Source organism: Elaeis guineensis, chromosome 11 (assembly GCF_000442705.2).
Source record: "Elaeis guineensis isolate ETL-2024a chromosome 11, EG11, whole genome shotgun sequence".
NCBI lineage: Eukaryota > Viridiplantae > Streptophyta > Magnoliopsida > Arecales > Arecaceae > Elaeis > Elaeis guineensis.
The window spans coordinates 99,427,176-99,499,264 of record NC_026003.2 but is presented as its reverse complement, the minus strand read 5'-3'; the positions used below and the strand labels follow the sequence as shown (position 1 = coordinate 99,499,264).

Genomic DNA, 72,089 nt, shown 5'->3' with positions numbered 1-72,089 from the left:
TTAGGAGAATGAAACGGTGAAACCAATCTTCTCAGCAGAAGTCCTACACCTTCCTTTTTTAATTTTTGGTTGGTAAGACTAACACCTTTCTTCTCTGGGAAGCTTTTTCTACATAACAAAGTTGCCCTCATCTATTACAATAATCATATCAACCATAACTCTATTTTTCCCAACAACTTGAGCTTCTTAAACAACCTTGCAATCACGAGGATTCAGGTTGCATCTTTCGTATGAAAGAATGATTCATCTTTTTCACAACGCTAGCCATTGGACAACGTATGGCCATTTTAAAACCGTGGTGATGGATATAATAAAGAGATTGGATTGTTTTGAGATCTGTGCAAAAATACAGTCCAACCATTGATAATGCGAAAGAAGATCAATCATTCTTTCGAATGAAAGATACAACTTGAACTCCAATCATGTGCTAAGAGCGAAGCATTGTTATGCTTCATCGGCATAATTTAATATTGGAAAGTCTATTCTTTCTAAATTATATGTAAAGGATGTTTGGTTTTGCTTTTACTTTGTGAAAAGAGAAGAAACTAGAAGCCATATTTTCTAGCTTCTCTTAGAGATGACATCACTAATCATTGATTTTCTTAGAAAGTACTCACCTTAAAAGTTGCAAAATATATTCTTTAGCAACAATGAAGACATTAGAAAGCTTTGCATGAGGTTTCCATGAACCTATGTTAATGAGCGCATATGCAGCACGTAAGCACATTTACTAATGTTAGATGTAAATCTTATCGCATCCAATAACAAACATACAGAGATTTCCTTCAAATGACCATACAATTAAGGAACCATGTCTTTCTTTCAGAATATTCTCATATTCTATTTTGCTTGGTACCTAGAGCAGTTGAGATAGTGGGAAAAAAAAAAAAGGCTAGTCCACCTGCTCGAAGCTGATAGTTGTGAAAAAATAACCAGTCTCAAATTTCCTCAATATGGATAATAGCTTCCATCGGAGGAAAATAACTGACCAAAGATCTTTCTACAACCAAAAAACAAACTCACCAAAGATCCATGTCCCCTCTTAAAAAAAAAAAAAAAAAAAAGCCATCCCGCATCTTTTTCAAAGTAAGTATTCATTATTAAAAGTATCTTGTGCCTTGAAACAAAGTTTAATTATAGAAGTTTGCATCTCTTTTAAAGAAAAATTCTCTATAACTTAAGCATTTGAGGGACTGGCTAGAACCAATCCGGTAATTCTGATATGGGACATAAATTCTATATCAGATTCCTATGTTTAGCATGAAAAATAGAAAAGAAAGATGGTAAAAAATTGATGAATCTCATGTTTATTTTTGAAGACAAAAAGTAAAATAAATACTATAGAGGGGTTGGTATTTGATAAATTTCAAAAGGTGATAATACACACTTGACAAAAATATCCCCAATAATGAGACATTGATGACAATAAAAATATCAAGAAAGATAAAGCTCAGAAAATAGAATACATATATATTTGTTTTAATATCTTCCCAAATTCATTCAATAAAAAAATTTTATAAAAAAAATTAAGATGCAGATGGCATATGCAAAGGACTACGTGATTATAGTCATTATTTAAAAACTAATTAGATTTGGCTATATTCCTATATACGATTATCTCCAACTAAACGTAATAGTCTTTTTCTAGTATCATATTTTGAAGTAATTTTTCATCAATCAAATACAATAAAAATTATTTTCTTCCATAATCAATTTTTAAAAAAATGACTCTCAAAAAACATTAGATTATCTCATAGTCTGATATACCCGAATCAAATGGATCATAAGCTTTCATTATCTTCATTCCCAAGTAACAATTATTATCTTGCGCATTGAAACACAACTCAATTATCAAGTTCGCCCCTCTTTTAAATTTCAAGTAATTACCCGATCAGTCGCAAACTTTACTCAACTATTGATTCAAACCAGTTATAAATTTTATTTACCAAAAAAAAAAGTTATAAATTTCTACTTGATTAAGAAGCATCATTTACGTCAAATAACTATTGCGGACCATCGAAATAAACAATCAACTATATCACTTCGGACCAACAAGTAAACCACCCTGCCATGTTTTGGGTGCAAACCCATGCGTCACTTACCCGTATATTTCTAGCATACTTTGTCAAACGGAAAGGGACTTCACTCTTAATCCTTGCCACAGTAAAATTAGAAGGTGAATCACCAGCTGCCAAATAGTGGGTCAACTTCTCTCAAGACTCTTCAACACGCCAAATCCCCATCATCAGCAATATCAGTGAGTAAAAGAAGAATCTCCAGTTCTTTCACGCCACCCACGACTAGGGGTTGGCAAGCCCATCCACAGACTAGATGATTGGAAGGGATTCAAATGAAGACTCCACTTCTCCTCAAGATATCTATCCCCATTTGTCTCTAAATTCTCATTGTAAACCTTGATAGCTTAGGTTTTTGTTATTTTATAATATTTTGGTTTCTTGAGGTATATCCTCCCCCTTACCAATAGGAAGAAAAAAAAAGGGCTGGCATGCTGCCTTTGGAAATTTCAGTTTTATCCTAATTCATACCACCATTTTTCAAGTGATAAATAAAAACTGTAAAAGAAGAATACATGATATACTTCTCTTGTATTTTGCGAAGATATTGTTAACAAATATTTTGATAAACACTTTTGCGAAGCATAATATGTTAGCTGCCTAGAGCAATTGGTTATTCAATATGTGAATGAGGAGAATACTTCAGGTGCCCATTATGTGTAGATAAAAAGTTTCTTGGATTCACAAATGGTGGCTTGGAAATTTCGTAATCCATCATCCATTATGTATTGTGCCAAATCCTGCAAGTTACATCAAGTCCCTCATGTAATGTTGTAGAAAAATCCTTTGTGTATATGCAATAGAGCCCTAGCATACTTAATAAATACATATATGGTAAATATTAACAAATGCCCAAAAAGTATATGCCAAGGTAATTTCCTCATTAATTAATTGCTATTTGCTTTATTCTAATTAGTTAATTAAATTAGGTATATGGTATTTTAGCTACCAATTTCTTCTCATTTTTTATCAAAATTTTCTAAAATCTCTCCATCCCCTCAACATCTTACCCATGTATTATATTCATTATTATGAGTGGTTAATATTTTTAATGAACTATAAATGGTAAACATCAAATTGTTAAACTAGAAAATCAAAGTATAGAAATAAAATGATGAATAATTAGGTTCTCCTCCGATGAAAATTTAACATGTCATGTAAGATAATCAGAGAGTTACTCTTAACAAATGTCCCTAGACAAATATCCCTAGATATTTGTTAATGAGACCCTACATATATTATAAGCAACATATCAATGATACATTACAGTAACCATTAATTACTCAACAGCATAATTTTAGTCCCTTAGCTTCAATGCCAATAAAGCATAAATATAATTCAAGAAGACAATGATGACTTTTTTTTTTTCTTTTTTTTTTTTTTTGTGGCAAAGATTATGACAATGAAATGTAGTCTCCGATTCGACCTTCCATCCCATGCCTCCAAATTAAACTTAAGAAGAGGGAAAAAAAACTCCCGAAAAAGAAAAGAGAAAAAGTCTAATAAAACTCATGATTGAAAATATTCTTTTCTATTTTTGTTTTCACTTACATATTACCATTATTGGACATGTGTTATGCATCTAGAATATGGCCTGCATGATTGCTAAAGAGAGAGGTGACACTATAGAAATTAAGAAAGTGGAGTCCAACTTGAGGGGTAGAGACACCTTCAAGCATTTTCATCCTAGACAAAAGAAAAAATAAAACCAGTTTGATCAATTTATTAAAAACTAAAATACGTGGTAGAAAATGGAAATTTCAAACCCAACAGCTAACCAACAAAAAGGAAGGAAGAAAGAAACAAGGGGGAAATTAGGAATGAGTTCTGCAAACGCTTCCTGGAGTCTGTGGAGGTTGACCTAGACTTGAGTCGCCCCCCCCCACCCAAAGGTCCTACGGACGTTGGCTCACCCACGTGCCGGAGCGCCAGTTAGCATAGACCACAGCTAAGAAAGCATCTAAGCGGCGCACGTTAAATAACCCGAGATATTCCCCGAGCGCATGTTCTGACCGCCAACCGCGTCGTCCTCCCCGCGGCTTCGGATGATGCGGAGCCCCGCGCCGGCGTCCGGCGGCCGGAAATCCAGCGCCTCCAGCCGGAACCCTAGCACCACCAGTCGGAACCCTAGCAGCACGAGCCGGAAGTCCCAGGACGGCTGGGACAGCTCTCGGAGCTCCACCTCCTCGGTTTCTTCATCAGGCGGCAGCAAGTCGTCGTCCTCGTCCGGCAGGAACCCGGTCAAGATCGCAGCCTGGGCGTTCGGGTCCTGCTTCGTCCCGCCGGTGGAGAGGTCGGAGAAGGGCGATTTCTCGGAGGGCTTCAAGCCACCTTCTCGTAAGCTTCTTTCCTCTCCACCCTTCGTAGGAAGTTTTGGACTTTGGGTTTGGATCGGGGTGAAGTTCATTGTTTTAGAATTTGGCGCTCTCTTTTTGCTTGTATTCTTGTTTTAATTTAGAAGTACATGAGAATGTTGAGGAAAAGTTGCTTTTTTTTTGTATGGATGGTTTTGGGAAAATTGATGTTTTTTTCCTTGTTTTAGATGGTTTCGATCTGTTGTTGGTGGGCAAATAGATCCTTGTTTGACAGAAATTTTCACGCTGCGTAATTGAAATGTTGGATTTTATAGTTTGAGTTTGTCATCATTCTTCAGTGGTAGCAGTACCAGTGCTCAGGAATCTTGCCGTCTTTTTATAAAATATTAACGGAAAAATATATATATTTTTTGATGTGCCATCTCTATCATTTTTCCCCCAAATTGTTTGTTTGTGCTTCAAGCATTTTGGAAGCTTGGAGTGGAAATATTTATTTTTTTTTTAGAATTGGAGTTCTTTGCTTGTTTTGGCTGCTTGATTCTATTGTTGTCTCTCGAATATATTAAAAATATACAAAGATGATAAACTAATTTTTCTGATGCATTTCATCATTCAACTTGTGGATTTTGATTTATTGGTTTGAGATATAGGCAAGAGGACCGGCAACTTTTTATTTTATTCTCATTGATTCTTTTTGATTAATTTGTGTTAGTCACCCCATCGCCTAGTGCATATGGAAGCTCTTGTGGAAGCTCTTGTGGAAGCTCCCGTGGAAGCTCTTATGCTGCCGAGAAGAGGCGATCGGGCAGAGGAATATATAATAGTAATTCAGGAAATACTTCACAGAAAGAGCCTGGAGGTACGAGATTCACCATGGTGGAGATCCGGAAAGCGACTAGGAATTTCTCCCCAGCTTTGGAGATTGGACGTGGGGGCTCTGGGGTAGTCTATAAAGGCCAACTAAATGATGGCACACTTGTTGCAGTTAAGCGTGCCAAAAAGGTTACATGCAGTTGTTTGTTGTTTTGGGATACTATGCTTTTCTTTCTTTTCGAGCAAATGTTTATGCCTTTTCTTCTCCCTTTTCATTGTCTTTATGAAATTGGGGAATAGCTTTTACCCCTTGTTGTCAAAAAAAAAAAAAAAGGTGCTTTTCGTAAATTACATTGGCTTTAACCGAAAATTGAGACTGATATTACCATCGGTCTGTGATTCATTGCAGAATGTGCACGATAACCGTCCAAGCATGGAATTCCAGAGTGAGATTCAGACTTTGGCGCGTGTTGAGCATTTGAATCTGGTTAGGTTCTATGGGTATTTGGAATATGAGGACGAGAAGATTATTGTTGTTGAATATGTTCCTAATGGAACTCTTCGAGAACATCTTGACTGTAAGTTTTTCTTGCATATTTTCCATTTTGTTTTGTTGCAATAGTCATATTTCAGTTTCACTTCTCGCTGTTTTTGTTGTCATTGTACTGTTGTTGATATTTAAAAGATTAGTCATTGTACGAGCCTTGTTTTGATTGATCTTCTAGTATTTCTTTCAACTCTTTGACATTTCATTCTGACATTGTTTAATAAATTTCAGGTCAACATGGAAAACCTCTGGACCTTGCTGCACGGCTGGATATTGCAATCGATGTTGCTCATGCTCTTACATATCTTCATATGTATTCAGGTGTGTTTAGAGTGTTCCAATGTTTTGTTACCCTCGTATGTTTCTATGGTTAAATAACTGAAAATATCAATTGGATGATAGAGAACGGTTATGCATGGTTTGGGCATGAGGGGTTGGGCTTTTTGTTGACAATGATATTCCCATTTTCTTTTGCTCTGATAGAAATGCTGTGAGTGCACTGAAACTTGCCATTTGCTACCTCAATTGTGTTGGGGTCCCACAACCCGGCCTCTAGAAATCACAAAGTTGCTATAGAACAGATTTTAGCAGAAACTGAAGACACATACTAATTATGTGTGTCATTTAGCCATATGATGCAAGTTCCTGCTAGAAGTAGCATGTAATTTGGGTGATTGCATCCAAACATTGTAAAAATGGGTATATGAGATGGAAAACGTGTGTGGGACTTCCCATATGGATGGTTGGATTACAAATTGAAATAGAGATATCATGAAGAGACATGACAACTAGAGCTGTCAAAATAGGTCGGCCCGGCCCGGCTCGGCCTTAGCCCACGTGGGCTGTGATTATGAGGGCCGGGTCGGGCCGGGCTCGACCCACTTGTTAAAATGGGCTGTAAAATTCCAGCTCGGCCCTAGCCCACGTGGGCTGTGGGTTAGGGCCGGCCAGCCCACTTCTTTTTTTTATTTATTTTTTTCCTCATTTCTCCCTTCCCTTCTTCTCAACACCCACCCCGGTCGATCCTCCGCCTTTCTCTGCTAGCGGCCGACCCACACCCATCCCCTCCGGTGCACCACCCACGGTCCCACCCTACCGCCGTCCTCCGCAGGATCATGGGCGAGCGAGCGCTGGTGCTCAGTGCGATTGTGCTTGCGTAGCTTCTCGATCTTGTGTTGGCACTGCACCGAGGTCTTGGAGGAGGCCTAGGGCAGGCAGGTGCAGCGGCGGGTGACGGCGTTGGCGGCTTCCTGCCAGTGGGAGGCACGGAGGTTGCCCCGGCGGAGGGCGTACCACTTATCGCGGTAGGAGTCGATCAGGACTAGGGTTTCCTCATGGGTCCAGTAGGGAGGAGGGAGGCGACGGGAGGTGGAGGAGAGGGGAGCCGGGGAGGTGGAAGGCGGTGCCGGGAAGGGTATGGGGGAGGGGGATCGGGCTGGGGACTGCATGGGGAGGGGGCTTGGGGGAGGCTACAATCGCCGTGCCGGTGGGGGAGGCGCGGAGGAGGCAGGACCATCGGGGAGGGAGGGGAGGGCGCGGAGGAGGCCAGGTGCGAAGAAGACCGGCATCGCTACTGTTGTATCGCGGCTAAAGCAGAAGAAGAGGAAGGGGGAGACAGGAGGAGAGAAGAATTTGAGAGAAAAATCCCCCCTAAAAAAAAAGCCATCAAGTGGGCCAGCCCATGGGCATCAAGTGGGCCGGCCCATGGGCTGACTCGGCCCTAATCCGGTTCAGTCCATGGGCTACAGGGGTCGGGCCAAAAAGCCCACTTTCATAAGTTGGCCAGAATTTCTCAGCCCGACCTGATCCATTTTTAGGGCCAAATGGGCTGGTTGATGGGCTCTGGCCCATTTTGACAGCTCTAATGACAACAGGTGTAATTAAAAGACATGATGGTGAAGGGATGTGATTAGTGGCTATTTGATTTGAACCAATGGACACCTCTTTATAGTGACTATTGATAGAGGGATATGATGGTGAAGGGATGCACCTCATCACAAGTGACTATTGATGGAGGGACATGATGGTGAAGGGATGTGTCTCTTCATAAATGACTATTGATAGTCTATAAATACACGGGATTAGATCCCAAGCTACTCACTTTTCTTTTCATCACTGCAGCCATTGTACATGCTACCATTCTCTTCCCTTCTTCCTTATCATTTCTTGTCAAGAAATCTTGTATATCCAACCATCCTTGTGTGATCACTAGTCTAATTACAATCATACAAGGTTTTATTCTCCATTTCAATTTTTCAATAGAAACAAGGGTTCAGACACAATTATGAACTTGTGCGAACTGCTGGAATGAGACTAAAGTAGGACACCCAGATTTTGCAATCATTTGGAATGCGCAACAACACTTGTTGGAGATGAAATAGGCCAGAAACAACCAGAAACTCCAGAGGAAATGGGATCAAGCAATGTTGTAGACATATCATCGACATAGCATTTGAGTAGATGAAAGGCACAACCATACAACAAGTTTTTAGGTGGAAAACCCCTTAGGGAAAAGACAGGGCAAGATCCACTGGAAAACTCAAACAGAATGAGTACAATCTCCCACAACTTTGCCCTAGGTTTTGGAGTATTGCAATAGATCGGAGCATACAAGAGTTACCTTCCTTTCTGTCTGTTGCACTAGAGAGACTCCTCTTGAAGCTTCTCTAGATTTTAGGGATGGCACTTCTTGCACTCTTCTCCAAGTACTCATCTAGCTTGGGTACAAGAACCCTATAGAGGAACCCTAGAGGAACTCCCTATCTCTCTTTCTTCCCCTCTCTTCTTCCCTTTGACTTTTCCTCCCCATACTCTTCAACATGAGTGGCATCTGACATATAGGGCATGTTTGGTTCATGATTAGAATCGGAATTAACATTGGAATGAATTGGAATAGGAATCAAAATGGCCATATCCTCCGACGTGTTTGGTTTGTGATTGGAATCAGAATCGGAATGGAATTTTAATATAAGAGGAGAGTAGAGATTGGGTTTTTGAGGATGCTTTCCCATTCTCTGTTGGAATCGGAATGAAAATTGGATTACTCCCAACCAAACAATTGGAGTGGGAGTCACTCATTCCCATTCCTCTTCTGGAGTCCAATCCCCCCCAACTAAACATGCCCTTAAAGTGAGGAAACTTCTTATGGGTGAACCCTTGGAACACCATCTTGACTCTCTTCCTATATCAGAATATGAGTTATCCCCAATCACACTTCTTCTTTTCCCGACTGTTCACATGGGAGCTTCATGGGATTGGTCAATATAATGAGCTTCATTACCTTAAGTGAGGAAACTCCTTATGTACTGAATGAATGGAACATAGTAGGCCCAATATAATGTTGGCTTCCTCATGGGATTGGTCCCATGGAACACAAATAAGCCTAATATGAACTCAGGCCTTGTGAGCCTGGACCATATATGTACATCCAACACAAATGGAGGCCTTCCTGTAGGGCCGGCAGGCGTAAACCCAACAAGTTGGTGGTAGAAACCAAATGTTTCACATTCTTATCTCTTGTGGTGTCCTTAAGCACACTTATCCATGTTCATTTTGCCAACCTTCTCTAATTACTATATCAAACAGGACAATACAGCTGTATAACAGTCTGCATCTACATCATTCATGCAAACATATCATGCATTCCCCAGATAAAACTTTCCTTAGTTGTCCTTTATGGTTGAGCTGGGCCAATAACCCGTGAGAGAATGTGGTTGGGCAGTAGCTTAGGGCAAATTCAATGGGATCATGGGAGAACAGGCAGGAAGGGCTATTACATTCATGTGCTGCTGAAAAACCAAGGGTATCAGGAAAGATATATGGCAGACTATCATAGTAAATAACCTGCACTTATATGAATTCGTAGAATCATTAGCTTTCCTGAAAATTTGCTTTTGCTAGCATGGGAATCCATGCTTGAATCTCCAACATCCTGTTCCATGTTGAGAGCTTCTTTTAGATCCTTTCTTTTTAAAATTCCTTGTCCTGATTCATAGAAATTGCTTTCATGCAGATCAGCCTATCATTCATAGAGATATCAAATCCTCCAACATTCTTATAACGGATAATCTCCGTGCTAAGGTTGCTGATTTTGGGTTTGCACGACTTGGTGTGGCTGAGTCTGGAGTTTCCCATGTTTCAACCCAAGTAAAAGGGACTGCAGGCTATTTAGATCCAGAATATCTTAAAACTTATCAACTCACAGAGAAGAGTGATGTCTTCTCATTTGGTGTTTTGCTGGTGGAATTGCTATCTGGGAGGCGCCCCATAGAAGCACAAAGGGATCTCAAGGAACGGGTTACAGCAAAATGGGTATGTATCAGTTTCTTTCATACTGAACTTTTACTTTCTAGTCAATGCCGACTTCTGGATCAAGCTGAAAACACCCTTGGCCTCCCAAGGAGGAGGAGGTTGAAAGCAAGTTAATGAGAACTTGCATGAAAATAATGGAAATGCTTATAACATTTGCATGTGTATAATGAGTTATTTTTTCTGTTTGATTGGTATGGAATGGTTTGTCGCCGTTATGCTAACCATACGGGGAATTCTTTTATGCTCCTACTTATCTTTGTGAAATTACAGGCAATAAAGAAATTTACGGAAGAGAATGCAATACAAATATTGGACCCAAATCTATCACCAAGCCCTGCTACCAATCTGGCAGTGGAACAGATACTTGAGCTCGTATTCCAGTGCTTAGCTCCAGACAGACAGAGAAGACCCAGCATGAGGAGGTGTGCAGAAATCTTATGGAGCATACGTAAAGACTACAGAAAGTTGTCGTCTCTGGATTCCTTCTCCCAATCATCCTATCAAAGAAACAGTTCTCTTATCCACAACAACAAAGAGAAGAGCTGACGAGGGGAAATTTTATGTTGTGGAAGATCTAATTTACTTTTGGAGAAGTTCAGAATACCAAGTCTGGGATCACTCAAATGTGACAGTTGATCAGATGTTCTTGCTATTTAGTGTTTGACAAGTGTCAAGATGTTTTTTTTTTTTTTTTTGGAGGGGGCTGGGGGGATTGTATTCATGGTACTTAGGCAATTGTGTATGCTTTTTGAGTAGGGAAGTATGACAATTCGAATTCTGCTTGATTTTTTTTCCTTTGTGATCTGTTACTATAATGGAGGAGGTATATGGTGAAAACAATAAAGCTGTATATTTTTTTTGTACATCCAGCCCGCTGATTCTTCTTCCTGTTATTTGAAATCCCTATCTAGCGTCATCGATATTTCTTGTTTTGCTAAAGGAGTGCTTTCTCTGGGTACCACTTGCAGTGCATAGTCTGTTACAATGAAGACTCCAACCAATCGGAAGAAAGTAATCAGCTTTTTAAAAAGAGAAACAGATGGTCCATGGCCAAATGCCTGCTGCTTTGGCTGCAAGCCGCTTGGGTTCTAGTTGGTTTTTTGCACAACTGAGTCCATTCCTGTCTGCATTGGATCAAAAATTTAAATCCAAACTTGTCATATTTTCTTATGTCGCAGGTTAGGCCTGGTTAATTGATCCCTGGGTATCCGCCGGCTGAACCAGATCAAGATCATAGGTATTGCCTGGTTAACTACATGAAAATTTATTAACGTAAATACATAATTTTCTAAAATTGTAGGAGTCCATCCTTATATCAAAAGGGTTATATTTTTCTTTAATAATTATGATTAATCTTTCCAGTGCAGCCGAAAGTGTTTTAGTATAGCGCATGAACTAAAGGGGTTTGTTTGGATGCATGACCGTCCTATTGTTAATATATATATCTAGCCAATTTTGGCTAATTTTAAAAGCTCCATTAATGAATAAGAACTAGACATCCATTCACTCAGCCTCAAAATTGTTGTTAGCTTTCTAATTTTTCTGTTTATCCTTATAGTGGATGGGAAAGGGAAAAATAGATGAGGTGTGATGGCTGCCCTGCGGCCCTTCCAAGCTGCTGTTAATTCTTGCTAAAAGGTGGAATCTCCCAAGAAATCTAACATGACAGTGGTCTTTGGAGGTTGATGACTCATGCTAGTCTACTTCTTCTCATGTCCACCAGTGACTTCATCAATTGAGCCAGTTAGCACTCTCACCTTATGAGAAATTTCTTCTTTTTTTTAAAAAAAAAAAAAAAAGATGATAAGAAATTTTTCAGATTACCTCTTAGTTTAGGCCTCAAAAACACTGTACCTTTTAGTTTAAGCGTTTACAGTGGAGACTTCTAGCTGCATTTACTATGAGCAAAGGAAAAAGTTGAAATTATCCTGTTGATTGTTCGTAGCTATGGTCTCTGACTATGGCTATAAATTTTGACATAATCAATTAAAGTTATTGCATGTGCATGGGATTATTCTTGCTTGCATTTGGTTTAAATGAGTAACTACTAATTTGACATTCATTTTAAGGTATCCAAGAAGTTGAATCACCTATTAAGTCCTTACTTTGATTTTAATGCATTAAAAAAATATTCTTAGGGCATGATTAAAGTTCTTATATCTTAAAAATATATAATGAAACATGCAACAATTTAGGACCTCACCTAAAAGGATCAGCCAAAAGATATTATTTGATTCTTTGATCCCATATAAATATACAAAATTTTTCTGATGAATAATCAATGAGGATCTCAATATATGCCCGCACAGATCCCCATGGAGCATCTAAAAATATGATCAATGTATTCTTCAAAATCTGCATCACATTTAAAAGCTTAAAAGCTCAAAATTAAATATTTTTTCTCTCAAAAAAGGTCAAGTATATTATGAACATTTCACCAATGGGTTTATCTATCCTAAAATATGCAAAATCAATCTCAAGAAATCCGTAAACACAAATTTGGCCCACCATGAAAGTTTTAAGTGCACACGCACAACAAAATGACTGATTCAGCATCCTGACCACCCCATTAACTATGGCATATATCTAGTTGACACATCGAGATTTACTACAAACTTTTTGGGAGATTTAATTCTTCCATGTTTAACCAGCAGACCGTGCGATGCACACAAGTACGCAAGCATTGCATGCCTGCACATAACAGATACCAGAGGCAAGTGCAAGAGCACTTAATATTTAACTTTCTACACGCATTGGTGCAGAAGCGCATGTATATAAGATCAATGTTTTACATCCATAAACATGGGCATATGTTTGGGTATATAAGCTGTTGGATGTATGTTCTATAAGTTAATTGCATATGTTTGATATATAGCTGTTGGATGTATTTCTATAAGTTAATTGTTGACAGATGCATTATGTAATTTCAGGAAATAAATTTATACTTATAAAATTTTATTAATCAATAATTTTTTTTTTAATTTTTTATCATGTTTTTATGTGTCCATGATTTGTTCTAGAGATTAACAGATGATATTGTATATTTTTGAAGTGTTAAGAATTTGAAATATATACTATTGATGGTTAATTTTTAAAAACTTCCGATCGAAAGATCATCACGGAAGACGGTGATCAATCCAGTTACATTGGTGTACGGATCGCCTCTCTTCCGACAGATGAATCTCAAGTTTGCAGTATGGAGACACTGGGATGAAATGCAGGTGGTTGTTAGTGAACAACTTGCATTAAACATGATCGATATGAGAAACCACTTGATATCTACTCACTTGTCAGTGGTTTGCTTAATGCCGCAGTGGTGTGAATAATCCTTTGACCTACGGTGCATTAGCTATCGCAGTGAGACTACTAAATTTGTCTGCACCTAAACTTGGACCTTTAGCCATTTGAGTCTTTGCAGTGTAGATTGACTTCAGTGGATTCAGGTTGACTGTTAGAAATAAATGTACCCGGTGAAATCTATCGATCTTGATAGAGAAGAAAAAATCCTATGCGATTTACGAAACTAAGTTCAGAAGTCTTCGGTCGAAGCAAGTGTGAATACTGGAAAGGAGTTTTCACGAGATTCACGAATGAACTCGAGTCCAGCCAATCTGGAATATGACTCACATTGAGATTTGACGAGTTTTTCATGATCTCCGTTGAGTCGGAACTCACGATAAAAAGACTGAATCATATGGTAACTATACCTAGAAATTCAATACTTTCATTCTATTGGATTATCACTGTATACTACTAGATATCGCTGGTAGATTTTGAGACTCGTCGAGTGTCATTTTGATGATCAATGAAACTCGAAGGACAGAATTGAATTACTTCAGTCTATCAAAAGAAGTTTCGATAATATTATGATGGGGATCATAGTATATTTTACTACCAGACAGAATAGAACCTATAGTGTCACATACAAAAAGGTTTTATCTGATCAGATGGTTGATTAACGATTATGAATCGTTGATGGGTATAATCATTAATATGATTGATGATTAACCTTATGCAAAAGTTGTAATTAAATAATTCGCTAAAAGTTAGTGAATTATTGAAGAATTAATTAGCAATTGGATGCTAATTAGTTCAATTTAATTACAATCAGATTCAAATCAAGTCTAATTGAATTGGATCAGTTTGACTTGGATTGAATTTGACCTGATTGAGTTATGAGATAATCCAATTGCAAGGAAGACCAATTCCGGATTTGATCAGAACTTGAGTTTAATTAAATCCTAATTGGATTAGAATCTGATTCAAGAGGTTGGGTTTCTATTAGATTAGATTCTCTTCTCTCTTTGGGTCTAACCAAATTAGATTTGGATTGGGACCAAATTGAATGAATTTAAAATCCAAATTGGTTGGGACATAATCCCTTACGCCAATAACCCAACCTGTACGCCATTCCTCATGCAAATCTGATTTTAGCATGAGGAATCTCCACACCAGAATAGAAATATCGCCCACTCTCTTATCCCCTCTTGGATATGGATCAAGCCTTGTTCGAATTTGAATTCAAATTCAATTTGAATTCAAGTTTGAATTTGATAGAGCTTGATCCTTATCTTGATGAGAATTTGTTCTCATCCATCTAACTCCCACGAGATGCCAACCATAAAAGAGTTCTCTCTTTTGCAAGAAAGTGATCTGAAAATCACTGTGAGAAACAATTCGTGGGCGTGAGTTTGAGAAGGGCGCTTTCATATTGGTGTTAAAGGGGATCTTAGGTTCTAGAGTTTAGGCGTTGGATTTCGAAAAGAGAGAGAGTTCTCAAGATCTTCCTACACCTCTTCTTCCTCCAATCCTTCTTTCTCTCTGAGAGTGTCGAGAAATCTGAAGAAAAAGATTAATCAACCTCTACAAAAGAGCTAGCACTCCAAAAAGATCGACGAACCTCCAATTAGATCGAAAGCTTCGTGTGGATACCTGTAATGACCGAACATCTATGTTGCTCCAGAAATCTGTAAATCCACGATCATCAGCTACGATATATATCGATCCGTGCAAAGATATTGAGATTTGATTTCATATACATAATAGATATGATCTATATGACAGATTTCAGATCATGCATACTATATTAATGTCGTAGATCCATGCATAGATAGTTTACAGATTAGATCTGATGCATGCTAGATTAAAAGATTTAATCTAAATCATCCTCCACTGCTTTGATCCAAATTTTTTAAATACATGTATAAAACTACCGCTTTTTAACAGCATGCATATAATGTACACAGGTACATGTATAATCAAGATTGCTCTAAGACAATGTATATGGATGTGGTATGGATCAAAAGATGAACCATCAAATCCAGCATTCAAGGCAAGGAAATATGAGTATAAAATAGTCTGAACCCAATCATTTCAATAAACTCTGAAGTAATTCCCCCATTTACAATCAATTCTAACATTATTATTTGACGTGTAGGATCTTTAGGATAACCTAATTATTGCTGCAAATTTTATAGGAATAACAGAAAAATTCCCTATCAAACATAGTTGAAAATAACCAACATAGAATCCACTAATCTCACTCACTAACCCCACAAAATTTCAGCCAGACTGCCCTTTTTACATATTCACGTATCTATGAAAATTGAACCCAATCCTTATTTGCCCCTCTGAACTGTACAATTGTTGTATCTCGAAGCATCAGATCGGATCAATCTGAACAGCCGGTTCCTTGGACACTTGGCTGTGCATCATCATCATAGCATGATGTGGCAAGACATAAATAAAATCCCCACAATTTCTGGGATGCTAATTTCTTCAGAAATTGATGGACTCCTGGCATTGCAAGCATACATATTTGGCTCTACCAATATCAGTCACACCTTACTTGGCACTATAAAGTCATTAAAAATGCACAAGACTACCAGCTTCCATAAATTTCCTCATCCAGTTTTCTGGTTTCTGTTTACTCTGTTAGCTCCGTTCTTGATGACGAGTTCTGCCGTGTTAGCTGATATTCAGGCTCTTCCCGCCCATTGCTTCCATTTGCACAAGTTGAGTACAAGAAGAAGAAGGAAGATGTGTATATGGTAATATGCCATAAGCTGCAGTCAAGTAAATAATCTATAGCAAGTAAGAACCATCTCAAGTAAACATGTTTGTATGATAAAACATTCATCTAAATTCTGAGCTTTTCAGCCTTCTCCATCAGCATATAGGCTATGTGAAGGTACAGTAAGAACTATCAGATTTCACTTTAACTCAACAGAGTCATATTTGACAGTCATGCTATATGAGCTGATCCAATATAACTGAACCCTTGAAAGCAAGAAATGATTTCATTAGTAATTTGTGTGATTAAAAGATCTCATACCTATGCCATATCCAGTAACTTTCATTGGTTTCCATTTTCCAGCTAGTTGCTGCCAAAGCTAATGCAATAAAACCAAATAACATAAATCGCCAACGAAATCTTTTCTGCAGTGTTTTCATAAGGTTCCAGAACCAACTTTTAATATTTTGCCATCTGCAAAAAAGTCAGAATGAGCTATTGAAGAACTTTAATAGACTTACCGTTGGCTGCTCAGTGTAGAATTTGTAACAAATCATAGACATTATATAATTACAGGGTTCTTAAAGGGAAGGGCAAATTACCAATGGTGCCACTGGATAGACATTACTTAACATCAAAATTACCCATCGATATATACTTTGAATGTAAAAATGTAATATATTCAGCAAGTTTACGGAAGCACACCTTTCAGGCATATTGAAGTCAAATCTTGGTGGACAGTATATGGCTCTGTGTGCCGTGGAAAACTCTAAAAACCATGCGAAAAGAAGACCAAGAATGCCTATTGCTATAACAATGACAATATTTGCTGACCTGAAATTATGATAACAACCATCTGTCTAAGAACCAGCAAATAGAGATAGAATCTAAACACAAATTCATTTATCCAGCATACGTACCTGGTTGCACCCATCACAGCCAACAGAGCAGTGATGATAGATACAATTGTGTGGATCGCTCTTTTTGAAGCCTCATCAATTGTAGCCATATATATAAAAGTGCTCACCACAGCCATAAAAGAAAGCCAAAAGTCCAGAAACTGAAACCAGATACAGTTATGTGTTCATCAATTAATATTTTAGCTGGCTAGGAAAAAAGGATGCATAGAAACATTGTGTAGGAGTTTCATGTTAGTAGGGGTTATCTACAGGTTCCTAAGCTGACAATAAATTACGATCAGATAACCATTCAAATTATATTGAAGTCCGGACCAACAAAGCAATTCGATATTATATCTTTTTCTTCAAATTGTTATTTTGAATGACAAGATGATCCTCTCTGATACTAAGCTCCCACCAAAACCTGATCTGACAGAACTGCAGGGCAAAGAAGGTCAACCCCAACCTGACGGCAGGTTATCTTTGTTGACCCGGAACCAGCCTGTTTACCCAGTTCAAAGGGAAATATATAAAAAGAAAGGAGAACAGAGGGGAAGCTGAGTGAAGGAGCCATGATGAGTGGGTGGTTAGATGATGGTGGTGTAGCAGGTTGGATAATGAGGTGGCAATGGGTTGGCTAGGTGATGGTTGGCTGGTGCCAACAGGCAGGTGAGGTGGTGGTAAGGCTAAAGGGTAGAAATGGGGCCACTGGGAGTATTCTAATTGGGCAGGGATAAGATGGCGGCTTGAACCTAGTCCAGTGGATGGTAGAAGCAGTTTAGTGCAGCTGCTACGATTTACCTACCAAGGCCTGATATACATTGTTGACCCTACCCGTAACAACTTAAGCTTTTAAGATCTAATGGTCGGTTAACTTGGTACTACAGCTGAAGGTCATGGGTCCACACCTCCTTTAGGCCAATTTTCACATAAGCAGAGGTGCTACGGGCATGATTTACATTGTTCGCTACTTGACTCCTTAACAAGATCAACTCTAGATGACTCTAGTGATTAGTTATTGTTGCTGTAAGAGACCACACTTAAAGCCCAAAAGAGTAGGGGAGGAAGGGAATAAATAGGATGAGAGAGGAGGAAGAGGAGAGGGAAGAGATAGTGGCAAGGGGAAGATGGGAGTGGAAAATTGAGAGAGAAGGCAAGAAAAGCTAGGTTTAAGTTTGAAGCTTCTAACTTTAAATGCATGGCTGTGATTCTTCCATCATAATTTTTTATGTTTTTAATTAAAGATTAATTGCACTCTTTATTTGGATGATACTTCTCTTATCTGTTATCCCTAAAATAATAGGAAGTCTGCGGTTGCAAAATAGTGCTATTTACAAAGAACCTTTTTGGTGGTATTTTATAAGATCGTTCATAGATAAAATGACACCACAAATTGGCACCCAACCCCAACCCAATCTGACCTCCTAGTGGGTCTCCCATGCTTGACCTGTACCTGACCGGTTGACCCTATATGTCAGTCCTGGTTGAGACTGCCAGTCCTATCTGTAAAGCATAATATACATCCTTGTCCTCTAATAAGAATCGGCCATTGTTGAACTTTGTGGTAAATGTAATAATCAACCAGCAAAACATTTTATTGGGGGCAAGAGAGAGAGAGAGAGAGAGAGACTTCTGTTGACTTATGTCACAGATGCTAAAATGACTGTTATATCTTGGGCCTGAACAAAATGAAATATTAATGAATTTACTTTCATTTTTTATTATATTAAAATTGTAATTTTTCTTGCAACTAAGGAAACTGCAGCGATTATGATCTCCTTTATTATCTACAAACCTATGACCATATTGTGGTCTATGAAATTGGAAGTTCCCCTACAACAACGGTAATTAATTAATTAACAAATTAAGAAGAATCAATGAAGTTCAGTTTACTAATCAGAAACTGCATAACAGGTTAAAAAGAAATGGCTCAGTCAAAATGTTAGCCACTGTCTAACTAATTCAGTTACAACCAGTCCAACAAAAGATAGTTTAGCATCATGAACTGCTTTCACTTTAGCATCTTCAATCAGACTTTCATGTCATAACTTTTTATTTACGGTCTTGCCTCTCCTACAGGCCATACTGTTCATTCTTCTTAGGAATTGATGAACAAGCACAGGGTGCAAGATGAATACCTGTAGTACACGGAAAGACAGGACACACCAGGTGCCTACATCACATGCATGATATAAACCACTTGAAATTCCACTTGAAGAGAAGAGGACCCATTCAGCATATGCCTAAGAGAAAATGTCATAAGGCATTAGCAAAGACCTTATTTATTTGTGTATTTCATGCAAATCTAGCAAAATACAAAATAACAAACAACTATTTAGAGATTCATAGAAAACACAGCACTTAAGTGCCTCGAAAGTACAGCATAAACAGGTTGAAGTGCAAACAAAATGCTGATCCTTTCTCGGCTGGCCAGAAATGAAGAAAATAAACTTAGAATCTGGTTGATGTTCTCTGAATATCTACATAAACAAAACTAGTTGATGCATGCTGGTGCTCATAAATATTTTCTGGAGTCTAAAACTCCAATAATAGACTAATGTGACAATCTTGCGACAAACTAGAATCATTCAAAACTGGAGACATGTGCAAACATGCCTGTTACTTTTTCAATGCAGATAAAAGTGAAAGACACTCCAGTTACTGAGCTTATTATAAGAAGATGATGAATCATTTACTGCACAAACTCGTATTTTTTAATTTTACTGAAAAGCTTTGAACAAATGGATATACGTATGTTCAAGTTTACATTTCAAATATTCTTGTGTTCCCATATTTTGTTCTATGTATTCTCAAGATACAAAGCTAATGAAGGGAATTCAACTGTTAATTTATCAACCGTGAAAATATATTAGATATGGTTAGTCAGGGCCATATTTTTAAACGATTTTGGTTCTTCCTTCTAACATTATTTCCTTAAAAGAAACCAAATTTTTAATTAAGTAATGCGTAACATTTATTAGATAATTTTCAACATTTTCCAAATTATCCTTACAGAAGTTTAAAAATAACTGGAGAAGCGTTCATCAAATATATTGTTTTTGAAGGAAACATTATTTTTACTTCAATTACAGAACAAAGATTTAAATTAGGACACTAGGATATAAAATTGAATAGTAGTCATGCACTAAAAGAGGATGAGGTGGGTTTCAAAAAGATGGCTCAGATAAAATAAATTAGCATTCTTTGCATATACAATGATTGCCACCAGCAGTCAATCACTATGAAGCCTGTACATTTAAAATATGCAGCCACCAGGAAGGGGCTCATCATTCTTGTAACCCAGAAAAACAGTAACTTTGAATAATCAGCTTGATCTATATCAACACTTTAAACAATGCAACGAAGATAATCAGAAATTAAAAGTACTATTATCACAACAAGCTGATGCACGGTACTCTTCAGATTACATATCAAAGATGACCTCTTTGTCAAAAACAAATAACCATCACTAGTAATTTTTAAGGGGCAATTGGTATAAATCAACTCTAAAATGCATATGGAACAGTTAAAAATTATTGATTGATATGAGAAATTATTGTGTCAACAGGAAGCACAGAGAAAAATTACCTTCTGTCGAAGAGCCCAAAATGAGGGTAAGATAGCTGCTGCATTCGAAGCAACTAGAAAGATTGACTGCCACATGTGTCCTAGAATTAATGAAGTAACCCATATTAAATAGCAAAGTTTATTCATAATAAAATGGTACTTAGCAGCAAAACCTAGCCAATATGAAACTGAATGCATTCTCTTTAGAAGAACTAATAGATATATGACCAGAAAATTTACTGAAGAAACAGAAATTCTCTAGTCGATACCACATAAGACACATGCTTGGAGCTGATCTTTGATAATCATGATAATGTACATAATGGATTCCACATTGTATTATTGTTGATTTCAAAACAAATAACAGATTTTTACTCAGTGCAGTCTACTCCACTAGTAGGGTCCATGGTTCTTTTTTATATTGGCCATAACTGGGAGTTGCCCTTAACATTTAGCAAACAAAGATGCAAAAATTTACTTGGCATTACAGATCATATGACCCTTTACCTTTTTAGACCACTGCTGTCTGCTTACCCTTTTCTTTCATCTGCTTTCATGCAAAAATTTACTTGGTATTACATATCATATGACCCCTCTTACCTTTTTAGACCACTGCTGTGTGCTTACCCTTTTCTTTCATCTTCTTTCACATCATTATTAATCTGTCTCTACCTTTTCTTCTATAAATTTGCATCAAAGGGTTGTCTATTTAATAAATTTTAGCATGTCAACACAATCTTGGAGCTAACTGCAACCAAAACTCAGCATTTGGCTGACCAAGTTTTGAACTTTCTATAGCTACCCTTGCTTCAAATATAGTACATGTTTGTGAATTTGGTAATAATGACCAACAGGAGTTGGTTGTTTCAAGCAAGGTTTGCCATCTCAATACTTGACCCCATACCAGTATGATGATAACACAGTGTCCATATGCCCAGTACGGGAGTTGATTTGGCATACGAAGACTTGGTAGTTGGTACCCCCCCCCCCCCACCACTATCGAGTCTCGGTTCGGTATTGATATGGTAAAGTATGCTCGGCACAGGGTGGTATGCATTGGTATGGCAACATGATTCAAGTCTCCTACACATAACAATATGCTGCAAATGATATTTTGTAGCACATTCCACAATAGCACATGCACGATTATATTTCACAAATATGTGCCTTATGGTGTTTTCCTATGCTTATTTTTTAGTATGCTTTTACATAATGAAGTACATCTTCTCAAAGAGAAATCTGCACCAAAATTCTAGAAATTGGGCAAACCAGCTACACTTGCACAGCATTGCATATCCTAATTAATTAATAAGTTAGGGAACATGAACACTAATATGCGTAGGTTAAAACATTTATGTGATACATTGTGATTACCTTTCGGGGTAACAAGTTCATTGCTGCAATCAAAGCCTCCATGGTCACGATCACAGGCGCAGTAGCTGGAAGGAAAGAAGCAATGCTTATGTTAGAAAGTTCACTGCAGATCAATATGGATTATCTAGATTCCATACCTTCACAGTAGACAAGCAAGTTAGTATTGACAGTAAAGTACAGAACAATAAAATCTCAGAAACAAGTGAATGACCTGTAAATTGTCAATCCACTTTCATCTATTGAACTGTGACATGCTCCATTATGATTACAGTGATTGGGGCATCCATCAAGGGAAATGGACATGGTAGTCTGATATTTGAAATGATTGTCAAGAGGATGCTTCAGTCCAAAACACCAGGTTCCTTCTCTGGCATATAAAATATAAAATTCAATTTTTTTACCACTTGAATCATTCAATGCCAAAAACATGGAACCATTGCTACTAGTTGTGCTGTTCACATAATAGTCCCAGCTATCAATAGATGGTAAGCCACCAAATCTGGAGTATATTTCATAATTGATTTTTGAATCTGATGTCAACTGAACATGCATATTAGCCCCTGCCGCACCATTGGGAATGTCCAGGAAGAAGTAAGTCCATCCAGATTGCTCAACAGAGGAGTTGCTCAAAAGGTGTTCCAAGGGGAAATCACTGTACTCCGTGGACCCATATTCAATAATAGGAAGATAATATGATTCAAAAGGAACAGTCGAACTTCTTTTGGGGACTCTCTGCAAGCAGAAAATCTTAAAAGTCAATTCTACTTTGATACATCCAAGTTATACCAAGAAGAAACCTTTCACTAAATTCAGCTGGATTCAGTCTTTCCAATTCTGACTCACCGTTGGGCAGCAATTTAAAAAGCAGGTCAACTTTCACAAAGTTTCAACATAAATGTACAATATCCAATATGATAGAATTTAATACCATACCCTTAGTAAAAGGAATTAAAATACAGCTAACAAATTTGTTGACAGTAAACTGGAAAGGTCTCTTCATAAATGATTTAACACTACAAACGTCCCTTCCAGTCTTCTACAATGCAAATAAACTGTTTCACATCAAAACAGCTCATTGTTATTGAGAATAGAGCATGACAAAAAGAGATTCTAAACAAGATGAGTGCTACCAACCATTTCAGTTGAAGAGTTTATCCATTTAATTAGGGTGAGAGTGGTATGGATAATATCCGTCTGGATCCATTTTCGTATCCGAATCAATCCAGATATGGATAGAAATTTGAGAATCTGACTAATATCGATATCCATATCCATATCCATCAAAGAAAAATGGATATAGATATTGATAGACAACTATCCGATCTATATCTGAATATCCGAATTTATTTATAACCCTATATAATTTATATTATATTTATTAATTTTTAAAAGAAATATACAACTATATAAATATACTATTAACTTGATAAATCATCTACTTAGTAATATCCTTAATTTTGTAGTTGTAAAGCTTAATTATCCAATTTATATCTGTAAGCATATCCATAGTTTGGGTATCTGAATTGTATCCATATCCATTTAAAACAAATACGGATATGAATTTTTGCATCTGAATAATATCCATATCCTTATTTGTATTTGTTAGACAAAACAAAAATGGATATGGATATGCTGGTATCCGATCCAGTTTCAACCCTACATTTAATAGATCAAGAATTTATTTTGCAGAATATTGCTTGGGATGTCTGTCTTTGCAGGTTGTGTACATAAAATGAATATGCACCTAGAGACTGAGTGGTACATCAATAATGTTGTTCAAGTCGAAAACCAGACATGAACTTTACCATCAGATAAATTCTGTCTTCATTTTTGCTGGTTTAAAACAAAAGTTTAGGTTCCACGACTTTCTTTTAGCATACAGCAAGTTGGTTTATTTTGATAATTGCAAGTATCTTCTCATTTATCTTAACAGCACATTTGTAGAAAACAAAGCCTGAACTTTCTATCCATCTCACCTTCATGCTAATGATTGAAACACAACTGTGCCAATGCGTGCCAAGCACAGGCATGACATGACTTAAGATAGTATGTGTATGCTAGTACCAGGCTGACATGCCATCAACACCCGATACCTCAATCCTTGAATTTCACTTCTTGTTCTCCCTATATCTATCCCTCTTTCAAAGATTATTTACTATAACGCATTTAGTGTGCAAAAATGCAGTGAAATATGACTTACATAATTATAGCCTGTATGTTTTATTCTAGTTACCTCTATGCCCTGCTATTAATCACATTTTGCCAAGCTACTGTGGTGTTAATGCACATTTTTACTGAAAGTACATGGATCATTTATTGGGGAAACTGGATCACATTTTTTGACATTGATAACTGCGACTAAACTTCTAAATAACATAGTATCACATAAAATCATAGTGATTTTCACAGATTATAAATAGTGACCAATAATTCTACCTGAAGGACATATGTCTCCCATGTACAGTTGACTCCAGCCTTTCCACCGAGGCATTCATACACTTGCCACTGAAATGAGAAACACAGACTGATCTCTGAGTATCTTTCTTGCATCACTCCATTCACTTGTGTCTGGTTAACAGCCTCAATGGCAATGAACCAGCGTCCAATTTTTGGCGACTTTACAATTAAAGGAGCCCTGCTTATATCAGCAGAATGATCATGTAAAGTCCTAAGCGGCATTGCATTAAAGCGAACATAACACATTAGAAGCATTCCACTAAAGTTTGGTGGGTTATTCATGGAAGATGTTTGATTTAATCTGAAATCAGTACTTGAAATTTTAAATTGGGATGCTATACCCAATATATCCAAGAAGTAGAATTTTAACTCTCCCTGTCCAAGACATGATGACTCGATAGAATTGCTGCATGTGATCAAATTTTCTGCTGTTGTGAGCATACTGGTATTGGACACCACTTGTTTCTCTACCATAGAAAATCCTTTGGACACCAAATGATAACCAGATTTCCTATGGTCTCCAGATCTCATCATATGGTTCAAACTGCCACTTTTGTCCATTGTTAAATCTAAAAGATTCCTTGATTGCTTGTTTAATAAAGATTGAGAACAAGAAATCATATCGACTGTCTGATTACAGTAAGGACCCCAAATTGTTGAGGCCGCACATCCTTCTACAAATATGCTGGTGCTGAACACATATGCCTTGCCTCGACTAATCTGCAATAAAGTTTTTGCAATTCAACAAACTAAACAAAGAGGAGGATAAAAGAAACAGAAATCAAACAAGCTAACCAATTGATGGAACTGAATACATTTAATTTTTCATTTGTGTGGAGTCAGAAGACAGGCATTAGGTACAAGACTCAGATAAGATATCCATTTAATGCAAATAAAAAGAGCATACCATTTTTGATTGTGTACGAGCAGGTCCAAGGCCATTGAAGAATCCAATGTACCATATTCCTGGAGATATCTGCAGAACATCTTTCTAAGATGATATCATCCACTTCTACAGTGGTAAGCTAAAGATCTAGGAACAAAGTATCTTTATCCTTTAAGGTAAAATAAATCATAATAACAAGATGCATTTTCTCAATCATAATTAATATCTTTATTCTTGACAACAAAGTAATTTGGGAAGAAGCAGCCAAACAGAGTTTTTTTTTTGGTGATAGAAGCCAAACAGAAAATGCTGTTTCAAGCAATTTATCACATTTGAAAGAATGACAAATTAACAATGCTCAGAAAATATTAAAGAGATTAAATAAAACCAAATCCAAGCATAGATAACTCTCAATTTCTGATTCTTTCTCAGATTGTTTGGGAAAATCTTGTGGATTTACAACCTATACATGCTTGCTTCCCTATAAAGTTTGTAATCTCTCTTATACCAGCACTTGCCCATTTTCCATTTTCGATTAATGAGTTGGTTGTTCTGAACACTACTTTCAGCTGAGTTTGTTTGGGACTGTAACCAGTGATACCAAATGCCAAGTAGAATGAATTAAGAGATTGATGTCGGGACAAGAAAGCTACTTTACTTATAGTTGACCCTCTTTAATCAATTTTCTGATGGTTAAATATACTTTTATGTAGACTAGATTATAGCTACATTATTTTGACTACTAGTTCTCTGAAGGAAAGGGCTGACCTTTTTAGAAACCCTACTCATGGGAACTACATGTTCCTTGGATATTCGTATTTCTTATATTAACAACAAGCTCAACATCATTTCTTTTCTTCCAGTTAGAGAATCAGATGGTGGTGCAAATTAATACACTGAGAGTGCATAGGTTCAAACCTTAGCACTTACACATCTACTCCTAGACATTACTGACATCATAGCTAAGGTGTTACACAGATGCTCAATCAAGGTCGAAATCCCAGTCCAGGGGCCAACCAAATCTGGTCCCAAGATGGTACTAAGACAGACAACATGGCCATAAACAACTACAATGAAAAGAAAAAAAATAAACTAAAAAAAAAAAAATCAAAGTCCCATGATGCCAGGCCATCCCAAATGTCAGGATACAACCACTAGGACCCAGATTACCAGGTCTGGAGAGACTTGAGGTCCCAGACACATCCCAGTTCCAAGTCTCTCTCCAGTTCAGTCTGGTACCGCCGAGACAAACTGGATTCTTAATCCTTGTGCTCGAAAATTCCTTTCTGTTACATCTACAAAAGGAATAATAATGTTACTGGTCACTTTTTTCACTGTCATGTTTTATAATCTCGCATCCTTATGTCCAATTGATTAAGCAATTCTTGAACACTTTTATGAATGCATATGTGGCATTTCAATATCTGCCAAGAAACTCTTCAACATCCAATGCACTTTGAAACTACAATCTGTAAATGGCTTATTCAGATGAATCAGTGAGCTAGTTAAACAAAAAGGAAGCAAGAACAAATTGTAAAGTATTTCTATACTTCCTCAACTTACAGTGCTTATATTTTTGTGAATAGAATGTTTTTACTTGTTTAGATGCTATGGGCAGAAATATATACAGACAACTCAAGAGTAACATGTTGACTAAAGCACATGCTTGTGAACAAGCAGGCATTAAAGTCTGGTGGTTATGCAAGGGATTTGAGTCAGTAAATAGATGAATTAGAAAAGACACTTAACAAAAGGCTATTTATCATAAATTCTTTGATTAATATGCTTATATAAGAGCAATGAAACAATTCTAGGAAAAGGAGAATTTTCTTCACATCTCCATCCCCTTAACTGCATTTACAAACAAGAAGCCTTATCACAAGTATTGGGATTGGTTTCATAATTCCACCTTGAAAAATTTCCTGATAAGTACCAAAGAAAAATTAAACTATTCAATATAGAATCAGAGACGGCAAATAGCATGTTCTTCCCTCACATTTGGTAGTTCAAGGGAAAGAAAGGATCAGAGCAAGGTGTTTTCTTATGAGCTTGCTACCAAGAGATGAAGGTATGTTTTCACGTCACTATGCATTTTAAGTAATATAAGGTTGTCAGATATTACAGTAGTTCCAAAACTGAACTACAGAATAGTGGCAAACCTGGAAGATCTTTTGACAAAAGGTTTATCATGATTTCCAGTTGAAATTTGTACACAGAAACATAGATATTGCCAACAAAATTTGAAAGAAGAATTTCAATGGATTGGGATTCATCTATAAGGCCATCGTTCCACAGCTACAGCAACAAAATATTAATACCATAATTCATGAAACCAGTGAAAATTGACATGAAGTCCACAGCTAGGTCTCAGATGATAAGAATTTGATACCAATTAATTGAGTCAGTAAAGAATAACAACCTGTTCACTTGTCAATATCACTGTAAGATTTTTCTGGAATGGAATGCATGTATCCACATTGGAGAGATTCTGTGCACCTCCAAAAGATCCATTCAAGATAAAATTTGAAACTGTAACACAGAAGTATTTTCCCTTAAAACTATTTGCATCATCACAGAATTACATTTAAAGACAAAAACCACAGGTTAAGGAAACAAAAATTGAGAAATCTCCACCACAAACATATAAAAGGCAACACGGCTAACCCTGGTTTTCAGAAGAAAAGATTCTGATGCTTAAAAGATTTCTTCATGATGAAACAGAAGCAACAATCTGGCTCAAAATCATATATGAATTAGAGTGGATAATCAAAAGAGACATGGGCAATATAAACTCAGAAAAAAAAATTGTCATTAATATGTCTAGGGAAAATGTTATGTAGGTGATGAAGCAGAATTAGAATATAGAAATACTAGTTAAAAAAAAAATGTTTTAAACGTGACTGAAAGATAAAAGAAAAAAGTTTTAAGAAAGAAATCATATTCAAAGCAGGAATAACTCTCAAAAATTTGTCATTTTTTATCCCTTAGTAAACTACATAGGCCCATATACTACAGAGTCAAAGCAAAACAACACTACCTAAAGCATGATAGAAGGTTTTAATTATAATTCTTGATCAAAAATGTCCAAAATGAAGGCATAAGTTGCTTGACTGGATTAGCAAATGCACAGCTATTTGGCACTCATCTACCATATGACGAGCTGCAGATAGAACAAACTCTACATTTAATTCTCCATCTCATGCAAAATCATCAAAGAATGAAATAGCAACACGGCAATGGGAGATGATGTATGTACTGCAGAAGTGATGCTATGCCAGCTCTCAGGTGGGACAGAAATTATCATGCAGATTCTAGCTTCCCTGTATTGAAATGGTAGTGGGACACCAGCATTTTGATGGGACAGAAATACAGAGTGCCACACTACTGTGTCAGAAGTCAGGGGATCGACTTGCAAAACCAGCATGCAGTCAGCTCTTTATGCTGGATTTAGTATCATATACCAGAAGTTGACCAATGGAGACATTGCATATGAATGCATTACGTATATATGCATTCAGAAAATCAACAGACATAATAAATCAATAGAAATGTAATCCAGTAACATACATGAATCTTTCAAGTAAGTTTCTGATATATCTGGAATAGGAGGACTGCCCTCTTTGAAACATATCACAGGAAGTGTGCTCTTTGGAAGTCGTTCCATTTGTTCCATATCCTGCAAGATTGGGTTATTAAATCATAAGTCAGAGGGTACAAGAAATATCATGATACAAACTGAAGAACTCAATATACAACTTTTAATCGAGCATTTTTTCTGAAATGTGCACTATACAAGTCAAAGAATAACATACAGATTTTGGAAACATGTAATAAATGTGATTCTTCTATAAAGTACTATTCTCAATCCTGCAAAGAGCACATACTGTAAAAGAGTACAGTGTCAATTTTGTTTGATCTTTTTCTTTTTTCAACTCTCATATCTCCCATTTTTCAGTGCTTTCTCCATGGTTTGCGGAAAATCGTAACCAAGGAGATGAAGGATTCCTATTTCAAAACCAAGTTGCCAATATAATCTGACTTCAGAATGAAAATTCACCCATCACTATTGTGAGGAGTCTTCCTGATAAAATAAATGGATCAGTAAACCAGAAGATCCATCAATTGCTTTTCTCAAGTTGCAATGGCCCTATAAATATAATATGAATCACTTCTTAAGTATTTAATGCCAGTTATTTGTGCATCTAAATTGTTAGGTTGGCACATTCAAACTAATCAATCTGTGTGATTCTTACTGGCTCCTCTGCACTTTTTTGTTTTATTTTTATTTCTTTACATTTTTCACTTTCCTCAATTTCTTCTACCCAAGCAAAATTGCAAAATACCACTCTACTAATCTAGACCATACTGATGCCAAGGTAAATAACTCAAATACTCCACCAGTTACTCATGTACATAATGTGAAATGTGTTGCAAAAAGAAAATAAAGGGACGAAAATAAAGCAACATTTCCATGCATAACAAAGATACAGAAAATCGGGGTTGTGGCAGCAGTGAACTTATGCTTATTGAATGTCTGAAACGAGTACACTTGGTAGAACATAGGGAAAGCTGGTCTTCACCAGAAGAGAAAAAAAATATCAACATAACACTTAAATTAAAGAACTGAAGATGCATAAAGCAAGAGAAGGGAAAAAGCTCCTTAAAGAGAGCATTATTAAGTAAATAAAGTTACAAATGGTTTCAACTGAAAGTCATATGGAAACAGAAGCAGAAACAAGGAATTTACATGAACATTCACAAAATTGATGATGTGCTCATATAACAACATATTGATGGTCATTGTTTTTCAGGAAGTTGTCGTGCCATTAGATAAAATATCAAGAATTTTAGACAAAAAATCCTCAAGTTCACTGTTTTCAGTAAAAGTAGACAAAGAAGGGGGTCACCCATGAAGCAAATAACTGCCACTACCCAGTTATGGTCCTCCTGGCAATTTGAGGTCCTAGGAGGGGTAGACTGGAGACAGACAACCTTTGGCTTTTGTTTTCGCACAAGATGACTACCCCAAGACATGAACCCGTGCTACTGCACTTGTAAGCCCAGGCCTTTTACCATGCTCCCAAGCAATGGCGCATGTCATCCATGCGAGAAATATAATAGTAAGATCATGACTACAAGAATAAAGGAAAGAAACCTAAAAGGGAAAGCAAAGCAACACCAAATGTCGCCACTCCACTTACAACATGGGGTTGTGACTTGAACCTCAAAAACACTGGAGACATTGCCTCTTTCACAGGGAATTTTTGCTATTTGATTATGAAGGGCTCTACTAGTGCAAGAAAATGTAGCAACTTTTTGCAAGATACATCTTGAACATGGTCGACGACGCAAGGATTTAAAACAAGATTGCCGCTGCTCTAAGCTGACAAACTTGTCTCTTATTGCAAATGACAACTAGTCATTAGAGTTGAGGAGATAGAGATGTGTGCCTAAGATCCATACTTCGGCTAGATTTACTAAACACTAAAGGAATATGAAGGTCAATATTACCTAAAATACGCATTGCAAGAAGGGTACATGTTTGAAGGTAACTAGGTACATATACCAAGAACCTCAATACTTACATGTAGGAGAATTAGCTGGACTGTCAACCAAGACAAAGTAACTTGTCCTTGTGGAGGGGTAACTTTTATGGCCCCAATAAAGAAGGATGAAGGAAAGACAATTTATCAGTCATACATCTACCAAACTGCTAAGGCTCAAGTGTCAACAACTGGATTGATACCCAACTCCCAATCCCAAAGTGTCTTGAGGAAGAACCGAGTATGGAGTATGGACCATGTCCTAACATTACCCAAATCAAGGACTTCAGTCCATTTTGTAGTGGTGGAAAGATCCTCAAAAATAGTACACCATCTCAAGGTGACTAACAGAAATGTGGCCAAGTCATTCTTCATAACACTGGAATGACTACAGGGGATTCCCAAATCCACCGAGTCTGATTGAGATATCAAATTCAGTTAGTTGTTTCCAGAAGACAAGATAAGGAGGGGGTGAAGGTACAATTCTCAAGTGCCTTCCATCTACAGATAGACAAGCCAACTGAAGTTGTTAATAGAAGTCTAGAGAACATGATGCATTGCCCCAACGCTGAGCATACAACTACCTAGGATACGATTTTGCCCCAACCTAGTGCGTGCACAACAATATCGTCCATGGTTCAAAAAGATGATCACCATCATGATAGTATCATGACTGACATCATAGCAACCAATAGACCTTGTCCCTTTATCAATGTCAAACAAGACTTTTCCTTGAGGCAAAGACTTCTCTCAACCTATACAACACATACTTGAAGAAAACAAGAATAAGATTGCGAGGAGCATCCTGACCTACCATGAGCATAGGAACCAAGAATCACTGAATATTCAATTCAAGCCCCAAGATTGGGTTCTTGTCCATTACTAAGAAAAGATGTAGTTTTCTTCTTATTTTCAATAGGTAATCAATCCTGTGACACCCGGCCCTTTTGGGCCTTGGACCAGGCCCATCTAGAAGCCCAAAGCCCATACAAAAAAAAGAAAAAAAAGGGAACAGGAAGAGGGAGTCTTCTTCTCCGATGAATCCCGAACGGAAAAGAGTCCTAGGACCACTGGAGCTCTAGGACTCTCTATAAACATGCCTCCCCCTCCCTCAAGAGCTTCCACCAACGATCGTCGAGCTCGATTCCTCCTCTTTTCTCCGTGGAAGCCGCGGTCTCCCCTTTATTGTGTTCATCGAAAATTAGAGGTCGGGGATGCCACCGGAGCTCAGGTAAGGCTCCAACTTTTCTTCCTCTCCCTCTTTCCTTTCTCCCCATGGCTTTAGACCCTCACCGGTCATCGAAATCGCCAGAAAATTCATAAAAATGGTGAATCCCTGTTCGGTCGGGCCACCTTCCTCTCTTTTCCGGCCACCAGTACCGTCAGTTGCGGCGTCTCACCCCTAAGATGGACCCTCATACTTTTATCCCTCTTCTCCGGAAGTTTTGGCCGCCAGCGATCGGCCAATGACCGAAAAACAAAAGGAAAAAGGAGCGGGTCCCCTGTTTTCCAAAATTAAAAAAAAAACTCACTGACCGAACCTTGCCGCCGGCCATCCCTTGCCCTACTGCCGTCGACCGCCGCTGCCGAACATCCGGCCACGCCGCCGCCCCTCACCGGAACTGAGCCACTAAGCCCCACTCAGTCCGTCCCCTATTCGACCGAGAAGAGAAAGAAGAAAAGAAGGAAGAAAGAAAAGAAAAGAAAAAGAAGAAAAGAAAAAGAAAAAAAAGGGAAAAAGAAAAAGAGAAAAAAAAAGAAGAAAAAAAAAAAGAAAAGAAAAAAAGAGAGAATTTTTTCTCTTTCCTCTCTCCTCTCTCTACCTTCTCTCTCCAATTTCTCTCTCAAAATTCTCTCTATTTTCTCTCTCTAGACCTTTTATCTCTTTTTATGCATTTTATCTCTCTAGGATCATTCTCTTTCTTTGATTGCATCACAGACCCTAGGATAAACTTAAGATGAAAATATGACCTGAGATTGCTCCAAAATTCATGCAGTAGATTGGATCTCGATCCGATCCTTATTCGAAATTGATAACATCGATCATGGTTAATGCATATTAAGTCATCCTGATATGACCTCTGATGATCTCAATCATGATTGCCATTTTTGAAGGATACAAAAATTCTCTCTCCACTTTCTCTCTCTACTTTCTCTCTCATGATCGACTTTCTCTCTTTAAGGTCTATGAATCCTATATCGAGTCATGCCTTCATCTTTTAGGGGCACATATTGATCCAACAAGATGACCCGAAGTTACTTTAATATCCGTGCTGTATGGCAACCTCATTTGACCATATCAAGTATCTTTCAAATTCATTATTAATGAACTCTATTGATTGATCTTGATCTAATCTATGCTTCACAATTTCTTGATCAAGTCACTTAAATCTGATCCTCAGATCAGAGACCTTGAATTGTCCTGGTATCTGGATGGTCTGACACATCCGGTCAACAGTCCTCTTTCCTTATGATTGATTCTTATTATATTCATGAAATATAAATTGATGATTATTTGATATTTTAAATAGGATTAGCTGATTCTTCTAACGAAGTCTGAAGATCTAAGATAAATGAGATAAGTGGATCTTATGCTCCTTATTTATTTTTAAATAATCATATTTTCATGCAAAGAATTGCTGTTGATGAAATCATATTCTTCTTCCAGTTACCTTTTTTTTTGTATGGGCTTTGGGCTTCTAGATGGGCCTGGTCTAAGGCCCAAAAGGATCGGGTGTCACATTCTTCTCCCTTCAAATAATTTCATCCTCGAAATTAAGTTATGTTGTTTGGAAATCCAGACTTTGGAGATCTGCGATAAAAGCTTAGAAATTTTGTAGATGAAGTTTAGTTATATGATGATCACGAATATCTGGAAACAATGTTTCAAAACTTGACATGAATACATGACAAAAATGATTTATGATTCATGATTATGAAATATACATGATTTTATGCATGCATGATTGGTTTATGATTTGTTTTATTATATGTTCTATGAAATATTTTATTTTGTATTATCTGTTATTTTTTTAAATATTGCATTATCATGAAAAACTTATGCTTGATCCGATAAAAAAGCGCAAGTTCTACTTACTGGACTAGTATAGCTATATTCTTTTTATTTTTTTTTTCTTATACAGAGAAATAGGGTTAGAACCGAAGAAGAAAATTCAGGCTTTAGAGATCTGCAATGCAAGCTTAGAAATTTTGTAGATAAAATTTAGTTATATGATGATCATGAACTTATAGTAAATAATTATGAATTTTGATATATGAATTTGTATTTACTTTCGGATTTAGATGCTCTGAACCAATATTGGTTTAATTATCTGATGAATAAATGAATTGAATCTTTTTATTTGATAGATTTTAGATGATTATGATGGATTAGCTTCGTGTTATCGTGGACCCCATCCCTCGGTAGCATAGCCATGTTATGTCCCGGATTTGGAGCATGACAAATCTCATATAAATATACAAAAGGATGATCTTCTTAAGAGATCAAATCCCGTATAAATCCCATGAAATAAGAGATATGATCAAATCTCATGTAAATCCCATGAAATAAGAGATAAGATCAAATCCCATCAAATAAGGGATAATTAAATATGGTTACAATAAAATAAGGAAAGAGAGGAAGAATAAGGAACCCTACAAATATCCTACCATTAGAAAAAAAAGAAGAATAGGAAACTATACAAATATCCTACAATTAGATGAGAGATTTTAGGAAATTCTCAAGACTCCCCCTTAAGCTAGTGAGTGGATGTCTTCTATTCCTAACTTGCTAATAATTTCTTAAAATCTCATTGTAGGTAGGCCCTTCGTTAGAACATCAGCTAACTGATTTTCTAATGGCATATATGGGATACTAATCAACCCATTGTCCAACTTCTCCTTCATGAAGTGTCTGTTTATCTCAACGTGCTTGGTCCAATCATGCTGAATAAGTGATGCAGAACCGAGATAGATGAAGAGGAAGATAGGTGAGCAAAGATAAGAGAAGAAGTTTAAGAGGAGCACTCGGAGAAGATAGATAGAAAACTCTTGCAAAATACTTTAATTCTCATTCATTCATAACATGTTGGTAATGTTTACAAGCCCGTATTTATAGGCTTACAATCCCATAATTGACAGTAGTAAATTAAACAACGCATCTTAACAAAATAAGAATATATATATATAATCTTATAAATAAGAAAAACTAAAACAAATCAAATCAGCATTTTAAGAAAATCCTAATCAAATCAGGATTTCACATCAAATCAGCAAATTTGAGAAAATCCTAATCAAATCAAGATTTCATATCAAAGCACTAATATAAGAAAATCCTAATCAAATCGGGATTGCAAATCAAATCAGCAATTTGAAAAAATCCTAATCAAATCAAGATTTCAAATCAAATCATCGATATAAGGAAAGCCTAATCAAATCTGGATTTGCGCCCACGTCTAGTGTAAACGCGTAAGGACGGCTTAGGATCTCCATTTCTCTTCGACTGAAGAGAACTCGACTCCGACAAGTTATGATGTTGATATGACTCCAAAAGATCAGGATCGAGATGACAAAACTCCTCTTCAGTAATCCAAGTAGCATCAGAGATAGGACATCCCTTCCAGTGGACCAGGTAGCATTGGAATCCACCATATGTCGAACTCACAATCTCATCTTCGATGACACCCTCAATCTGCTCTCGGGCTGACTGATGAACTGACGGAAGCTTAAGGATAAGCACAAAAAAAGTCCGACCTCCATCCATAGATATACCTGTAGACACTTTGGGAGGCTCGAAAGTACCTCGATAAGGAAACAAATCCTGCACATCGAAAACAGGGCTAATAGTCATATCAGAAGGTAAATCAAGCAAATAAGCATTAGGTCCCAGTTTACGAATGATACGAAAAAGTCCAAAAACTCTAACATGCAATTTTTTGAAAGAATGTTTAGGATGACGCTCAGACGCACACGCACTATTACACAATCACCCTCATTAAAATCTTGATGTCTGCAGTGAACATCAACAACAAATTTATAAATCTCATTATTCATTGCAATTTTACGTTTGATTTTAGCATGAAGATCTCAAATATGATGAGCAAAGAATTCTGCAGATTCAGAAGGCCGAAAATCATAGGGTAAGGCACAAAGTCAATGAGTTGGTGAGGGGCTAAACCATAGACAATCTGAAAAGGAGACTTACCAGTGGTCTTATTAATAGAGTTGTTATAGGCAAACTCAGCAGTAGGTAACAACAAGTCTTAATTTTTCAATTTTTCTCCACAAGGCATCTAAGCAAATCTCCTAAACTACGATTAACAACCTCAATCTATCCATCAATCTGGAGATGGAAAGCAGATGAAAACTTTAAAGTTGTCCCAAACAACTTCCAAAGTGACTTCCAAAAATAGCTTACAAACCTAAGATCCCTATCAGATACTATGGAAGAAGGTAAGCCATGCAATCGAACAATCTTACGGAAGAATAGCTTGGCCACATGTGAGGCGTCAGTTGTCTTCACACAAGGTATAAAATGGGCCATCTTAGAAAACCTATCCACAACAACTAAGATGGAATCATGACCTCTAACAGTCCTAGGCAGTCCAAGAATAAAGTCCATGCTAACGTCTTGCCAAGGTGTGTGTGGAACAGGCAATGGTGTGTACAAATCAGTATTTCTTTTTCTAGCTTTAGCTAATTGACAAGTGCGACATTGGGACACAATCCAAGAAACATCTTTTTTTAAAGAGAACCAATAAAATCAATCCTCTAACATGGCTATAGTCTTATCATGCCCAAAATGACCAGCGAGATCACCAACATGCAACTCCCAAACAATAAAATCTCTAAATGAAGTGCGAGGAATGCATAGCCTAAAACCCCTAAACAAGTAACCATCTCGAATGAGAAAATCTACATAGTCACGACGATTACCATCAATGATCCCCTGATATATAAGTCCAAAATCAGGACAAGTGGTGTACTCATCTTTCAATCTCTCAAACCCTACCATCTGAGCACTTATAGTATGCAAGAGATGTACCACTCGACTAAGTGCATCAGATGGCTTGTTCTCAACTCCTAGACGATAGTTAAGAACAAATGTATATTCTTGGAGAAACTCAATCCATCAGGCATGTCTGGCACTCAATTTTTTTTGAGTTCAAGTACTTGAGTGTATGATGGTCAGAGTACAATACAAATTCTTGAGATAACAAGTAATACCCCCAGTACCTCAGGGACTACACAATAGCATAAAATTTCTTATCATAGGTGCAATACCTCTGCTTAGCTTCACTGAATTTTTTACTGAAATATGCGACTGGATATCCCTCTTGACTCAAAACACCTCCAATGCCTACTTCAGATGCATCACAGGCAACCTCAATGAGTTTACAAAAGTCAAGATGTCTCAAAATGGGTGCCTCGGTCATCTTTTACTTGATCATCCTAAAGGTTGTGCGTGCAGCGTCAGTCCATTTAAATTCTTCTTTCTTCATACTATCAGTGATGGAAACTACAATGGTACTAAAACTCTTAATGAATCACCTATAGAAGGTGGCCAACCCATGAAAACTACGAGCCTCAGAAAAAATCTTTGGTTCGGGCCACTCTAATAGCTCTCACTTTCTTGGGGTTAGCTGCAATACCTTGCGTCGTGACAATGAATCCTAAAAAGGCAATCTGAGTCTGCATGAAAGAGCATTTTTTGAGATTGACATAATTTTTCTGCTCTTAATGTCAAAAAAACCCGACGAATATGACTCAAATGCTCTTCTTTGGTCTCACTATAAATCAGGATGTCTTCAAAATATACCACCAAAAACTTGCCTATGGATGGTTTTGAAATCCAAGTCATAACCCTTATGAAAGTATTAGGAGCATTAGATAATCCGAAGGGCATAACTAACCACTTATACAGTCCATTTTGAGTTTTGAAGGTAGTCTTCCATTCATCTCCCGATCTAATCCGAATTTGGTGGTTTCTCGGACGCAAGTCAATCTTGGTGGACCATTTAGCATGGACCAAAAAGTCCAACATGTCCTCCTAGCTAGGTATGAAAAATCTGTACTTGATGGTGATCTTATTGATGGTGCGACTATCAACACACATTCGCCAAGAGCCTCCTTTTTAGCAGTCAATAGAGTAGGAATAGCATAGGGACTAAGGCTAGGTTGAACAAAGCCTTTCTCCAAAAGTTCGTCAACTTGCCGATTGATCTCTACTCTTTCTTTAGAATTCATCCTATAATAAGGCAAATTGGACAGTTGGGATCTTGGGACCAGATCAATGGCATGCTGTATGTCCCTCATAGATGGTAACTCACTAGAAAGTTTCTCAAGTGTCACGTCTTCAAATTCATGCAATAGCTGGTTGACCTCTGGGAGAAGGTCAACTAGTGACTGAGACAGCTCTTGTGAAATCTCTTTGGCTATCAAAGCTAAGACAATTCCTGATTTCTTGTCCTCTTTCTCAAATTCCCTATGAGTTAGAAGATGGAGGTGTTTCTTTCAAACCCACTGAGAAGAGGAAGAACTCAAATCATGTGCACTAGGAGAACTCGAAGAGCTACTAGGTATCTGAGTCCTACATGCCATCTTTTTATCCAGCTCAGAGGGTTTGGTGGGCTAAAGCTGTATGGTTTTACCTTTAAACCTCAACACACAAGTGTTGTCTCGCCCATAATGAATAACATTTAGATCATATAGCCAAGGTCAACCTAACAAGACATGGTATACATCCATTGGAAGGACATCACACCAAATTTTATCCGAGTAATCATCCATCTGTAGGGGAACTAAACATCGCTCAGTAATTAGCAAAGAAGTCTTGTCAACCCATGCTACCCTAACGGGCTAGGGGGTGGGGTTCCAGCGGCAACTTTAGCTTTTCAAGAGCTGACTTTGAAACTACATTCATGCAACTCCCTCCATCAATGATGACTTTGCACACTACATCCCCACATTTCACATAAATATGAAAAATGCAAATGCGCTTCCATTTATCGGTGCTTATTATGGTAGACAAAATACATCTCACGATCCCACAAAATTTGTCATCATTTTCTAGTCCGTCCTCATTGTCATCTTCGTACTTGGATACATGCTCTTCAGCCTCAAAATCTTGGATGTCATCCTCAGTTGGCATGTTTCTAGTATCATGATCTAAAGTCAAAGTACGATAAAGACGTCGGGCTGCAATATGACCCTTATCATGATAGTTATGGCACTCAATATTAGAGATATTATAGCGAGGGTCGGTAACACTGGCATCTCTACCTGAATATGTCGAAGTCCTCTGAGTAAGACTGTTATTTCTCCTAGAAGCAACGGAGCTAGAAAAAGTACTCCTAGTGACTCTAGATTGAGATGACTCCCTGACTTGGGAAGTTGTGCGCCTCTGAATGGATATTTTGTGAAACTTTTCAATCTCTAAGGCCTTGTGATAGGCCTCCTCAAGAGAATCAGGTGAATAAAGACTAACCTCTTTTTTGATTTCTGGCCTTAATCCAGTAATAAATCAAGTGACCAACACCCATGGTTGCTCATCGATATAACATCTAACGAGCAATTCTTTAAACTTAGATAAGTATTCAGTCACACTAGAAGATAGTTGTCTAAGCATGAGCATTTGTTCCATCAGTTGAGCTCTATAATATGTGGGAATATATTTATCTCTCAATCTCTCTTTCATTTCAACCCACGAGTCTATAGGATCATGTCCTAACGTATTAGGTTCATCTGCACTCCCTGCCAATATCTCTTGGCAGAGCCAACGAACTTCATTTTGGCAAAGCGAGTTTGCTGACCATCGATCATATCATACTACTCAAAGAAATCTTCCATGTCCGCTAACCAGTTTAAGAAGATATTAGGATTTAGCTTGCCATCAAAACTAGGGGCCTCAACCTTTACCCTCTTAGTGATATCCCCTGAATTATCAGGATAATATCCATGTTGGTTGTGGTGATATGGAGGAGGGAAGTGTCTTTGCGGTCTCTCATGATTCCCATCATGGTGCCTAGCATGAAAATTTTGAGGCCTGGGGTGGGCTCCTAGGTCATCCTCTAGGCAAGGTTTCTTCTCTTCTATATGTTCTAACTCAAGTGGGAGTCCCTTGTGATAAGCAACTTGAGGGGGATATGCATAGGGGCAAATCTCCTTCCAACATGCGGTGTTCTACCCCCCTAATAGTAGGAGTCTTAATGTGGTGCAATGGAGAGACGATGGTAGTAGGTAGCAAGCCTGGGTTATCATCTGAATTCCCTATGGGGTGATGCCTATTACTTATACCACCAGCATACTCAATATTCGGAGAAACTGGAGAGTTACCCTTAGAGTGATGTTTTTGCCTAGGGTAACTTGTAATTGGGAAAATTGTTGAGTCATCTCTTCTTAAAATTGGTCCATAGTTGCTTGAAAAGTATCGACTTTATATTCAAAGGTATCAACACGCTTGTCCAACACATCTTGGGCATCGGAGAGTTCTCGAATGGTCATGTAATATATGGTTTGAGAAATTTGGGTAACAAGAAGGCTGGATTTTGGACTTAAATTGCAATGAGTAATAATTTTTCAACCACTATGCTGTTTTTGCAAAAATCATGAAATTAATGACTACAACTATGTGAAGTGATATGCGATTTTTTTTTCCCCAAACAAGTAGAAAGAAGGAATCCTAAAAATCTAAATGAATATGGTGCAAGCAAGTAGGAGTTTGAATAAAAGAGAGACAAATAAGCTTTAGTGGTTTACTTGGACCGTTTTGCAATTCGCCAATTTACCAACTAATATGGAATTAGTCACCGATCTCAAGTATGGAGAAAACGTACCTTATGTCAGAGTTTCAAGGATCAAAAAGTGCATACTTTCTTGAAATAGATTTTTATTTTGCTGATCAGATTCAGATCTGAAGCCTTAAACTAGGTTGGATCCGGATCTAATTGTGGGTACAGATCCGGATCTGAGTTCGGGTCAGCCTGAAGAGCAACGACGGCAGCAGCGAGGGAAGAGAGTAGGCCTTCTAGGTGCGACAAGGATCTAGATGTCGATGATCAGTGGTGGAGACTTGGATTTTGTCGGTGAAGGAACGATGGACACCTTTTGAAATTGATGATGGTGATGGCGAGGCTATTGATGATTCCGATGGTGGCAAGGGCTGAAGCAAATAATGGTTGTGAATCGCAGTTGACTCTGATACCAATTGATACAGAACCGAGACAGACAAAGAAAAAGAAGAAGATAGGTGAGCAAAGATAAGAGAAGAAGTTTAGGAGGAGAACTCAGAGAAGATAGATAGAAAACTCTTGCCAAATACTTTAATTCTCATTTATTCATAACATATTGGTAATGTCTTACAAGCCCGTATTTATAAGCTTACAATCCCACAATTAAAAGTAGCAAATTAAGCAACGCATCTTAACAAAATAAGAAAATACATATAGAATCTTATAAATAAGACAAATTAAACCAAATCAAATCAATATTTTAAGAAAATCCTAACAAAATCAAGATTTCACATCAAATCAGCAATTTTGAAGAAATCCTAATCAAATCAAGATTGCAAATCAAATCAGCAATTTGAAGAAATTATAATCAAATCAGAATTGCAAATCAAATCACCAATATAAGGAAAGCCTAATCAAATTTGGATTTGCGCCCACGTCTAATGTAAATGCATAAGGACGGTTTAAGATCTCCATCAATAGGATTATGTGCAATATTAATGACAGACTTGTTATCACAGTATAGCTTCATCGTTCTCTCTCTTTTGATCTTTAAGTCATCTAGAATTATTTTTACCCACAGTAGTTCATAAATCCTTTGAGCCATGGCTCTGAACTCAGCCTCAACACTAGATCTTGCTATCACATTCTGTTTTTTACTCCTTCAAGTCACCATATTACCTCCTAAGAACGTGCAGTGTCTAGATGTTGACCTTCTGTCAACTTGTGATCCAGCATAATCAGCATCAGTATAGAACTCAAGAGTAAGCTCTCCTCTTTTCTGAAATAAGATTCCCTTACCTGGTGTAGCTTTAAGATAGTGGAGGATTCTGTAAATTGCTTACAAGTATTCTTCTTTTGGGTCATGCATAAACTGACTGACTACACTCACAGAGTAGGCTATGTCTAGTCTTGTATGTGAGAGATAAATTAATCTCCCTATAAGTCTCTGATATCTCCCCTTATCAATTGAGCTATCCTCTTCAGTTCTTCCTATCCTGTGACTATAATCAATAGGGGTACTTGCTGCTTTGCTGTAAAGATTTTTTGCTTCTTTAAGAAGGTCTAATCAAAATTTGCCATATCGTGCCAAACCGATCGGTACACCCCGTATCATACTGGATCGGTGGAGAACCAGTACGATTCGATAGGTAAATTCGGTACACCGACGGTACGAAAGAAAAAAAAAGAGAAAATAAGAAAGAGAGAGGAAGAGAGGGAGGGAGGTGAGAGCCGTCGGAGGCCGACGATGGCCGACTGCGGCCGCTGGAGGGCTTCCGAGCTCCGTATCGCCCGATAGGGCTTTCAAAAGAGTGAGAAAAAGAGAGAACGCTCGGGGGGAGGGACCTACCGGACGGATGGTGCCTCCGTCGCGAGGCCTCCGATGGCCGACGAGCCGATGTTGACGGCTTGAGGGCGGTCGAACAGGCGAAGCCACGGCTTCTTTTTCGAAACAGACGGTCGTCTGTTTCGATTTTTCTTTTTTTTTGATTTTAAACTCATGAAGTCCGCAACCCAGTTGCCGACTTAAGAGATTTTTAAAAAAAAAAAAACAAAATTCGTGAAACCGACAAACTATTTGCCGACTTCACTTAAAATTATATTTTTTAAAAAAACTCCCAAAACAGGGGCGACGCCCCTGTTTCACGCCCGCAGTGTCGCACGCGTAGACTGCGCCCTCCGAAGGCCGTTCGACGACCCCACCGGCTCCTTCCCCTCCATCTTTTTCTTTCTTCCTCCTCTCTCTCTATTTCTCTTTCTCTTTTTCTTCTTCCGATTCGGATCCGCTTGCCTTCGTCGGTTCGGTACAGTATGGTATGAAACCGTACCAAACCGTACCATCGATCGATCGATACGATCGACGGTACCGGTTCAGCATACCTTGAGTCTAATACATATTTCCATTGAGAGATAAATATATCCTTTTTTGAGTAAGCCACTTCAATGCCCAAGAAGTATTTCAATTTTTTGAATTCTTTGATCTCAAATTCTTGAGCAATCTTTTTCTAAAAGATTTTCTTTTAGCTGCATTATTTTCTGTCACAATAATATCATCCACATACACTACTAGTAAGGCTATAACTTGACCTTTATCTGAGTGTTTTATAAATAATGTGTGGTCTCCCTAACTTTGTTTGTATCCCATTCTCAGCATTGTCTTTGTAAATCTTCCAAACCATGCTTCAGAAGATTGTTTTAGGCCGTACAAAGCCTTTTTCAAAAGATAAATTTTATCAATTTCAAAATTTCTATCAAATCCGGATGGTGGCTCCATAAAGACCTCTTCTTTCAAATCTCAATGTAGGAATATATTCTTCATATCAAATTGTTGCAGATCCCAATCAAACATAGCAGCAAGAGATAATAGAATTCTTACAGTATTCATCTTTGCTACTGGTGCAGAAATTTCCTGGTAGTCTACCCAATAAGTTTGTGTATACCCCTTTGCAACTAATCTTGCTTTGTACCTCTCAAGAGACCCATCTGCTTTGTATTAAAGTGTAAACCCATTTGTATCCAATTGGTTGTTTTCCTTTTAGCCTAGTCACAATCTTCCAAGTCTTATTCTTCTCTAGTGTAGTCATTTTTTCTTTCATGGTTTGTACCCAATTCTTGTCCTTTAATACCTCTTGTATAGTTTTAGGGATATCAATTGAGTCTAGGGTAGTGAAGAAACTTTTATGTTGTGAAGAAAGGCGATGAAGGGAGACAAACTGTGAAATTGGATAGAGTGGATGTTAAGTGTATTTTCTGGTGGCCTTTCTTAAGGCAATTGGGAGATCTAGGTCTTGAGAAACAGACTCTTCAAGAACAGATTCATTAAGAATAGAATCAGTGAGAGAAACTGGTTTATCTGGCTCTTGTTCATCCAGATTGGAGTCTTGGGTCTGCATTGGTTCAGAAATCATCTTTTTTTCTTCTTGAATACTGCAGTAATTCAGGCTGCATTTGTTGCTGATTTTTAGTGTCTTGTTCCAGCTCATCTGAAGATGGTTCATGTGGAGAAGGCATATCATATGAGGATGGTTCATGTGGAGGCATCTCATATGAGAATGCTTCATGTGGAGAAGGCATTGGCCGTAGACTTCCAAGATTATCAAGGACAACCTATTCCAAACTATCCTTAGGCTTCTCCCCCTGAAGAGAGGAATGAGGTTTAGAAAAATAAAATTGGTTTTCGTTAAAGGTGACATCCATAAAGATAAAATATTTTTCGAGTAGGAGGATGATAACACTTATACCCTTTTTGTGTATTAGAATAGCGCACGAAAATACATGTTAGAGCTCTAAGATCAAGCTTTTCGCGATGTTGTTTATGAACATGGACATAGGAGATACACCCAAAGATGCGAAGAGGAAGATTACTCGAATAATGAAGCTCAAAATGAAAGGTAGACAATAGGTGAATAGGAGATTGATTACCAAGGATACGTGAAGGGACTCTATTAATCAGGAAAGTTACTGTAAGGACAGTATCTCCCCTAAAAAATTTTGGGGCATTAGAATGGAAAAGAAGGGCACGAGTGATATTTAGAAGATGTCGGTTTTTTCTCTCTGCTATCCCATTTTGTTGGAGCATGTCAATACAAGAGAATTCGTAAATGATTCCTTTGTGAAAGAAGGAAGCAAGAGAGAAATTAAAATAATCTTGAACATTATCAGAATGAATCCTTTGTATGGATACCCCGAATTGAGTCTATCATTTGGTGGAAAGATGGAATTATATGGCTGATCTCAGATTTTTTATTCATAAGATATATCCACATGGTCCTAGTATAGTCATCAATGAATGACACAAACCACTTTGCCCCAGTATGAGTAGGAATTCTAGATGGACCCCAAATATCTATATGTATGAGAAGAAAAGGTTTGAAAGATTTATTAAAACTCAAAGGGAATGACACACGATGATGTTGAGCAAATTCACAAGTATCACAATGAAAGCTTTGAACATCAACATTATTAAACAATAAAGAAAACATATTTTTCAGCAAAAGGAAGGGTGGATAGCCAAGATGAAGATGCTGGATCCATATTTCAGATTCATTGGAAGAGAAAGAATGAGCAGAATTAAATGATGTGCAGGAGAGAGTGACCCGATTTGCAGGAGTGGAAGAACTACTGACAACATCAAGATAGTAAACGTCATTCCGTTTCTTAGCAGATCCAATCGTCCTCCCTGTGACTTTATCCTGAAAGATGCAATGGTATCAAAAAAATGTGATACAACAATTTAAATCTTTGGTGAGCTGATGAATGGAGATTAGATTAGTGGATAATTTTGAAACATGTAACACATTTTTTAAATGAAAGGAAGGGGCTAAGAAAATTTGGCCTTGGCCGGCTATGTTAATAGAGAAACCATTAGCCACGATAATTATTTGATTTCCAGAGAATGGTTTGTAGGTCTCAAATCGAGATAGGCTATGGGTCATATGATCCGTTGCTCCCGAGTCAAGTACCTAGGAGGAGGAATGAGGCAATGTAATGGCATTAAGAGAATTAGAAATAAAACACTTACCAAACTGAGCCAATGAATTTAAACCAGAGGAAGTAGACAGAGTTTAGAAAATCTCGTAATTTCTCAACCTCCTCTTTGTTGAATTCTAGAAATTTAGCTTCTTCAAGTTTTTCAAGTATAGATCCCTTGAGAAAAATTTTCACCAATCGTGACCATTAAAGATAATTCTTCCCATCAAGATGATAGAAAGAGTTCATGGCCTGCAGTTCACCTTTTACAATGGGTTGAGTTGTCCCAAAGACGGGTCCGAAAGGGTTGAACGTCCTAACCTCAAAAACTTCAGACATGTTGACTAGAAGAAGAGATCAAATAACAGCAACAACAGAGAGACAGACTGACAACGAAAGTGCAGTCAGATTTGGCTGACAGAAAAAAGCTGCGAACAACGATGACTTCTGCAATGAAGGCAGATAACGATGAAGATGTCTACGATGAAGGCAGATGAAGTCAACACTGAAGATGTCTGCGATGAAGACAAACAAGGTCGACAGCAATGGGACCAACAGCGATAAGGCTGTGGACTTCAATGATGAAAACCGATAGAAAAAGAAGAAACAACGATGGAAAAATAGGCCTTATGGAAAGAGCTCTGATGCCATGAGACAAGATGTAATTTTCTTCTTATTTTCAATGGGTAATCAATCCCATATAAATATACAAAAGGATGATCTTCTTAAGAGATCAAATCCAATGTAAATCCTATGAAATAAGGGATATGATCAAATCCCGTATAAATCCCATGAAATAAGGGATAAGATCAAATCCCATCAAATAAGGCATAATTAAATATGGTTACAGTGAAATAAGAAAAAAAAAGAAGAATAGGGAACTATACAAATATCCTACCATTAGAAAAAGAGGAAGAATAGGAAACTATATAAATATTCTACAATTAGATGAGAAATTTTAAGAAATTCTCAATAATTACCAAATCAGAGCAACAGCCACCCCCAACAGTTCAACAAGCCCCAACCAAAGCATATTGGGCCCTATCTGCTCATCAAACAAGTAGGAGAAATTGCTACAAGACCTGACCTCCCAGAAAGCAAAGTTCTCCTTACTATCAAGACAAGTCCAACAAAGTTCATGACCCATGGTTGTTGATGCTTCTGAAGAAAAGAAATGGCATGAGATTGAAGTAGTTATGGACAATTAGAAATTAATGATTCGGTGCCAAGCTCATCAAAAATATCTGGTCCAAAATAGATGAGCAAACCCAAGTTTAAGAGATCATGAATAATAATTAGAGACCTACAGGTTGCAACACCTCAGTCATGATCTATGTTTAGATTGCCAAGCATTCAATTCATTAGAGCTCAACTCCTCGTACAGAGAGGGAGCTAATGCAAGTCAGCTCCATACTCTTCACCTTTGGAAGACACCAAACCCTCAAAATGGGTCCTAGGAGCACCAGATAAAGCTAAAAAGTTTTCAAAACCAAAGAGCATAAAGGGATAAAGTAACAGTAGAGCATTGGTGTTATAGCCATTATACAACAACTGCCACCCAATCAGTAACTTCAACAAGATATCATCCAAGCTTCAAGAAGTTTAGCACCGACAAACCTTCTAAACACAAATCAAGCACCGTCAAATCACTTCAAGCCATAGAATGATCCAGATACTTTTAAAAGCTTACATTGATCTTGGTTATGCATATCATTGTCTAGTTGTCTTAATCGATGGTTGGTCGGAAGATTACTTGGCGTAGATAATTTTATTAATTATTAAGAGATCCAGTAAACCCGGACTTTCCTTTCATATAAGGGACTTGGAACCTATTAATACCCCATATCTACTCAGTTTTCATCAATAAATTAATAAAGTTCTTATTTTCTGAGTTCGCTCCTGTGTCCTCCTTGTGCCTTCTAAAGATCCAACTTCCACATGGTCACTGGAAAAATGTAGCAACTAGTAAAGGTGGAGAAAGAAACATATTGAAAGATGACTTCTTGTGCTCCAAACAACAACTTAGCAGCCTTGAAATGAAGAATGGAATATCTCATAAAATTTCATATTCCAACAACTTGACATAGATCAACTGGCCATTGATGTCAACTTTTCAATGACTGATGTAAGCAATTATGATGATGAAGAATTAAAGATGATCATCCTGGTTTTTGAAAAAATCCAATAGCCAGAATGTCAAATACATCTGAAAAGGCATTTTGTGGAAGACAGGCCAAAAGAATTGCGTAACCTTCCACTGGGGCACTAACCCATACAAATAAGTATTTATGGTTTAGGGCTTTAGGTCCTGTCATAATACCATAAATAATGAACTAAAAAAAAAAAAAACAAGCAACATATACACAATATACACAATACATACATAAATGATATGACTTCTCATTTGCTAACATATCAGATCAATTTTACATAGTTTAAGCAGTTCTTTATTCCATTGACTGAATATAGGACTCAGTCAGATGGTAGGAAGTAGGTTGTTGATTTAATTATAATATATAAAAATAACATTAGGACAAGAATGTATAGGCATGATAGTTTTCAATTATAGTTTCGGACATATCATAACAAAGGAACAATATACATACATACAGACATACATACATACATACATACATACATATCTATATCTATATCTCTATATCTCTATATCTCTGTCTATCTATCTATTATATATATATACACACACAAAAGAGCCAAGTTCTGCAGCTTATGACAGATTTGATATCTAATTATAGCATGCTAACGCATTTGAAAGGGGTATTAAACAGAAATGACCACATAGGAGTCAGCTTAGTGTCACTACAATAACAGAACTTTAGGTGCCAGCACCAGTGTATGCATGACATAACAAATAGCTGAGTCATAACTCATGCAGAATGGTCCATATCAGGTCCGTGTTGGTTCATGCCAACCAGGATGGATCAGGATAAAAAAGATGCAGACTGGCATGGAACCATTTTTTCCTTCTATGAACCCTAGCATGTGAACAAATACATGACTGACACTGCATGACATACTATCATACCATTCATTGATGGCATGGGCACGATATGTGGTTTTTAAGTCTTTGACATAATTAAAAAATTTGTTCTTATGGAAAAATATGACTACATAATGTAGAAGAACAGGCAAACCTCTGAAGTTACTGAAAAAGAATCTGTATAGCTAATTAATAAGCATACTTACAATGTCCACATCTGACAAAAAAGTCATGGCCATGGAAGAGAACCAAGGTGGCAGCTCAACTGCATTAAGGTAATAAATATATGGTGCAACAAAATATTAGCATAAAATTTGGGGAAAGAAAAGGCTCTAAAGATATCCATGCTGAAGAAAATCCATCACCACATAACAGTAAACATCATCAATTATTTTCTACAGATTAACTAACCATTACGAAATTATTTCAAAATATTAAGTATGGCTCCAATTTTTTAACAAATCCCTTAAAAAACTAAAGGGGGTCTTTACAATGAAGTAATGTATAGACCAATATAGTCTCATAAAAAAACCAAGAAAACTCTCCTACATGCATGTCCATTTTTTATTGGAGATGTGTATTGCTATGAAAAAGATTTATCAAGGACTTCTGAATGCTGAATGTGAGATATGCAGGTCCGTCACTGCAGTCACTCATATACAGGTGTCAAGGTCCTTGTGTTAAGCCTTACCAATAAAGGATTCCACACATGTACATCAGAAATAGAAAGCATCTAGCATTGATGATGCCCTTTTTCTTTTTTTCTCAGGGAGGAGTGGGCTATTTGAGGGGCAATATGATATCAGGGTTCAGAGTGACTGATCTCTAGAAAGAATTGCATCAACATTGCATAGGAAAAAGTGGTTTCTAGAGTAGTTGCACAAATAATGAAGCAGGCTGGTGACAGATCAATGTACAATGAAAACTGCACTGTAAACAGAACAGGGGATGGATTGGCAGACAGTAAAATCAAGTAATTGACAATATTCCAGAGTCCAGACATTTTAACAGTATGGAGAAAGACTATGGCAGTTTTTGTAAGATTAGAGGGAAAATAATCTAGGATCAGTTGGTATGCATACTTGAGTATTTGAAATAAATGCAGAATTAAACAAAGTGATGTCCAAAATCAATTTATTCACTGAAAAAGTTTAAACTCATAGATAAACAAAAACCTGGTGAACATTAATGAATAGTTGTACCTAAGTTATTAAAACTAGATTTAATGCAGAGATAAGATTTTGGCACAATTATGAATTATGTGACATAGCTACCCATAAAACTGAGGATTCAGAATCAAAAGGACATACAACAGTATGCAATGAAGGTTTCTTGGTTTTTAGGTCTTGGAAAGGATCTATTATATGAACAAAACTAAAAAATCAAAACAGAAATCAAACTGTCTCCATCACAGAGCCCAAAATTAATTCCAGTTGGAAAGTTGATTCATCTTCCATATCGCACTGTAATCAACAAGCAGATATTTTCTTCACAAATCATCAAAGAAAAATCATAAAATATATCATTCCCCTACAAACTACCATTCGAAGATATAACTCTTTCTCAGTGAACACAAAAAGTATGGTTTTCACTTTTGCACCGAACCCACAAAATGATGTTGAAAGAGGGTTATAGCAGAACAAGCAAGTTACCCTCCAAAAAGTGCAAAGAATTGTTTATTTCAAAAACAGAAAAGCAGGCCTAACAATACTAAACTATAGGAAGTTGAAGAAGTATAAGAAACCACACAAATACTCATATGAGTAACAATCATGTTTCTTTCCCAAACAGAAAAATAATGCAACCCCCCAAATATGAAATGACATTAGGTGATGAGCTTTGATGGATTTCAAGTATGCCAACTGCATTAGCAAAATAAAACGCCCAAACAAATAATTCATTTTGATGTGGACCTTTAATTCATCCTCAAAAGCCAATAATTTGATCACTAGAAAGCTGATAATTTTTGACATAGAATCACCAGAAAAGGAACTAAAATACACTCAAACTTTCAATTAAGTAGATGGCATGGTTTCTTTATTCCAAAAGACATCAAGCGGTACAACTTCCACTAAAAGCCACTCTTGAAATCAGATAAAAATGATGAGAGCAGAAGAGATTGCCAGGAGGATGAAACAGTCAGAATTTTGTCAAAACGCGATTTTCGAATAAAATACACAACCTAATTATAAATCAAGAAGAGCTCTTCAGAAGAAAAAGGTGTAGAGACCCAATATTAAATACTCATCCCGCTGCAAAACCCAAGAACAAAATTTTTCGACCCACTACCAAACACTCCATCGATTTTGGGCATCTGGATTACCAATTATAAGAGAAATAACCATAAAACTTATACCCCAAAAAACCAAAAAGATTTAATCTTTCTATCTTAAACAAACCACACCAAGTTTGAAAGAGGAGGAATCCAAAGACTCTCCTCCAAAAACCCTAAAAACCGTGCATGTCCACCACTCCTGGAACTCCAGGGACATGGCCAGAACCAAGTCTCGCAGCGACTATAGCTCAACAGCTCAGAGCTAGGCCGCTGCGTCCATGGCATGAGACGTAGCCGGCCATTAGAGCCAAAAAAAAAAATCAAAATTTACATCCTCAAACAGGTTTACAAGCACCTCGGTTACAAATGCCAACAATAGACCCACAATATTTATACCAAAAAAGACATCAAAATTTGATCTTTATATCCCCCACCCAAAAAAAAAACATCAAAATTCTATCTTGGTGACCAAAAAGTCATCAAAATCCGATTTTTTATCTCAAACAACCAAACCAGGATCAGAACAAGAAACACCCAAAGATTTTCCCAAACAGAAACCGAGTAAAACCGCCCCCACCTACCTCGCAAGTAACTCCAGGCGTAGGGCCTGAGCCAGGTCTCGCCGCGCGAGTAGCTCGAGACGACGTAGCTGAGCCCCGGCGGCCCCTGGCACGCGGCGGAGCCCGCCATTAGAGACCACGAGCAAAGGATCAACAAAAGGGAGAGACCCGATGCGGCCATCGACTGCGGAAAAGAAGAAGGAAAAGGAAAGGAATTTGTGCCCCCTTTATTCTCCTCCTTTTGGTCTCGGAGGATTCCAAGGAGGCGAAGGCGACGAAGCAGAGGAGCAAAAGGCAGAAAGGTACCAAGATAGATATTCCCTTGGATCTCGCGCGAGTACCGATGGAATGTCCGGCACCAAGGTGCGGACTTCTGGTTCAAGGCTCCTGCCTTCTCTATTTGTTGTGTTCTCAGATAAAACTACGCTAAGGACCACGGAGACGGGTGCACTTTACCAAACTGAGGCGTGCTTTTTACTTTTAGCGACGCAGTTAGAACAACGGGGAGTGTTTTATCTAAATAATTTTTTAAAATAATTAAAATTTTAATGTATTCATCAAAATGATCCAAACAGCATAAAACGTCATTCAAAATGACGTTCTATGATAGCCATATCACCATCCTTTTTCATTTTTTTTCTATGTAGATGATGAAAAATAAAATAAAATCACTCTAAAACGTCATTTGAAATATCATTTTTGAAAATACTATTTGAAATGATGAGTTTAATTATTAATTTTTTAAAAAAAAAAAAAAAAATAAAAAATTATAATTATAATTTTAAATTTTTAAAAAAATAAAAATTATAATTTTGATTCAAATAAAAATCATCATTTCAAATTAATATCCTCATTTCAAATTATCTTTTCAAAAAAATATCTGAAAAAAATTGGTGTAAAAAAAATAAAAAATATCATAAAAAAGAATTGAAAAAAATAAAAATTATAATTCTAAATTTTAAAAAAATAAAAATTTCAATTTTAATTTCAATAAAAATCATCATTTCAAATTACAATCTCCTTTTCAAATTAATTTTTTAAAAAATAAGATAAAAAAAGAAAAAAAATGAGAAAAAAATAAAATTTATAATTTATAATTTAAAAAAATAAAAATTTAAAATTAAATAAAAAATATCATTTCAAATTATTTTTCCCATTTCAAATTAATTTTTTTAAAAAAATATCCCAAAAAATCTTAAAAAATTAAAAAAATAAAAAATACCATAAAAAAGAAGAAATGAGAAAAAAATAAAAATTATAATTTTAAATTAAAAAAATAAAAATTTTAATTTTAATTCAAATAAAAAACATCATTTCAAATTAATTTTCCCATTTCAAATTAATTTTTTTAAAAAATATTTCAAAAAAAATATATCTTAAAAAGTTAAAAAATAAAAAATATCATAAAAAATAAAAAAATAAAAAAAAGAAAAAAATAAAAATTATAATTTTAAATTTAAAAAAATAAAATTTTTAATTTTAATTTAAATAAAAAACATCATTTCAAATTACTTTCTTCATTTCAAATTAATTTTTTTAAAAAATATTCCAAACAAAGGAAAAAAATATCTAAAAAATATAATAAAAATAGAAAAAAATTATTAAAATAAAAAATTAAAATTTTAAATTATAAAAAAAACTAAAATTTTAATTTGAATTAAAAAATAAAAATAAAATAAAAAAAGCCATAAAAAAGTGAAAAAAGGGAAAAAATGTTAAAAAAATATAAATTATAAATTTAAATTTTAAAAAAAATTAACTTTAATTCAAATAAAAAATATTATTTCAAATTATTATCCCCATTTCAAATTATTTTTTTAAAAAATATCTAAAAAAATGGTGGAAAAAAATAAAAAACATCAAAAAAAGAAAAAAGAGAAAAGAATTGAATTGAAAAAATAAAAATTATAATTATAAATTTTAAGAAAATAAAAATTTTAATTTTAATTCAAATAAAAATTATCATTTCAAATTACAGTCCCCTTTTAAAATTAATTTTGTTAAAAAAATATCCCAAAAAAATACCTTAAAATTTTAAAAAAATAAAATAAGAAATAAAATAAGAAAAAATAAGAAAAAAATAAAAATTATAATTTTAAATTTTAAAAAAATAATTTTAATTCAAATAAAAATAATCATTTTAAATTACAATCTCCTTTTAAAATTAATTTTTTTAAAAAATTTCTCAAAAAATTATATCTTAAAAAATTAAAAAAATAAAAAATACCATTAAAAAAATAAAAAAATGAGAAAAAAAATAAAAATTATAATTTTAAATTTAAAATTATACCGAAACCTTACCATCCTATATCGATCCATACTGCACCGTACGTAGCTGTTTGTGTCTGTACCAGATCGAGATGTACCAGTGCGGTCCGATTCATCTCATATATCGAAAAATCAGCTTGAACTTTGATGATTCCCCACCGACTTATCTGATTTAGCTTACTTTTATATATTTTAAAAAATATAATTAAATTATTCGATATATTATTATTATTTACGTTATAATTTCTATAGTCCTATTAGCATAACTTTTTCTCCTAATGTTCTAAGACACATAAGAGTATGTGTATCCATATCCATAAAGCATAATATTCGATCACTTAAAATTAAATAATATAAAATAAAATTAATAAATAATAATATAAAATAGAATAAAAATATCAAGTGTACAAAAAATAGTACAATAAAAGTTTCAAAAATACTAAGTACAAATCTAAAAAATATTAAATCCCACAAGAACGTCGTGGTGCCCGTGGTTGCTTGGACCTTCTCAGGAAGGTCCTCAACGGCTGCTCCTGCTCCTGCTGTGATGGCTCCTCCCCTATATTATTGGAGATCTGCTGGTCATGCTGCTCAGGAATAACTGATGCTGTTGGATCATCTATGGACTGAGCGACCCCCTCAACCCTCTCATCTGGATACACGGATGGGCCTGAAAAGAAAGTGTCATACTCATACGGCCAACTGGTATCCGATGATGTCATCTTGGGGATGTAGGAAGAAGAATGCGCTATCATCTGTGGATCAAAAGCCGGTTGCATCTGTGCAGCATCTAGTGATGACATCTGCGGAATATGCGGTGATGGCATATATGGAACATATGGTGACGGCGTATGTCTCATATCTGGCGCATCGGCTGCTCCATACAAAGGTGCACAGCTATATGGGTCAACACCAATCGCCATCAATATTTCGAAACTTGTTCTCTCTATCTCACGTAGTATCCGAATCCGTTCGTCCTCATCAGTCGTAGATAAAGCACGACTAGCGTCCAACACAAGACCCGACATAGAATCAGTCTACATAATAAAAATAAAACAGTCAATATATGGTAAAATATAAAATAAAAATATAACACAAATAACATAAACTAATTTTTATAGTCTTATCAAAAGACGCACAGCAGAACTCTTGCCCTCGTATCTGAAAACTGCATACTGAGACTGTCCAATGACTCGCACTATAATGCTAAAAAACCAAACCATATAGTCCTCGGTATATGAACGGCCTCTCAAAATGGGATCACCATGACATATGATCTTGACGTGCATCTCAAATATCGATGTACTCTGCATGTCTGATACGCCAGTCAATACGAGCTCTCCCTCATCAATCAATACGATGAAGTCCCTGGCTGGTATCAAATTGCTTTGGAATGTCCTGAATCTGATCAAACTGCTGCAGGACACGATCGGAAAGATGCCACTCTACCACATCAAAATAAATAAATGGCAACCTAGCAGTCCATATGTCATGTCCAACTGTACACATCTGCGGCAATATAGCCAATATCTCATCTGTATATGGCTCCCACAAAAACTGATAGAGTTAAAATAAAAAAAATTAGTAAGCTAAAATTTTAATAGATTATAAATACTGTAAAATGATATTTATAAAAAAATTAAATTTATCCATCTATATATATTAACTAATGTATCCAACTGGCACCTATAAACTCGTGCCACTCTCGTCGATACGTGATGAACGTTGAATGCAATGTTCCATCTATTTCACAATCTACTCATGTTAAATAAATTTTATCGGATTTAAAATAGTAAGTTTCAAGTTAAAAAAGTAATATTTTTATACCTATATTCCAATGGTCCGTCTAGTCTGAATGGAACATCAGGATCATGCTGCTCTGATAGCATCTCAAGCAACTATCATCGTAATAGACTGATAGTCGGCATACGCTCCCATACCCAAATCTGCAAATTTCAAAAAAATCATACATGATATATCCAATGTGAACTATAATTGAATATTAAATATAAAAATTTTTAATTCACATATCTGTAATAATACAAGATAACCATCAATCTCGCTCTAATCAGCATAAGAACTCCGATACATAGCTCTGTACAGGCAAGCTAGTACTGCACTGCCCCAACTGAGTCTACGAGCGAAGTCTAAATCCTCTAATAATGGCAAAAACATCAACTTCATCTTATTCGATGAAGTATCGGATAACAGGATACCACCTAACAACCGCAGCACCTGACCCCTAACATACTGCTGCACCATCTTCTCTGGTGCATCATCCTCAATATGAAAATATCGATAACGATCATCCAAATACTCAATCCTGAGTCATGAATGATCGAAAAACTGGGTGTCGGAGTCAAACCCTAGCAATCACAAGCACAAAGCCTGCCACTTCGGAATGATAAGCGTGGGATCAACTTCGATAACTGGATCGCCATCAACTGGTAGTCCAGTAAGGATGTTGACATCCTGTAAAGTGATGGTCGCCTCACCAAATGGAAGATGAAACATGTGTGTCTGTGAACGTCATCTCTCAAACAAAGCAGTAATAAGACCAACGTCCATCTGTATACGATCAATCCGATATACTCCATAGAATTCAAGATATCGTAAATAATCCAGCACTCTATGTGGGATGTCCTCTATCCTCCAGAAGTCAGCATCGGATTATCGTAGACGAAGGTGTCTGGACTCCTGCAATAAGATGTAATAATTAGATAACATATATAACTTTTCAAAAAAAAATTTAAATAGTAAGAGTAGGATTGGAATGCTTATGCCGCCATCTAAAATATTCTGTGATCGATGATGCTCCTGCAATGTAAGAATACTGTTGTCTTGAGGACCGAGATGTCGTAGATTGTAAGCCATAATACGCTAATGAATCTAAAATAATGATATTATCATAAGTATATTAAAAAATAAGAAATATGATAGTCATTTATTTTATGAGAAATATATTTTAAACATAATATTGTCACACAATACAACTTAAACACACAATTCTGTTCATCTTTGGATATTAAACACGTATATTCAAATACAATCTCACAGAAATACATAAAATAATGATGAAAATACATCTTTGGAGCCTTTAATTTCTTCCACTGCTTGAAGTTAAAGTGTGTTGAAGTATCCTAGGACAGCGACGACGGTCATGATCCTGTTCCTTACAAATGCCACAGTGGTTCTTACTTCTTATTTACCTATCATCCATCTCATTTCGTAGTCTTGTTGACTTTGATCTACCTTTCTACTTGGGTCTTAAATGATGATGATCAGGAATATATTTGAATATACGTGTATGCATTCAATAATCTTCATGTGGTAATGGATTAAAGTCGTCGCTCCAAGCATTCATATATACTGTAATTGTATATACATCATCCACAAACCCACTAAAATGTACTGTAATTTTTTGACACATAGCTAAAATGTGTGAACATGGATATTTGTACATGCTTCACTTTTTACAAGAATATTTTCTTTCAGCTAAAGTAACAGTATGAAAATTTTCTCCACTTCGTAATCCTACGCTTGCTCTCCTCATAAGCACTTCATATATGCCTCTTTGAAGGTTGAATGCTGTTACTCAGTGCTGGTTAGTTTTAACTTGATTTTCAACAATCTTAATTGTAACATGAGGAGTAAAAAGATTATTTGGATTCTTCTCTACATATCTCAAGACTTAGACATGCCTCGTATTGAAGTATTTCACAAAACGGTAAAATGTCATTTGAACACAAGCTGTAATTGACATATTTCTAGCTCCTCGTAAAATACTGTTAAAAATCTCTAAAAAATTTGTAGTTAAGACACCGTAGCGTAAGCCATCATTATGTGCCAATATCCACTTCTCCTTTTTTAACTCAGACAACCAGCTCCAAGCCTCTTCATTCACTGTTCTGTCCTACCTATGATAAAGTTGAACTTGCAAACTTGATGAGTGCTTCCTGCTTGCCATACTGCTTCAGCTGCATATTTTTAAAATGAGTGTTGAAATTACTGCAGATATATCTTAAGCAGTATCGATGATGGGCACGTGGTAGACTCCATCCAATAGACTTATCTGCGATGGTATTTAATATACCAGGATACCTGTCAGAAATTAAGCATATTCCATTTCTATCTTTGACGATATGTGTTCTGAGCTGGAAAAAAACCAACTCCAACTTACAGTCGTCTCCTCATTCATAATTGCATATACTAATGAAAATATCCATTCTCTACATCAATTTCTGTTACAATTAACATCTTACATTTAAACTTTCCATATAAGTACGTGCCATCAATGCTGATTACAGGATGGCAGTGCGTAAAACCTTGAATGAATGGTTTGAAAGCCCAGAAAATATAATTTAAAACTCAGATATTTGAATTCGTAGTTTGAAAAAAATTCTATGAAATAACTGTACAAATAACTGTACTAGAATTTGCATGTTGAAGTGCAGCCATATAATAGGGTAATTTAGCATAAGACAGCTCTCATTCTCCATAAATATCAACTAATGCCTTCTACTTTCCACACCATGCTTTCCTGTATGACACTGTATATTGAAATTGATCATTAACGATTGCCACAATAGCTTCAACTTTAACACTAGGATCTTTCTCAACAATATGTCAGACTAGTGTGCTAATCATCTTTCCACTGACATGTTTGTGGTCTCGACTTAATCCCGTAAACAAACAAGTGTGAGGACCCTCATATTTTGTGATTTAAAAATATCCATATTTTTTCAACAATGCAGCACGAAGCCTCCATTTATAATTTTGAACATTATCTGATGATGCGCATCGTACGGACCATAATTTTGAATGTGACTGAACTACATTGTATGTCCGATGCTTCATAATGTGATAAAGATCAACAGCTCTCTTTACATAATCTTTACTCTCAAACATTAGACCTTTTGAAAATTCAGTCATCATGGAGTTCTAAAACTGATAGTCAGAGTTCAATCTTCGACCAGTACTAATACAACCACCATCATCTAAATTTATATCATTAAAAAATTGTGAGGGTTCGTGCAAACGAGATTGAGGTTCTCCTACATTAATATTAGGCTGAACATCTTCATCATCATTCTCATCTTCACCATCATCATCATTACTGCTACTGTCCTCATCCATCCAATAGTCTTCATTTTCACTTTCATCTGACTCAAAGCCTAGATTATCAGAATTTATTCCACCGACTATCCAGTCATCGTTTCCTATATGAGTATCGTCTCCCGTACTTACCACTACTTCTAACAAAGGAGAAGTCACCATAGCAGAAGACACGGGAGAAGTCACCATAGGACTTTGAATAATTGGACAACTAGGACCGGCAGTAGTAGAATGTTATTCTGCAAATATGGTCTCAACACTATCGGTTTGCACCATAGGAGTTACGAAAGATGAGGAAGGCCCAACAATATTGTCCGCTTGAGTTAAAAGCCGACTATAATATCCAAAGCTCGGTACATCTTCTTTTTCAATATATAATTCCAAAAATCGACATTCTAAATATTTCAAAAGAAATATCTGCATTTCTTCGACATCTTCATCGTCATTAATTGGAACTAAGATATACTTGCTCTGCATTAACTATCCCGACAAATTAGGAGATTTTCATTTTAATTTTATTTCATATTTTTCTTTGTCTATAGGAATACTGCTGTATAAATGATTCAATAATTTTTGACGTGATAATGATGAAGATACTCTAATCATCCAGTTTGCAGGGTGACTGTACTGCACACCAGTTTCATCATTCTGTATCATGTCATCATAATACAATAGTATACGAACTCAAGTACTGGCCATTTTCTTAGAGAAATCTATGACAAAATCAAAAAATTTAGTATTACTAATTATTTTATCATTTCAAAAGATTTATATGATAAATGCATCATATCATCAACAAATAGATACAGATAGATCCTATCTCATTCAGGAATTACATTAATTCTATAGGTTAATTATATTAATCAAACGATATGCAACAGGGACCGAAAAAATTTTGACAGTATTTTTTCTTAGTTCTCCCCACACGACTGAAAATGTGTGAGGAGAACTAAAGAAAAATACTGTCCAAAATTTCTCTCGAACCCTCTGCATATCGTTCGAATAATGTAATTACTTATAGAATTAAATGCAATTCCGAAACAGTCCAAACTGGACAATCAATTGACTAATGTATATATTTTACGGTACCCGTATAAAAATATATAATCAAATATATATTTTATATGGATATCGTAGAATATCCTACATTGGTCAACTGGTAGGTCTACATTTTTATGAAATATAATATATTTTAAAATTTTTAAATTAGGATCGAATCGAATTTTAAAACAAATTCGAATCTAATGAGACAAAAATATAAAATAAAAAATAATTAGATAAAAATAAAAAGATCGAAATAGAATGGCGCCGCAGGACCGCACGGGCCCCGTCGGGGGGCCACCATCGGGGCCTGCCACCGGGGGGCCGCCGTCGGGGCCCCGCCATGGGGCCAGCCATTGGGGGGCCGCCGCGGGGCCGCCGTCGGGGCCCGCCATGGGCTTGTCGTCGGGGGGACGCCGCAGGGCCGCCGCTGAGGCCTGCCGGATGGGGGGCCGCCGCGGGGTCGTCGCGAGGCCACCGTCGGGGGCCCGCCGCCGGGGCTGCCGCTGGGGAGGGGCCGCCGCGGGTGGGGATGGGGCGGGGCGATTGGCTAAGGGAAGGGAAGGGGCAGGGCGGGGCGGCCGGCTAAGGGAAGGGAAGGGAAGGGGTGGGGCGGGGCGGCCGCCGCCGGCCCACCAGCGGACCAACGAAATGGGGGGGCACATAGGACTGCCGCCGGCCGACTGTCGTTGATGGGCCAAGGAAAAAGAGGGAGAGAGAGAGGAAGAGGGAAGGAAGAGGGAGAGAGAGAGGAAGAGGAAAGACAGAGGGTGGTCGGCCAAGGGAATGGGAGGGGCGGGGCGGCCGCCGCCCACCCACCGACGAACCAACCACATGGGGCGGCGCACGGGCCCACCGATGACAGACGGCCCGCCGACCGTTTGTCGCCGGCGGGCCAAGAAAAAAGAGGGAGAGAGAGAGAGAGGAAGAGGGAGAGAGAGAGGAAGAGGACAGAGAGAAGAGGGAGCTCACCGCCGTCGGGAGCTCGCCTCCGTGCCACCGGAGAGGAGAAGGAAGACGCAGAGAAGAGGGAGATGTCGGAGAAGAGAGAGGGTTTTTTTTTTCGATCTTAAGCTAGAAAAATGCCAAAAGGAATGGGGTTTTTGACGCCATTCTCTTTGGTATTTTTATTTCAATTTTTTATTTTTTTCCTTTTTTTAATGATATTTTTAATTTTTTTATTTTTTTAGTTATTTTTATGTGATTTTTTAATAAAAAATTAATTTAAAATGGAGATAGTAATTTGAAATGATAATTTTTATTTGAATTAAAGTTAATTTTTTTTAAAATTTATAATTATAATTTTTATTTTTTTCTCATTTTTCCCCTTTTATTCATTTTTTATGGCATTTTTTATTTTTTTAATTTTTTTGGAATTCAAATTAAAATTTTAATTTTTTTAATATTTAAAATTATAATTTTAATTTTCTTCCATTTTTACCCTTTTTGGTATTTTTTTAGGTAATTTTTCCTTTGTTTGGAATATTTTTTAAAAAATTAATTTTAAATTAATTTAGTAATTTGAAATAATTTTTTTATTTAAATTAAATTTAGAATTTTTATTTTTTTAAATTTAAAATTATAATTTTTATTTTTTTCTCATTTTTTTCATTTTTTATGGTATTTTTTTATTTTTTTAATTTTTAAAGATTTTTTTGTTATATTTTTTTAAAAAAATTAATTTGAAATGAAGAAAATAATTTGAAATGATATTTTTTATTTAAATTAAAATTAAAATTTTTATTTTTAAAAATTTAAAATTATAATTTTTATTTTTTTCTCATTTTTTTTATGATATTTTTTTAAAAAAATTAATTTAAAAAGGAGATTGTAATTTGAAATGATGATTTTTATTTGAATTAAAATTAAAATTTTTTATTTTCTTAAAATTTAGAATTATAATTTTTATTTTTTTTTCAATTTTTTTTATGATATTTTTTATTTTTTTACATCAATTTTTTTCATATATTTTTTTAAAAAGATAATTTGAAATGAGGATACTAATTTGAAATGTTGATTTTTATTTGAATCAAAATTATAATTTTTATTTTTTAATAAATTTAAAATTATAATTTTTATTTTTTAAATTTTTTTATTTTTTAAAAAAATTAATAATTAAACTCTCCATTTGAAATGGTGTTTTTGGAAACGTCATTTCAAATTAAAAAATACCATTTCAAATGGTGATTTTAATTTTTTTATTTGACGTCCACGTAAAAAAAGAGTCGAAAAAGGTGATGACATGGCCATCATAAAATATTATTTTGAATGATATTTTATATAATTTGTATCACTTTAATAAATAAATTAAAAATTAAATTATTTTTATAAATAATTTTTTTTAAAAATTATTTAAATAAAGTACTCGAACAACGGTTCCGTCCGAAATCGCCGCTGGCCGTTGTAATGGCCATGGTGGACTGGCCTTAGCTGGCTCTGGCAGGGGATTATAATGATTTTTTTTTTTTTTTTTTGGTAAACAGAGGAGCCAACAGCTAATGACTGGATTTTTTTTGGTTAACGAGGATTTTGATTTTCTTTTACTGTTCCGTGTAAGCAGTAATACCGAATGCATGCAAAGTGAAGTAAAGACATGATTAGGCGATGTCACTTTAAGCATAAGCCTCCTATATCCTTTTTTTTTTTTTTTTTTTTTTTTGGGGTGGAAGGAACTGAAATTGTTTTTAGCTTAAGTATTTAGATAAAATATAAAAAAATATCTTTAGATTTTCTGGTCCATCGGGAGTTTTTTTTTTTTTTTTTTTTGCCCCTTTTCCTTCTTGTTGTCACAGGTTCAAGTTCAATCATTAGACTCGTAGCACGTATGGTCAACGTGTTTTGTAGTAGTTTTTGAAGAAAGAAAGATGAGTAACTCCCAAATGAATAATAAATACAAAAATGATTTAAATATTTAATTTTGGCCACGTGCTTTCCATTTGCAAACCTTCCATTTAAGTTCAGGGATGCTATTTGGAAGTGCATTTATGAAAAAATATTTTATTTATAAAAAAAATTAAAAAATATTTAATTGAGAGAAGTAGAGGTCTGAAATTAAAATGGATGACTTCTATTCCAACCATTTAGTTGGAAGGAGTCCTATTCCGATTCCGATTTTAGGATGGAATGAAAATGACTCAATCCATATAGAACTCAATCCCTACTCTCTTCTATGGATTCAAATTTTCATTCCAATTCCGATTTTGATTCTGATCACGAACCAAATATTTTGGAGGATTTGACCATTCCGATTTTCATTCCCATTTCGATTTCGGTTAGGAACCAAACGTCCCCTTATATTTTTAATGAGAATATTTGATGGGTGTTTGGTTTGCAATCAAAATCAGAATGAGAATAGAAATCGGAATGGCTTGGAATCAGAAACGGAATGACCAAATCCCCGAAGCGTTTGGTTCATGATCGGTATTGAAATCAGAATCGAGGAGGTATTTGGTTGGGAGGGGTGGGGGTTTGGAATCAGAATTGGAATGGGTGACTCCCATTCCAACCGTTTGGTTGAGAGGAGTCCCATTCCGATTCTGATTCCAGAGTAGAATGGGAATGGCTCAATCTATATAGAACTCAATCTCTACTCTCCTCTATGAATTCAAATTTTTATTTTAATTTCGATTTCGATTTTGATTCCGATCACGAATGAAACGCTTCACAGGATTTGACCATTCCGATTCCGATTCCAAGCCATTCCGATTTCTATTCCCATTCCGATTTGTGTTATGAACTAAACACCCTCCGAAATTGAAATGAAAAATTAAATCCATAGAGGAGAGTAGGGATTAAGTTCTATATAGATTGATCCATTCCCATCCCACCTCAGAATCGAAATCGGAATGAAACTCCTCCCAACTAAATGGTTGAAATGGGAGTCACCCATTCCGATTTCGATTCTGATTCCAGACTCTCACTCTCCCCAACTAAACATCCCCTTGGTTTATAATCGAAATTAAAATTGGAATCAATTGGAATAGAAATCGAAATATCCATATCCTATGATGTATTTAGTTCATAATTAGAATCAAAATTGAAATAAAATTTCAATACTAAAGAAAAATATGGATTGGATCTTAAGGAATCAATATTTTCATTTCTCCTGAAATTGCAATAGGAATGGGAGGTGAGTGCCCTGGTTCTAAGCAATTTATTGAAGACATATATGGTTATCCTACTAAAAAAACCATACATGTATATTTGAAAATTTAAAATTTTATTTTAACATAAAAATAATTTATATTATTTATATATTAAATTTTTATTTTTAGAAAATTATTTTGCTATGTATCAATTTACTTTCCAACTAACCAAAACATAATATATTTCAACAGTGGAGAAAAAAAAAAAATCAAACATTGCTTGGGCGAACCCTCTTTTACTGAAATAATAATCAAATATCTTAGATTTTTCCTACCAAAAAAAAAGACATCTTAGATTGTTCAAACCTGAATGTCCGTCACGGCGTATCACGGCTGTTTTGCCGACCGTTCGATTTAGTGTCTGATTGCTTCTTTATTTATTTATTTAAGGAGAGACCCATGATTGCTTGAGAGGAGACAATTCAAAGGTCCGTAAATGGACCGGAAAAAATTAAAGAAACTAGCTTCCGACACGTCCAAAGAAATCATTATTGTGGACCCCACCCAAAATCTAAAGACAAAAAGCTGTACACGTAACGAAGAGGCTTTCTGCCTGGGCCCCACAGACACTATCCAAATGGAACGTCGTCATAGTCGGTCCCACACAAATACAACGACAGCCGTGGCAGCACGAATCTTGATTAGACGCAAGAACCCAATAAGATGCCATCTAATGGCACATTCAAGATTCATTAAATGACTGATGACGGTCCATCTAAACCAAGATAAAGTCTGAACCAGAAGGATTAATAGGAGGGAGAGAAAATCCTAACCGGATCTTAATCATATCGCCCATCAAGTGGGTTAATTAGTTAAAGACCCCAAATCATATATTTTGAAAAAATTTAATTCTGAATAATATTTTATATTAATAAAATAAAACTTTATTTGTACTCTTAGTGAGCCAAATTTGCATCCATTTGCATTTGTCAAATATTTAGACATAACATGCATGCATGGTATGAACATAATAATCTTCTTCTTCTTTTTCAATATAAATTTTAAAAAATAAAAAATATAAAAATATTCATATGATATATAAATAATAATTAATAATTTTTTTTTCTACCGATAGCCGATTCATCTTGTCTTATTTTCAAAAAAAAATTTAAAAAATAAATATTTTTATTAAATAAAAAGCAGCTAATGAGTTAACTTCTCCATATATATTGTTAGAAGGGCAGGATATATGTATATCCAAAGTAGTAGAAATTTGTATCGATCATTATCAGAAAAAATTTATATCTATAAAATTTCATTACATCTGATTTAATTAACATTTAATATAAAAACTATTGTCCCTAATTGTTAGTTTGTTTTCCATTTTCATTTATTGAGAAAGGTAGTGTTAAAATAAGCAAATTCCTATTAGCCGTGCTTCTTCAAGATATGTTATAAAATTATATTTTAATTTTATATTAGAGATTAACCATTAAACTGACCTAGTTCATTAATTGCTTTTGTTAGAAGTCTAAATTATTTTTGACTAACAAAATAATGGAAAAATGTGACTTGCAACTCCTTGCTTCTAATCGGAAGGGAAGACCTACTGGTATTTTATATTAAAAGAAATATTAGTGACAATGTGGGGCCCGAGTTGAGTGTCGTGAGGACCAGGGATATATTTAATCTTTTGTGTCACCATTAGCTTTTCTCATGCAAGTACCTTTTAGGATGTACTACAAGATTTACCAACAACTATTTATTGGAGATAATACCTTCATTGGTTATGAGTTATGTCGGTCCCTTATTATTATTGTGTAATAGTTAGGTCAGACAAGAATGTGCGCACCGTGGGACGTGGGTTATGATTTAATTATGTGTTTAGTTAATTAATTGTGGTTTGGTGCTTAACCAAGGGGTGGAAAGATGGTGACATGGTGTGCCACAAAACCCATTTACAAGTGCATAGTTTTCTTCCTCTGCCAACTAAGGTCATAGATATTTTGTCAAAGTCAAAGCCAAAATTTCTACCAAAAAAAAAGTCTAAGCCAAAATTGTATGCTTGGTTGAATGACAACCATTCAAGTAGGACGTGTTTTGGTTACATCATTTCTTTCTAGGTAGAATGCCCCTTGCATTTGAAAATCCCACATGACCAGCTCCATTTTTCTTTTCTTTCCTTTTTTTTTTTTTTTTTTTTTGAGAAGAACCAACTTTATAAATTTTCGATCATCGAAATTTGGGAAGATATCTACAATTTTCATAAATGGCCAAAGGAGCAATTTGATCTGATCAAACCTACAGTTCAGTTGGTTGAGCCTATGTGTACTTTGTTTGGATCATTGCAACTAGAAAATGTATGCATGATTTTAGGTTTAGGATTGAAGGGTGAGATATTTTGAACTCAAATTATTTTTTATTTTTTTCTAAGAAAAAGAAAGACTGACCTATTGATAATTATTCAGATTTAAAATTTGAAGATGTATCACAAAATACTTAAATCTGAAATCTCTGATTGTCAAGCAAAGGAATGTGACAACTGGAAAAATCTATGATTCCCTTAATATATATATTTTTTTATCAGAAGCTTCCAAAGTAGACACAGCTGTATCTCTATCCTATAAGTCAATTTATATTCTTTTGTTAAATCTATTTTTGTGTATTTGAGTAGGCCCATGAAAGACAAGATAAATTACAACCCAAAACCAGCCTAATCTTGTGCAACCCAACTAAGCTATGGATATTTTCTAATTTTGGACCTAGTTGGGTTGATTCCAGGTGATTTAGCTTGGTTTGGATGGTTTCTTTACCAGATTGTGTTTATGTTGGCCCTTGATCCACCCCAAGTCACTTGAGTTGCACACTTTTCCATCACCAAGACTATAGTTTAGTGGTCGCATCCTCTATTCTTATTTTTTATTTTTTAAAGAGGTTAGTACTTACTACTGGTAATTCCCTCTGGGTGGTGTTAAAAAAAAAAAAAAAAAGGTTGCTAGTTGTGCTTGATGGATGAATTTAAACTAGGGAGATTGTATAAATAGAAAGTGTGTTAAAGATAAGTCTATTGCATTATTTGGGATCTATAGATCAGTGTCCTATCATCTACAACCTCAAGATATATTTTCATTTTTATTTTTAAGAACTATGATTGGGATACCTGACCAGAAATTAGTAGATGAGTTTAAACTAGGGCGATTGTATAAATAGAGAAAGTGTGTAAAAGGTGCATCTACCGCATTATGTTTATTTTAACAACTCTCAATGACTCATATTATGGCAACAATATTTGAGTAGGATTTGAATTTATGTGAAACAAAGGTGGAATCACCATTTAGGAATTGAATAGCCTTCAGTGAAACCTATAAAATTTCTGACAGAATTGTGAAATAGGTTCAATGCGAACTTTGAATTGGTACACAAGCAAACTTCGTTAATATGAATACTTTGACTATAACTATGGATATGTATTGCTCACCATAAGGGGAACATCTAGAAGTATCATTTCTGTGAGACATGGATCAGATTGGAAGAGGCATGCTATTTAGGTAAAACTGCTGGAGTTCAGGTATCAGTAATCCTACGGTACTTTAATTTCCGCCAAGCTTTCTCTTCGCATTATGTAAGGACTTGCACGTGGGGAGACCAAGGCATGCATGGCAGCAAAGGTAATAAGTTAACAAGGGAGAACTTTGTAAGTCATGAAATTTGGGTTTAGTTTTGAAACTTACATATGACGTAGATGTTGCAGAGGGCACGGCAATGTTTTGTCTGCACACAGAACATTGGTACGTGTTGTGCGCCAACTTTGTGGTTAAAAGATGTCCATATGTATGGATCAGATTCATGAATCCAATGGGCTCACTAAGGTTCGTAAGGCCCATAAGTAACAAAGGCTCCTTGAGATCCTAAGCTTGTTACATGATGTTTAATGGGAATTTTGAGTCTTTTCTTTCAATAGATACCAATATAATTCAATCCATCTGATGTGGCATGGCCGGTCAATGGGAGCCCAACTCGGACCAACCACAAAGCCCTTTACCTTGGCTAATTAGATCCCGTCGCGTGGCCATCTCGAGGGCATGCAAAAAAAACTTAAATCTCCCTGTGCTCGACGACAGTTGTCCCATAACGATAGAACCACCTCTCTAATATGAAATCTGTATATCACTGGATCACGATAAACTTCTGGACATGCAAAGCAATTACCCCAACCTCCCTTACATGTCCTTGGCGCAATGGGCTCCGGCCCTCGCCTGTATATACTTTCTCTGAGGGCCCTCCAGGTGAGTCCTTCCCAAGTCTTCCAAAGCTTTTGAAGTCTAAGTCCTTTGAAGCTTTGAGTCCAACTAAAGTCTCTGAAGAAACCTCTGAGCCATCGAATTCTTCACTCGCATGCTCGGAGAACCCTTGTCAATAGAGATTCACTCGAAAACCTCCCATAGTTTCAGGTTGAGTAACGTTCCGAAGGACTAAACCTCTCCTAGATTTATAGAGCTCTCCTCCTTTTCTCATACAGACTTTGATTTTTCACTCACTTCCATAGCCTTCTTGATCTCCCTCTTCTTCTTCTTTTTCTGCTATCTCTTTCAGGACCTCTTCTATTCTACCAAAGTAGACTAACTTAGACATCGGAGGATTCTCTACTAGAAACTCCCGACAAATGTACTTCCTTTGCTTGCAGTATTTAGGGCACTTATGGAGATCGAAGTACAGATCTGATTTTCTTCAATTGTTCTAAGATCTCCAGCCAGCTTCTAGAGTTCCTAAGTAATCATCCTCAGCCTCTCATCATCAACTTCAGCTCATCAACCTAAGTTAGATCGATTCTCCATAGCAATAGATATATTATATAATTTTAGTATAAATACATTCACATGGGTCAAAGAACGAGAAGCAAGAATATCAAGAAAGAGAGTCCAAAAAAACTATCCATATATAATTAGCCATATAGGTAGCTACCCAGTTAATTGTGCTAATTGCTAGCCTATATACACACTACAACAAAAATGATTTTTAGTGGCAAATTGTTTGTGGTATTTCTTATTATATGCCCACTAAAATCTCTTTTTTTGCTGCATTTTGATAAAAATATTGCTATCTTTCAATAAGTATTTTTTTTATTTATGGTATTATCATAAATATCACTATAAATTTATATTTTATGATATTTTATTATAAATACCGCTATAAATTTATATTTTATGGTATTTAATTATAAATGCCGCTATAAATTTATATTTTATGGTATTTTATTATAAATGCTGCTATAAATTTATATTTTATGATATTTAATGAATATATCGATAAATAATATCATAATTTATAAGATTTTAAAAAATTATCACTAAATTTAAAATTATTAATTTTATATAGAGCTTGATTTAGTTATACCGATCTCATAAAATGTGTTATTATATATATATATATATTCTTAACATTACTTATTTAATGACAAAAATGTATGTTAATAAGTTAAATAAACTATATTTATATATTAATAATATGAGTTATAGGTCGGTGGTTAAGAGCTTGCTATTTAAATAAAAGATCGCTGATTTGAATCTTACTCTTGTACTAATTCTAGGATATATATTTTATTATTTGCTAATTTTTATTGGTATATAAAAAATACTGATATTAAAATTTTAAAGGTACTTACATATGCTGCTAAAAGAAAAAAATTTATTAATATTTTTTTAAATATCGATAATTAATTGTCGATATCATCTTAAAACAAAACATAAAAAAATATCATAAAAATACTGCTAAAGATATTTATGATATTTTTTCTAATCTATAACGGCCCTTAAAAATATCGATAATGATTTTTTTTGTCATAGTGACAATGGTTGTCTCAAATGAGTTTAAGGCATAAATTATCCTCCAAATGTCATGAAGTAGGAAATAGGTGCTGATAGCATGGGCACCCAAATTTGATAACTAAGTAACTATAGTTTTTGATCACCCTCCAACATGATTTTGGTTGCCTTTAGCACCATGATCACATAGATGAACCCCTGCCACATCTTATATAGCTCTCCCATTGAGATAGTAGCATCAAATATCTGAGTACTTCCTATAATATAAAAGAGTAATTAGAACTGCAATTGAAAGCTAGCTCCTCCACGAGTTCCATTATCAATCACACTACCCTCAAAGTTGATCTTGGGGAAGCAAAGGGATTATAGCACCCATATAAAATGAATCACAAGGAAAGATAGATATAGAAGCTATGGGATAAGAGCCACAGTTGTTCTTGTTGTCAAGGATTGCCATAGTTTTCCCTAGCTATTTAGTGGCAATAACTCATTTGAGTTCTAAAAGCTTTTAAAGAAGCTTTCATCAGAGTTAGCCTAGATTTCAGTGAGTACTCGAAAATATACGTTCATTTCTAGCAAACCAGATGTGATAGGCAATATGACATATAAAATTACCTCGCTTCTATCCTTATTTCTTGAAGATCTCTCTTTTAGATATTGAAAAAAGATTTCTAATGAGAAATATGAGATAGTAGTTATATTAAGGATAGAAGTTAACATCCATACTCGTGCCACCATTTAACATTCGAGGGGGATGTATGTACTCAATTCCTTTACACCTGAACAAAGGCTATAGAGAAGGGATATATACAAGCCATGCTGATGAAGAATGCTATGACAAGGAAGATAGTATCATACAACTTTCTAGAGGAATAGTAAATTTTTTAAGTAAATACCCATCTTCTAAACTCAAGTGATACTCTAGACTGAGGAAGAGATGAATTAAAAGAAGTGGTAGAAGTCTCTCACTTTAACAGTAGTGCAGGAGGAAGCACTCAACTCAAGAATATCAAATTATCAAAAATTAAAACCATCATTGACAAAATTTTGCTTGCAAGTTCTTCAACAAAATGTTGACAAATAAAGATAGTGTTCGACTTCCTTTCTCCTGCAATAAATAGGTCTTTTAACTGATAAGATGTCCAAAGTGCTAGCATTTACCATCATAGGCCTATAGGAAAGTAGAATAGTAGAAAACTATGGATCATGGAGGATATTTATATATAGATCTTCCATCTCTTGTAGATCATCTAAGGTTGGAAACTATAGTAGAGGCATAAGAGTAAATTATTTTTCATATAAGAGAATTACTTTAGGCCAGTGAAGGAGGAGAGGATGTAAGTGGACTAAGAGCTATACTTTGCCCTTATCAATGAATATCATAAGTTATCAACTTCTAGTACAAATTTAGCTATCTTTTAGCTATCAAGTCCTCATGTCTTCTAACAAAAGTATCGTTAAGCCTCTCAGTTGGGTTGATAGAAAAAATTTAACTTAGGCTAATAGATGAACTCTCCTAGAGTTGTTAATGGAGCCCCATAAAAAGTTTCTGATGACTTGGTCAAGCTTTTAGAGAATACCTTTAGATATAATAGAGCTAGTCATCAAATAGGTGGGTAAAGGAGACAAACTGACTTGATGAGGGTAATTCAGCCCATCATTGATAAGATTTCTAATTTCCAACCCTCGAGTATGTTAAGAATGTAGTAGATTGCACTTAGATGTGGTTCACCTCTTCCCAATAATAGATATTATTAGATATTGTCAAATGTCATTAGATCCCATAATTTGCAAGTAACTCTTTATTAATGCTCCACCATTGGATTTATTCTTGGCCTAAATCTCATTATAGTTTTGGTTAAGTTCACTCATTGACTAGAGGCTTCATAGTACTCCTTGATGATGTCTACCAGCATCATAGCATTACACAGAGTATCTCGAGCAATCAATATGGTCTCATTGGCGAAGAGAAGATATATAATTTGAGAAGCAGAGAGAATTGGTTGGTAAGTAGATGAAAAATCATTACTTATTATAGGTTTTAATATATGAGAGAGAGCATCTATGCAAATTATAAATATGTATGGTGATAAGGGACATCCTTATATCAAAGTAATGGTCAAACAAAAGATCCATTTTCATGTCATTGATTGGTAGAGTAAAAGATGAAAAAATCATGCAACCACATACCCATTTGATCTAGTCCTCATGAAATCTCATTCGTTGAAGAGAGCTGAATATGAGGAAGTCCCATCTAACTCGATCATCAATTTCATTGCTTTTCAGCTTCATCGATGAGGAGTTTTGTCCAATTTATGCATTATTTTATAAGCTCGTAGGATGTTGTTAGATATATATCTATCCTCGATGAAAGTATGTTGCTCTGGATTAATTAGAGAGTTCAACACTTGGCTGCATTTTATTCA

General features: G+C 35.9%; 2 protein-coding genes across 5 annotated transcripts; one reads left to right on the top strand and one right to left on the bottom strand.

Annotated features, from left to right (window-relative positions):
• The first annotated feature begins 4,030 nt into the window (after positions 1 to 4,030).
• On the top strand, positions 4,031 to 10,924 carry LOC105053588 (calmodulin-binding receptor-like cytoplasmic kinase 2). 2 transcript variants are annotated; one of them, XM_010934816.4, is made up of 6 exons: positions 4,031 to 4,412; positions 5,103 to 5,374; positions 5,613 to 5,781; positions 5,982 to 6,071; positions 9,763 to 10,061; positions 10,332 to 10,924. In XM_010934816.4, the coding sequence occupies exons 1-6, from the start codon at positions 4,121 to 4,123 to the stop codon at positions 10,605 to 10,607; spliced, it is 1,398 nt and encodes a 465-aa protein (XP_010933118.1). In that variant the 5' UTR covers positions 4,031 to 4,120; the 3' UTR covers positions 10,608 to 10,924. The 2 variants fall into 2 exon arrangements, with proteins under 2 accessions (XP_010933118.1, XP_010933116.1); XM_010934814.4 differs by having other exon boundaries at positions 4,038 to 4,412; positions 5,103 to 5,392.
• Positions 10,925 to 15,404: 4,480 nt separating this feature from the next.
• On the bottom strand, positions 15,405 to 51,724 carry LOC105053587 (uncharacterized). 3 transcript variants are annotated; one of them, XM_010934812.4, is made up of 14 exons: positions 51,354 to 51,724; positions 48,704 to 48,762; positions 28,825 to 28,933; positions 27,677 to 27,786; positions 25,279 to 25,347; positions 24,351 to 25,091; positions 22,126 to 22,646; positions 21,915 to 21,979; positions 20,562 to 20,641; positions 19,112 to 19,216; positions 16,995 to 17,134; positions 16,780 to 16,908; positions 16,396 to 16,548; positions 15,405 to 16,126 (listed from the first exon to the last, which is right to left on the bottom strand). In XM_010934812.4, exons 1-14 carry the CDS (start codon positions 51,511 to 51,513, stop codon positions 15,988 to 15,990), a joined length of 2,580 nt encoding a protein of 859 aa, XP_010933114.1. In that variant the 5' UTR covers positions 51,514 to 51,724; the 3' UTR covers positions 15,405 to 15,987. The 3 variants fall into 3 exon arrangements, with proteins under 3 accessions (XP_010933114.1, XP_073102188.1, XP_073102187.1); XM_073246087.1 differs by lacking the exons at positions 48,704 to 48,762; positions 51,354 to 51,724 and adding an exon at positions 45,124 to 45,217; XM_073246086.1 differs by lacking the exons at positions 27,677 to 27,786; positions 48,704 to 48,762; positions 51,354 to 51,724 and having other exon boundaries at positions 28,825 to 28,890.
• Positions 51,725 to 72,089: the final 20,365 nt, after the last annotated feature.

What these genes read in the sequence shown, in the direction of transcription:
- LOC105053588 (XM_010934814.4), top strand. Translation starts at nt 4,121, where the DNA reads ATGATGCGGAGCCCCGCGCCGGCGTCCGGCGGCCGGAAATCCAGCGCC. An exon ending in GGGCTTCAAGCCACCTTCTC is followed by an intron (nt 4,413 to 5,102) that starts GTAAGCTTCTTT and finishes AATTTGTGTTAG; the next exon opens with TCACCCCATCGCCTAGTGCA. An exon ending in ATATCTTCATATGTATTCAG is followed by an intron (nt 6,072 to 9,762) that starts GTGTGTTTAGAG and finishes GCTTTCATGCAG; the next exon opens with ATCAGCCTATCATTCATAGA.
- LOC105053587 (XM_010934812.4), bottom strand. Translation starts at nt 51,513, where the DNA reads ATGGCCGCATCGGGTCTCTCCCTTTTGTTGATCCTTTGCTCGTGGTCT. An exon ending in AGTGGATTGACAATTTACAG is followed by an intron (nt 21,980 to 22,125) that starts GTCATTCACTTG and finishes CTTTCCTTCCAG; the next exon opens with CTACTGCGCCTGTGATCGTG. An exon ending in AGTTACTGGATATGGCATAG is followed by an intron (nt 16,127 to 16,395) that starts GTATGAGATCTT and finishes ACTTGACTGCAG; the next exon opens with CTTATGGCATATTACCATAT.